We start from the raw sequence: 72,089 nt of genomic DNA, 5'->3' as shown, positions 1-72,089 counted from the left end.
GTCTTCCCAAATTCAAACTTGCGCCCATTACCTATTCGCCACCTTATTCCATGCTTTAAAATTTCTCGGCCTATGCATATACTCCTCCAAATGTATGATGGATTTCTACCCGGTACCCACACTCTTACATAACGCTGCTTTGATAAAGATTTCCTTGCCTCCAACCATAATGGTCTAGTGATTCCAACTTTGCATTCTTTCTTTCATCATGTCCATAATGCCTCAGAATGCTCTTTTTTTTCTCCCTTTCAATGATCATAGAAAACCCAGATATTTCTTTGGGTTATTAGTGATCTGCACTTCAAAAAATCTCTTCACCATTTCCCGTACATCTGCACTCATGTTCTTGCTAAAAAATAGTCTTGACTTATCATAATTAATCTTCTACGCGGAACCTTCTTCATAGATCTTTAGCAAGTATCTCACTCTTTCATACTATTCTTGGCTTGCTTTCATTAAAAGAAAGCTGTCATCTGCAAAGAAGCGGTGAGTGATTCGAGGCCCATATCTACTAGCATAAACTCCACTTAGAAAACCTTCCCTTTGATCTTTAGCCAAGATTACAGATAAACCTTCTGTGCAAACTAAAAATAGATATGGTGATAAGGGATCCCCTTATCAGAGACCTCTTTGAAGGATAATAGTATCAGTTATAGATCTATTAACATAAACTTTATACGTAACAGATCTCACACACTTAATTACAAGAGAAATCCACCCAGCATGAACGCCTAATTCCTTGTGACCACCTCTATGAATGTCTACTCAACTTTGTCATACGCTTTGCTTATGTCTAATTTTAGAGCTCCCCATCCTTTTTTATCCCTATTCTTATGCCTTAAAGTATGCAATAATTCATGAGTAACAATGACATTATTGGTGATAAGTCTACCTGGGACAAAAGCTTTTTTTAACCTATTAGCTATAGCTTTAGCAATAATTTTATAAATGACATTACAAAGACTAATAGGTCGAAATTGTGTCATTCTTTTTGGGTTAGCAACCTTAAGAATAAGCAAAATATAAGTATTATTAATCTCATTCAAACTACCCTCCCAATTTAAAACAGAAAGACAAAAATCTATGACATATGAACCTATGTTATGCCAAAATTTATGAAAAAACAGTGCAGGCATACCGTCTAAACTAGGCATCTTAGAAAGATAAATCTGTTTTAATGCTTCACAAATCTTTTTCAGGGAAAATTTGGACATAAAAACATTATTAATATCCATTGTCACTCTCGGCTCAATGGCCTCTAAAATCATCTCGCATCCTATGCTGCCTTGGGACTGAAAAAGTTCTATAAAATAATTCCTGGTTGTTCTGCCACGACTTGGTCTCCCTCGTGCCAATTCCCTTCCTCATTCCCCACCCTACTAATTCTATATATTCTCCTTTTTATGGTTCTCACATGCATAGAAGAAGTGCGCATTTTTATCATCTTCCTTTAACCACATGATTCGAGATCTTTGAGACCATAATATTTCTTCTTTTTTCATTAAAAAGTTTAGTTGGTTTTTTATTGCCTCTTCATCCCAAACCGCATCCTCTCTGTCACTTTGTGATTGAATGGCTTATAGTGCTTTGTTTAATCTTTCAATATTTTCATGTAACCCATTAAAACGCTCTCGTTCCCATTTTAATAGTCTTCCCAATGTTCGGCTAATTCTGTATTCGACCCTTTCTCCATGGTGTTGTTTCGAACTCTCCTCAACCAGCTTCTTACATTCTAGTTCTTTAATCCAAAACGTCTTAAAATGATTCCTCCTTTTCCTTTTACCCTTTTTGCTTTAGACCGTTTGCCCTTCCAAGTCCACCAAAATGGGACAATGGTAAAAAATTGGACAAGCTAGATGTGTCACTGTAAAATTCAGAAACATATCCATCCGTTGTTGGTTCACACATCATTGATCTAGTCTCTTTCTAACTCTATTTTTGGTCGAGTTTCCATTACTCCATGTAAACCGTGGCCTTTTGAATCCCATATCAAACAGACCTAATTCTTCCAATGCCCTCCTAAACTATATCATTTGTCTTTTTGGTCTAATTTCTCCTTTTTCCTTTTCATCTACCCACAATATTTCATTAAAATCTACCAAGCAAAGCTAAGCCAACTGGTTTTCATTCTCCAATCGTTTGAGCATATTCTAAGCCTTGTACCTCTTTTTAGTATTTATTTCATCATAGAAGCCCGTTCAATGCCATTCTTTTCATTTTTAGTCTTTAAATACTGAATTTATGTGATACTTAGAGTAACTCAATAAGTTCACATTTAGTTCTTCCTTCCATAAGCCTTCACTTCTCCCATTTGTATCAACTCAATGCATTCCTTGCATGTTACATCTCTTTTCTAACCCTGTGTAATTTTGCTACACTAGATATGGTTTCATTCAAAAAAAGCACTCTGGGATCTTTCCTCCTCAACATCTTTTGAAGAGCTTGAACTGCACATGGGTTCCCAGGCCAACGATAGTTCCACACCAGGCACCTCATTGTTCTCGAAGGGCCTTGATACCAGCGCTCACCACTTGATCAAGATTGCCTTTTGTCTCTCCTCCTAGGTCCCTCCTACATTGCTTATCCTTTCTGTCAATATCTATTGTGATTGCTCATCTCGTCTCACGCTTCATTTTGCCCATTGCCAAGTCAAGTTTTTGTTGTTTTCCCTTAAGTTCTCAAGCTAGCTTCTTCCATTTGGTCCTCTGTTGCATTTTTCTGCTATTCACCATGTCACAATTGTTATTTTCACTTTGTATACTTTCATGGTCATCACTCTGGGTGCTCTACTTGCATGAAAATCCCTCACTATCTCTTTTCCATGCACATTAATGTGACTGCCACAAATAACCTTCTCGCCCTCCATATGATAGTTGGCTTGTCTTCCTACACCATAGGCCCTATATGCCTTAGTTTTTTACAGTAGTTACAATGAATTGAAGATACTTTATCTTAAGGTAGAAAGTGGGCCTCTATTCTGTGGCCCAAGAAAGATGAGGAGTGTTCAGCCTTGGTAGTAGCTAAAATAGAATCCACACTGCCTAAATATATAGGCACCTGCAAGGCTAAGCGAATCTTTTTCGTAATCAACTTAGCTAAAGCAGCATCAATTATTAGAATGGGAGATCGATAAAACAAAGAACCCTTGAGCTGCTCGAACTCAGGTTACGGAATTGCATAAGGGGGTCTCGTTCCTATGATCCTCAAAATCTATGCTGCTGCACCCAGCAAACTTTGATTTTTGAGCCTACAGCCTTTATTCTCATTCGCTGTTGGAATTAGAACTCCGTTAATAGATGTGCTTGGTCGAAAGGCTCTAAAAAGCTCCTTTGGGAGAGCAAGCTTTGAGATTCATTTGGCTATATATCTGCAAGAACTACTCATGATCTTGGCTTAGGAACGACTTCTCCAAGTGCACCCTCTTCCTTTCTTACCTGGCGTCTTAGCCTATCCTGCTTCTACAGCTGCTAAGAGTTACATGAGTAAAGGGTTCAGCCCTTCTTTACGTTTATGTGCCTATATCACGAGTTTACAACATGCTGTCTTTTATGGATGGTTTCTCCGCTTACAATCGAATGTTGATGGCAGACCGAGAAAAGACATCATGAATAATTACATAGGACGCCTTCTCCTACCGGGTTATGGCATTTTGACTTTAAAATGCTAAAGCAAGATATCAAAGGGAGCTGAACCCTTTATTCTACCAACATATGCATAATGAAGTCAAAATATATGTAAACGATATGATCGCAAAGTCTTGGGAAAAAGAGGATCATTTATTTAATTTAAATAAGCTTTTTTATCATCTCGAAAAATAGAGGCTACGATTGAACCTTCAGAAGTGCCTTTTTCTTTCTGGTCTAAAATCAAGAAAGCTCTAGCTTTTTTCTCAATCAGAAAGCGATTGAAATCTCGATAAAACAAATGCGATTTCGTATATAAAGAAATGGTGGATCAAGGCTTAAGGTAACTATCTAGGTTGAAGGTGACGACTACTCTCTCTTTATTGCTTGATGCGAATGAATAGCCTTTTCTTAAATAGAACAAATAATTCAATCACAGATAAATAGATCTATTTATCCTCGATTACAAATTTGAAACTTCACTTTATTCAAATAATAGATTCTTTCTTTGAATTCATTGTGAAACAAGAATTTTTTTTTATTGTAATTGTATTGTAAAAATTGGATAATAATGGAATGAATAAAACAGGAAGCGATCCACAATTTTTCACTTATTTTATTTCTATGTGAGAATTTCATGTATTTTTATTTTATTCGAACTTTTGCTAAAGATGGGTGTTTCTGCGACATTCACCAGGTCTAGCCCATCTTGCTGGCCCATTATTCCTTCATTTCCTTCTGCTCATACCCACTACTTATCTGGCCCCTGTCATTAGTTATTGACCCCACCATGTATTTCCGTTCCAACTCTGACTTCCCTCTTAATTTCATTTCCTCATTTAATTTTCCTGATTTTCGGAATATTATCCCTCTCAATTACTTTACTCCTGTGATCCTCATAGTTTGAATCTCGATTTTCTCGCCTTGATTCATTTCCCCTTTCCTCCATGTTTCCAAATTGTAAGTTACGGGCCATCCTACCACCGTCATCCGTCAATTTTTTTCCACGGCCATTGATATTGCCATCACCATTATTGAGGCTTTCTGTATACTGCTTATGATAATAGCTTCATTGCTCCCATATAGCCTCTTTATATTTTAAAGTTGTGGCCCTAAGCCAATTTCTATACTATTTACTATCTACTTGATTTCCTTCTCCTTGTATCATCTCACAATTATCTTCAACGTGTCCTAGTTTGCCTCGTGTAGCAGAAGCTAGGTAGCCTCTCATAACTAAGTCTTCCCCAAACCCCTTCGAAATTTTCCTCCCTCGTCACCAGCACGGCTCTTCACAATGGTTTTCATACATCAATCTCGATTCTCAATCTTAGAAACCTCGACCATCTTCCTTTGTCCAATGTTGCATCAACTACTTTCAGCTCCCCTATATTTCTCCCAATCTTCACTGCATTTTCTTTGTTCTGCATACCCAGTAGGAGTCCATATACCCTAATCCAGAAGGTCACTTTATTGAACATGTAATCTTGTGTTCGTAAATTTCCCTCATAATCATTAAATAGTAATAGCTGTTTAACAAATGACGATGGCGGTCCCTCCAATACCCTTTTTTTATTTGCTGTTGAACAAAAACAGGAACCAATTTTCCTCTAAATCCACTATCTCAACTTACTTTGCCAATTTCTATAAATTCTTTAGTGTTCCCTTCATTGCATCCTTATTGAAGGGTCGTTTTGTGAGCATCATCCCTATGAGCCATTTTTGTCCCGCGTCCATTTCATCTTTACCATCTCTTAAATCAGACATCACTTGTTCTCTCTCTTCTTCTGTTAACTTTAAGTTCTTCCACAATGACTCCATTACATCATCCATCCCCTTGAACTAAACTAAAGGACCAACTAAATTAAATTGACTAACAATTAAACTGACTGCTCCTCAAGGAAACCGATCAGGTTGATCCTGAGGCAAAATCTCCCTTGTCACATAGAGCAAGACTCTGTCCTCCTATAGAGAAACCCTAAGAAGACTTCTCAAGTTCAAATTTTATTGCATGTGAGTTTGGTTATTTAATTATATTTTATTTTATTAGTTAATTATTCAGTAATTATAATGTAATAATTGATTATTCAATTAATTATATGGATATAATACTTAATTATAATTATAATTTAAAAATTATAAATATTTAATATCCAAAATTTTCAAATCTTAATGATTATAAAAATATAACAAGCTATTATTCAATAACATAATTTAATGAAAATATATTATTTTTTGATGAAATTATAAAATTTTAAGTAAATCGATCGGACCAACCATTACTATCATCTTAATGATGCACATTCATGCAAAACGCGTGAATCAACTATTGTCGTTGTCATTCAACCCAAAGTTTTTCCGTTTCTATAAGCCCAGCAAATGTATAAGATTCTTAATATTTTTTATATTTTTTTATTAAAATCTTTTAAATTTTAAATTTTAATTATTGAAATAAAAAAATTAATAATTTACTAATAGATCACGTAACTATTTTGCAATCTAATATATATTATATTATATTATATTATAACACACAAAGTTATATGATCAAAATTGCTTATGTGGATATCTAAAATGATAATCTCTTTTAATGACATATAAGATAATATTTATATTATTTTATTTATCAAACAAATTTTTTTAATAAATTATTTAAATTGAATATTTTGGATAATTATTTAAATTGAAATCAATATTTATCTAAGATTAAAATTGTTACGTAAGATTTGAATTCAAATATATTAAATCATAATTTATCTTTTCTTTTTAAATTTAATGGTAGTTCTAAATATATATACTTAATAAAATTTTATTTTTTGTCAAATAATTCTATTTATAAATTATTTAAATTTAATATTTTTAGATAATTATTTAAATTTAAATGAAAATCTATTAAAAATTAAAAATTATTTAATAGATTATTTAAATTTAATACTTTTAGATAAGTTAATGAATCATTGACTAGAAAGTATTTATTTTTAAAGTAATAAAAACTTACATCTTTATATGAAAATATAAGACATTTGAATGTTGTTAAAAAAATTAGATAAAAATATGTTTTTGCTTTGAAAATAAATATAATGTTTTATTTATATTCTAATTCAAATATTTTTATATTATATATTTGATTAATTTATTTGTTTCTCTTTAGTCCATAACTTTTTCTAATTTTGCTTAGATTGATTATAATTAACTTTTCGTGTAGACATCAAATTTGTTCAACTTTGATCAAATTTACCATTTTTATTAAATAATAATAAAAAATTTACAAAAAATATAAGAAAAAAGAAAAAAAAACAAAAAGGAACAAAACGCCAAACAGAAAAAACCAAAAAATAGAAAAACAAGAGGACGAGGGTGCCTGGTACTGTGCATGGAACCATTGGCACCACCATTTGCTAGGCCCTGTGCCACCTACCCAGGCACAGGGCCAAGATTAGACAATACAGATTAAGGAGGTAGAAAAGGAGCTGGTGCTTAGGGTGCCATACACGACACCCCATATCTGTCAAGCCCTATGCCATACACCTAGGCACAGAGAATGGTCGGAGTTCTATAAATAGAGCTCATGGTCGAACAAAAAAAAAAGAGAAAACCCTACCAAAGAAAGCAAAAAAAAAGCATTCTGCCAAAAGAAAAACTAGAAAAAAAAATAAAAACACACTCCTCGCCTAATCGACGAGAAACCCAACATTAAGCAATACTTGTAAAAATAAAAAAATAATCAATTTTAGTTCATAAAAAGAAAAAGGGAAAGAGAAGGGAGATCGAAACTTTAAGTCTTGATCTACGCTGATCAGGGTTGTTTTTTATGAAAAAAAAGGTCGAATCCGACGAGAGGGGGTTGAGGGAAACATTTTGGTATATTTTAAGATTTTCTGGCATTGACAACGGCTGCCGACGTGGTGGATGACGATTGACTAGTTGTGTCTATGAGATAGGTTCTTAAGGGTGTAGAAAGAGAGGACGGGAGAAGAGAAAATGAGAAAAATTTTTTTTTGGCTTTTATAGAAAGTTGAACACCAAAACAATGCCGTTTCATTTAAAGGATCAAAATGACGTCGTTTTGCCTTAGGATCCATGCGTCAACCCTTCGACCCGACCCAGGGTCTACGTAACTGACCCGAAGACTCGGTTGCCCTCTCCTTTGACTAGTCTAGTTGGACCGATACTGAACCGAACTGGATCAACCCCAAATTGTCGAACCAACTAGACCAGATCGAGCCACCGAACCGATCGAACTCACCTTGACTGGACCACCGGTCTGATTCAGGTAAAATTTTTTTTTTTTTTTTTTGAATTATTTTATAATATTTATGCATACTAAAATATTTATATTTGTTAAATTAAATAATGAAATATGTAGTTAAAATTTTTATAATTTTATTAATTTTTAAAATAAACTTTAAAAAATAAAAATAATAATAATAAACTTAATAATAATACAATTAATAAAAAATGTATGAAAAAGAAATTTTTACCTGATGATGAGATTCAAAGATACTCCGAGTAGTGATACTTATGAAATCTCTAGGTGAGAAGATTTTTTTAAATACTACCAGTGTATTGGAGTATTTATAAAAGATTTTTAATACAATAAAATTTTCTTTTTTCGATTATAGAATAATAAATAAAAATTAATTAATAAATTAAGAATAGGTAATAAAAAAATGAGAAAAAAAAAATTTTATCCGATGATAGGATTCTAAAAGTATTCCAAGTAGAGATGCTTTAAAAATTCATAGGTGAGAAGATTTTTTTAATATTATCAGTGTATTGAAATATTTATAGAAAATATTCAATATAATAAAAGTTTCTCTTTTTTCATTTTTTAAATGAATAATAATAAATAGTAATAAAAATTAATAAAATAAAAAAATAAAATGCTTACATCAGCATATCAACATTTTGTATTGCATGTATGGCGTAGTTTTTGTGAAAAATAAATTTGAACCTCCAAAGATGAGATTCTAAGGTATTCTGAGTAGTGATACCTAAGAAATCTTTAGGTGAGAAAGAGTTCTTTCAATATTACCAATGTATTGAAACATTTTAAGAATTATTTTAATAAAAAGGTTCTAATTTATTTTTCTCGAATAAAATTTGAATAATAAATTTTTTAAAAAAAACTAATTTCTAATAAATGAAAAAAACCAAGAAAATTATTTTTCTAACACCAAAAATGAGACTGTGTTTTATTAAAATCAAAAGATAACATGTAGTTAAATGGTACCATTTTTAAACGGGCGCTGTGGGTGTACTAATCCTTCCCTATGCGTAACCGACTCCTGAATTTAGACTGTTTCACAAATCATAAAATTATCTTTTTAATAAATTTTAATTAATTTTAAAATTTTATTAAAATGATAAGTTTTAATAGGTGGCCAATCACACCTAGCAAAAAAAGATTGGTGGCCACTCTATTTTTTTATTTTCGTTTTCAAATTCGTCGGGCGACTCCAAAACTGTTACAACAGCTTGACGACTCCACTGGGGATGCCATTTGTTTTCAAGAGTCAGACCAAAATTAACTATGTGTTATTCTTAAATTTTGATTTAAACATCTTAATCGGTTCCTTAGATTTTTATTTTCACTTTCTATAAAAAAAAAAACAAATCGAAAACAAAAAGAAAATTCATACACGTTTCTTTTACTATGTTTCTTAATGCTTTTATTTTTCTTGTATATATTACTTTTGATAAATTAGAAAATATATACACACACAATGACACGATGCATCTCATGCATGAGCTCTATACTCGGGCTCCGTCCTTTATAAGAAAAAGTAAAGTACCTATGCCCTCGTGAGGTGATAACCTCCGCAATGACAAGCAAAATACTTCCACTCAAATTGAACCATTTTCGTTTGTAGCACGTAATAGGTGATGATCGAGGTGCCTTACTAGTCCAGCATGAAAGATAGTGAGGGATAATTTGGAAATCTTTAGATGCATGTCGACTTAAACCAAGCATGTAATAAATCTAGGAAGCTTGCCTACCCTATTGTAGAGAAAACTTAAGTCCAAAACGTATAGGAATAAAAGTTGTGTGTAATACTAAAACAAAACAAAACAAAAAAAATCTCAAAATTTTTTTTATCTCAAACCACCTCCTCACACTAACTCAATTTTGTTTTGTTTTTTTTTTTTTTTTTACATTACTCATATCATACAATTCTACATGAAGGTATTTGCTTTAAGATATCTTTCTCTCGAGAAGTCTTCATAGATATCATAGAACTATAAACTTGCTCAAATCTCATAAAGAATTTTCTAGTGCTGAAATTTGTCCAAAAGCAAATATCTCCTAGTTGCATTCATGCATCATGTGCACCATTTTTGTTTTCAAAAAAATAAAAAATGTAAAATAAAATTTTTAACACTTGGCATTCCAATTTTTAAAATATATATATTTTTTGTAATGAAGGTTTAAGTATAGCTCGCCTACCAAAATTTTTTACTCAACCTACTTGCCATTAATACAATACCGAGCTCAAACAAGAATCATGGAACAAGAATAGGTCAGTCGATTTGAAAGGATTGAGAAGGCTGAAGAGGGACTAAAAGAGGATCTTAATAGGATAATGGACATGCTCAAGAATCCAAATAAAAAAAAGCAGCGAAAAGAAATCCTAGCCTTCAAGAACAATCATCAGACATAGTGGATCCTACATACCCTCAAGGGTTTCAACCACAACCAACTCAACCTTCTCAAGAAGTCAGAATTCAAATTCTTACCCCTAGAAGATATGCCAATCCTTATCCAGGGATGACGTTCACACTTGTTCCAAAATAATTTTAAAATTTTACTAATCCTGTCATGATAAAAAAACTATCTGAACTAATTCTGATTCCAGACTTGAATGATTCCAAAGAGAAAAAAAAATCTAAAGATAGAGACATCTGAGAAAAAAGAAGATACTAGTGCTCAATAGAAGATAAAATTATTAGAAGAAAAACTTAGGGCCATAAAGAAAATGGATTTTTATGGCTCCACGGATGCAACTGAGCTTTGTTTGGTTTGAGATGTGGTCATTACACCTAAATTCAAAGTCCTTAAGTTTAAAAAATATGATGACACAAAATACCCAATGATTCATATCACCATGTATTGTCGTAAGATAACGACAAATGTTAGTAATGAAAAATTGTTGATGCATATATTTCAGGATAGTCTTACAAGATCTGCAGCCAGATGATATGTTCAACTAGATGGACTCGAATTCATTCTTGGTAAGAGTTCTCAAGGGTATTTCTTACACAATACCAGCATGTCATGGATCTAGCTCAAGATTGTCTATCTTTATAGAACATGGAAAAGAAGGCAACCGAAAGCTTTAAAGAGTATACATAAAGATAGAAAGATACGATCGCACAAATTCAACCTCATCTCATTGAGAAAGAGACAACTGTCTTATTTGTGAACACCTTAAAAACATCATACTACGAGAGACTGATAGGTAATGCCACTAAAAACTTTACAGATATGGTGATATCTGATGAAATTATTAAAAATATCATAAAAAATTATAAGCTCGATACAAGAGAGACAAATGAAGCAAAGACAGGTGGAGCCTTCAAAAAGAAAGAGAATAAAGCCCAAACAGTGAACTATGTAGGGTAATAGTTTAGAAGTTTCACTCTATACCTTACACCAGTATACCAAACCCATTACCCTCCCGTAAATAATGTTACATCCATTTCTTATCCTTGTCAACCGTATCAATCACAACAATAACCAGTTTATCCACCCAATTTTTAGCCATCTTTTTAGACACTCATCATTCATACAATTATTTCACTGCACCTACCATATCATAACAAAGATCCAATCCAAGTAGTGGTCTGAAAGCCCCAAGAAATATAAAAAAAAAAAAACCACTTTTGACCTTATTCTATATCTTATATAAAATTGTTACCCCAACTTATCTATAATCAACTTTTGAAACCTGTGCATCTAGAACCCTTTCAACTCCTTTACCTAAAATGGTACGATCTTAATGCAAAATGTGATTACCATAATGAAAATCAGGGTCACTCAACAGAGAACCATCATGCACTAAAATACAAGGTTAAAGATCTCATTAAAGTTAAAAAAATAGAATTAAAAACTAACAGTGGTCATCATGTTGTTGAAAACTCTTTACCTTGATATATTGAAAAAGAGATGAACCAAGGGTGTTAAAGCATCGATGTGATGGACATATAAGAAATTGAAGAATGATTCTATGGTTTTTCTTGAAACATGATGGATACTTCATTTGGTGTTGCAAATAGGTGGATTGATTCAAAATAAAAAGTGTGCCCCTTTTGTTTTCTTTTTCACTTATATATTAGACATGTGTATGAACTTCATGACTTGTATGAAAGTTGAATCTGAAGGCTAAGAGCCTTATTTTTCTCTTTTTGTCTCAAGTTTTAAAATTTTTTTTTCTCTTTATAATAAAAAGTTTCAAAAAAATTTGATGGTCATTATTATGAATCTATCTGAATAAAATATTTTCATATCCTTTTCATGTCCCAAAATCACTTGAAAAAGAAACTTTAATGCTCTAAAGGATACAAGTTTGAACTTTGTGATGCCTCTCTCAAAACAACAAACACTAAAATGATCAATCTAAAAAAAAAAAACTTTTGAGTTCATTAACAATTAGGCAAATATGATGCTTTTTTATCTAGATTTAGTGATTTGATAGATGTCAAGACTATGCTTTAAACAAAAACTCATCTAGATAGCCATAAATACTGAAACACACCATTTTTTTTTTATCTAAGGGGCATATTGACAAAAGAGCATGATTTTTAGTTGCCCTAAGATTACCTAGTTTAGAACACTAGGTAATTTCATGATTGAGACCCAAATAAATCTTTTCAACATGATTTTCATTGTCACATAAACCTTATTACCTTGTTGACTTATCTAGATGGGACAAAGATTGGTTGTGATGTGAGCTATGAAAACAAGAAGAAAAAAAAATAAAAATATATTGATGGTTACATCGTGCGCTTTAGATATCCAAACGATCCAAAAAAAAATATGATAAAAATAAAATTTTAATTTTTCAAGGAATCACTCTTCAATACAAGTGATCATATTTGAGATGACAAATGATCATCTTTCCTTATCCTTTCATAAATAAGAAATTATCCATTTACTACTCCTTTAAGCCTAGTGAATTCTTTCTAAATGAACCTTGATCAATGATCACTTTCTACATTTGGAAAAAATACAAAAAAAGATTTATTTAATGAAGTCATGGTTCAACAAAAAAAGAATGCCTTAAATTGTAGGGGCAAATGTCAAACAAATTGAGTTTAGAAGTTCTGAACATATTTTAGCAAATGTTGAAATATGTAAGAAAAAGCAAAAGTGAAAGTAAAAAAAAAAAGTAAAAAAAAATGATGATTGGATGTTACGACTGAAGAAATAAAAGGGATGAATGCCCAAAAGAAAGTCTTGCACATGATGTAAAATGGTCCTTGGTTAGATCACCTTTAAATACATGTTTTGAGCATATTTATCCATTCCTTCAGAACCTCAAATTCTGGCCTATCTTACACGCCTTAAAAAGTCAGTTTCGATCAAACATGAATGTTTGAACTAAAGAGTTTGTTTATTGTAGAATCCTTCATGAACAACTTCTCTTTTGTCCATTTTTTTTCACAAGAATACTTGAGTGCATGATGAAATTGTCAAAAAAATAAAAAAAGGTAAAAAAAAAAGAGAGAAAAATAAAAGAATGAAGCTCTAGGGTGAAAACCCAAAAATGAGCAGTCTAAAATGAGAATGGGATTGCAACATGAGAATTCATCGCAACCAATGATTGAGATGTATGTAAGGGTTATCGTAGAAAATCTTTGCCTTGCCTAATATGATCTTGAATTAACCACAGCTGGTCTCGACATCTATTAAAATATCACATTGTGATACTAAAAAAGGTATCAAATTTGATTTAACCACTGCAGAACCTCTCAAAAAAATTTACTATTGAGCCTACATAAAAATTCAATTTTCTCATGTAGACCTTAGTTTGACAATTAATCATCCAAGCCATTTGAAAAGATAAAATTGCTATGTGCATAATAATGATCAACATTTTTTTTTAGACTTGAGAGTCACATTGTTTCATAAGGGTTGACTAAGGTAATTTTTTTTTTTTTGAGAATTTTGTCATAAAATGTTTTTAAGGAAGGAAAATAAAATTTTGAAAAAAAAAACTTTAAGAAAAATAAGGGGCAGTATAAGAAACACTTTTTAATATAAAAGTATGCTTAATCAGTTGGGCAATATAAGAAACACTTTTTAATATGAAAGTATGCTTAATCAGTTGAGTTTTACCATAGTTCAAAGGCTCATTTCTTCAATTCCCTTTCATCCAAGTTTGAATTGGTCATATGCATGTTTAATTTAAAGATGAAAAATGGAAAAAAAAGTCAAGAAATCCAAATTGTGAAGAAAGAAAGCAAAATTGATGAAAATAAACAGTAAAGAAATGATTTGGAATTGAGATGGAAAGTTCGAGATTGAATGAAAAGAATTTTGAAGAAAAGAAGATTTTGGGCAGTAGCATATCTTGACCTTTTTTTTAAAAAGAAAATTAAGCATTTGAACCTTTTGACATTGCATTGCATCATTAGCTTGTTCTTCATTGATAAAGCATGTGTGTATTAATATGAAAGAGATATTTACATTTCATATGCATCATTTTAAGAAAAGATATTTGTATTTCATTTGCATCTCATGTGCATCATTTTAAGAAAAGACATTTGCATTTCATTTGCATCATCATTTTAAGAGAAGACATTTGCATCATAATGATATTCACCAATTTTGGAATCATTAAAGAAGAAGAAAGAAAAAAGAGGGCCAAAAACATATTCAAAAGATCAAGATGAGATGGCACAAGATGAAAGCTTTAAGCCAAATCTAACTGACAAGAAAGTTGTTAACCCAGTGAAATCAACATCAATTAAGAAAAAGATTGTGATGAATTGTTTTCAAAGTTCTCGGTGGTGATATCCGAGTATTAAAGTATGAATTTTATTTTCTTAGTGGTGATATCCAAGACATTTTCAAAGTTCTCGGTGGTGATATCTGAGTATTAAAGTATGAATTTAATTTTCTTGGTAGTGATATCCAAGATATTTTTAAAGTTCTTGGTGGTGATATCCGATTATTAAATTATGAATTTCATATTCTTGGTAGTGATATCCAAGACATTTTCAAAGTTTTCGGTGGTGATATCTGAGTATTAAAGTATGAATTTCATTTTATTTGTGGTGATATCCAAGACATTTTTAAAGTTTTCGGTGGTGATATCTGAGTATTAAAGTGTGAATTTCATATTCTCGATGGTGATATCCGAGCATTAAAAAATTATTTGTATTTTCTCGATGGTGATATTCGAGTTTTCTTTGGTGGTGATATCTGAAGTCATTTGCATATTCTCTGTGGTGATATCCGAGTGTTAAAACTCGAATTACATTTTCTCGATGGTGATATTCGAGTTTTCTTCGACGGTGATATCTGAAGTCATTTGTATATTCTCGGTGATGATATCCGAGTTTAAAGTTTGAATTTGCATTTGCATTTGCATTCTCTCGGTAGTGATATCCGAGTATTAAAGCTTGAATTACATTTTTTTGATGGTGATATTCGAGTTTCCTTCGGTGGCGATATCTGAAGTCATTTGCATTCTCTCGGTGGTGATATCTGAGTATTAAAATTTGAATTACATTTTTTCGATGGTGATATTTGAGTTTTCTTCAGTGACGATATCTGAAGTCATTTGCATATTCTTGATGGTGATATTCGAGTTTAAAGTTTGAATTTGTATTTACATTTTTTTCAATGGTGATATATGAGTATTAAAGCTTAAATTATATTTTTTCGATGGTGATATTCAAGTTTCTTTCGGTGATGATATCCGAAGTCATTTATATCTTCTCGGTGGTGATATCTGAGATCATTTATCCTTAGATGGTGATATTCTAAGTTATTTTTTGATGATTTATTTTAAAGTCGTTAAGCCTCTGTTGAGAGGAGCTTTTTTTAAGATGAGATTTTAAAGTTGTTGAACCTCTACTTAGAAGAACTTTTTCAAGATAGAAATTTTAAAGTTGTTAAGCCTCTTCTAAGATGAGCATTTTTCAGATTTTAAATTTTTAAAAATTGTTAAGCCTCGAGTAAGAGGAGTATTTCGATTTGATAAGAAAAGCTTTCTGATTAGTTTAAGTATAAAAAAAAAAAAAAAAACTTTTCCAAACAAAATTAATGTCTTTGTCTTTACACTATTTTTTATTCCTAGCAATATGCAAAAAGGGACAGATGTAGACATCAAATTTGTCTAACCTTGATCAAATTTGTCATTTTTATTAAATAATAATAAAAAATATACGAAAAAAGGAACAAAACAAAAGAACAAAAACACCAAACAGAAAAAACCAAAAAATAGAAAAAATAAAGGGGCGAGGGTGCCTGGTACCCTACACGACATCATTGGCACCACCCTTTGCTAGGCACTATGCCACCTACCTAGGCACATGGCCAATACTAGACAATATAGATTAAAGAGGTAGAGAGGGAGCTAGTGCTTGGGGTGCCATACATGGCACCCCCTCTCTACCAAGCCCTGTGCCATTCACCCAAGCATAGGGCATGGTCGGAGTTCTATAAATAAAACTCTTGGCCTAACAAAAAAAAAAAGAGGAGACACTGTCAAAGAAAGTAAAAAAAAAAAGCATTCTGCCAAAAGAAAAACTAGAAAAAAAATACAAACACATTCCTCGCCTAATCGACGAGGAATCTAGCACCAAGCAATACCTGTAAAAATAAAAAAGTAATCAGTTTTAGTTCATAAAAAAAAAAAAGAAAGAGAAGGGAGATTGAAATTTTAAGCCTCAATCTACGCTGTTCGAGGTTGTTTTCGATGAAAAAGAAGTCAGATCCGACGAGAGGGTGTTGAGGGACATGTTTTGGTATATTTTGAGATTTTTTTACCTCAACAACGGTGACTGGTGATAGGCAGCCAACAGCCGACGTGGCGGACAACGATCGATCAACTGTGTCTAGAAAGAAAGGCTTTGGGGGTGTAGAGAGAGAGAGAGAGGGAGAAGGGAAAATGAGAGAAATTTTTTTTTTTGGCTTTTATAGAGAGTTAAACGCCAAAACGACGCTATTTCATTTAAAGGACCAAAACGACGTTGTTTTGCCCTAAGATCTGCACGCAACCAACCTGAAGACTCGGTTCTCCTCTTCTTTGGCTGGTCTAGTTGGATTGGTACTAAATCGACCTAGATCGAGTCGGACCGACCTCGAACCGTCGAACCAATTAGCCCAGACCAAGCCATCGAACCGATCGAACCCATTTTGAACGATCCGGTTCAGGTACAAATTTTTTTTTTTTGAATTTTGTTATTATTTTATAATATTTATGCATACTAAAATATTTATATTTGTTAGATTAAATGATGAAATATGTAGTTAAAATTTTTATAATGTTGCTAATTTTTAAAATAAACTTTAAAAAATAAAAAAATAATAAACTTAATAATAATACAATTAATAAAAAATATATGAAAAAATTTTTTTTACCCAATGATGAGATTTAAAGGTACTTCAAGTAGTGATACCTATGAAATTTCTAGGTGAAAAGATTTTTTTAAATACTACCAGTGTATTAGAGTATTTATAAAAAATTTTTAATACAATAAATTTTTTTTTTGTTATAGAGTAATAAATAAAAATTAATTAATAAATTAATAATAGGTAATAAAAAAATGAGAAAAAAAAATTTTTATCCGATGATGAGATTTTAAAAGTATTCCAAGTAGAGATGCTTTAAAAATTTCTAGGTGAAAAGATTTTTTTAATATTATCAGTGTATTGAAATATTTATAGAAAATCTTCAATATAATAAAAATTTTTCTTTTTTATTTTTTAAATGAATAATAATAAATAGTAATAAAAATTAATAAAATAAAAAAATTAAATGCTTGCATCAGCATATCAACATTTTGCATTGCATGTATGACATAGTTTTTGTGAAAAATAAATTTCAGCCTCCAAAGATGAGATTCTAAGGCATTCCGAATAGTAAAACCTAAAAAATCTTTAGGTGAGAAAGAGTTCTTTCAATATTACCAACGTATTTGAACATTTTAAGAATTATTTCAATAAAAAGGTTCTAATTTATTTTTCTCGAATAAAATTTGAATAATAAACTTTAAAAAAAAAACTAATTTCTAATAAATGAAAAAAACTAAGAAAATTATTTTTCTAACACAAAAAATGAGATTGTGTTTTATCAAAATTAAAGGATAACACGTAGTTAAATGGTATCATTTTTAAACGGGCGTTGTGGGGGTGCTAATCCTTCCTCACACATAACCGACTTCCGAGTTCAGACTGTTTTGTAGATCATAAAATTATCTTTTTAATAAATTTTAATTAATTTTAAAAATTTATTAAAATAATAAGTTTTAGTAAGTGGCCAATCATACATAATTAAAAAAGATTGGTGGTGACTATTTTTTTTATTTTCGTTTTCAAATTCGTCAGATGGCTCCAAAATCGTTACGACATTTTGTATTATATATTTTTTATTTTATTCATTTCTTCGATGTTTTTATTCTCTATTAATTTATTAACATATTTACTTTTATTATTGTATATATTTAATCTTGACAAATTAATATGTAAATTTATATTCTCTATTTTTTTTGCTATATTTTTTATTATTGAATTTCTTTGTCTACAATGGATGATATGAGAATAATGATGATCACTACTATATCTAACTCACAAAAAATACTATCAATTATATTAAAAATGATTAAAAATAAAACAATTATTAAAAAAAAAGGCTTTTAAGCATAAAACAAATAATTATTGTTTCCCTTTTATCTAAAAAATAACTTTATTTTGATGACATATATAGAAATAATTGTTAACCCAATATATTTTTGTAATAATTACTTGAAGTATGTCAAAAATAATAACTAATAAAAAGTAAATAATTATAACAAAATTAATAATTGTGATTTGTTGTTCAATCAAATATATATATATACACCACCTAATCAATATTATGATAAAAATAATTATTAATTTCAACTATTTAAATATTGATTCTTGATTTTTTATCAAACCAAAAAAAAAAAAAACGGTAGCAAAATTTTTAGTATTTAGTAAATAAATTGGAGAAATTTTTTTTTAATGAAAAAAAATATTTTTATAATTCTTAAAAATTTACAAAACTTTAGATTTTTTTTTAGATGCACAATATCATTTATAATATATATTGTATAAATTATCATTTAATTGTAACTTAACATTTATAAATATATGATTATATGTTGTATAAATAATTAAAAAATAAATTTAAAATTATGAAAAATTTAATAAAAAATCTGATGCATTATATGGATTAAAAAACCTAGTATTCTTAATATTATATTCACAGGAAGTTATGCAAATTTTATGGGTAAAGTACACATTGGGTAATTTAACTTTAGATAATTGTTTTATTTTGATCATCAAACTATGAAAATTTATGATTTGGTCACTAACATTCATTAAATTTTTTTCTTTTTATCACCCAATTGTTAATCCAAATGCTATATTAACATGGCAATACTACATCATCTATCAAATGTCACGTAATATTTTTACAATTAATATTAGAGACGTTTTATAAATTACAAAAATAAAATAAATTTAAATATTAAAATATAAAGATAAATCATACTTTTAATCACTTAAATTTTTAAAAATTTCTATTCTAATCACTTAATTTTAAAATTTCATAATTTAATTAATATATAACATTTGTAAAATTTATTAATATTTAATTTATATTGCCGATGGTTCATTGTTAATGTGAATTTATAATAATTTAATCATTAACATAATATTTAACAGATAATATACCATTACCACGACCGAATAACGAAAATAAATTATAAACATTAGTGATAAATTGTGAAGTTTTATAATTGGTTGGTGAAAGTAAAATACTTAAAATTGAGTGATTAAAATGTAATTTATCAAAATTTTATTTGTCATAAAATAATTTTATAAACGTGTAAAATGAATTTGATAATATGACATTGACAATCAAGAAATATATAACAGCTTACCCCTTTTGATAAGCAAGTTCATGGTGAAATAAATTTCAAGCTAGAGAAATTGACTACCATCGATAACAAATGCACCCAAGTTCTCTTTTAGAAATTTGATTCGAACGTGAGTGGGACGTGATCTCCAGCAACTCTTTTCTAGCGCAAGTGGGCAAAAATTTAATAAGACATTATCAAAACGTGACAAGCAACTAAAAGTAGTTCTCGGTCTTTCTTTACGCGTCAAAGTCAAACTAACCTAGCCTTTATTCTTCACTGCTTTTCTTCATTACTGTACGCTACACGTGACTCCAACGAAGAATTAACTTGAATCTTCTCTTCTTTTTTTTTTTTTTTTTTTTTTTTCTCTTCCCGGCTTTGTCTTCCTCTAAATAAAAAGTAATTTGATGATTTTAGATACAGTATAATATTGTCATAAAAATTACATGAAAAATATATAAAAATGATATAATTTAAATTTTTATATAAATTATACGTAGATATGATAAAAATTTATAATATTTTTATATTTTATATCAATATAAATTATAATATGATTATTTGTTGTAAAACATGTATTTAACAAAAAACAAGCATGATATTGATACACAAGTTACCAATAAAAAACTTACAAATTACCAATCTATTGATAAACAATTTGATAGAAAAGTTGAACACCCTTCCTTTCATTTCCGGATTCATATGAATAATAATAGTAATAATTACTAGTAAATCTATATTATTTTTTGCCTTTCTTTTTCAATATTTTTTTATATTCCTTTCTTGACTTGCATTGACATACAAATTGGAACAAATTATTCATCTATGGAAAGAATACTAAAATCATATGTTTACTCCTAGTATGCAGTTGATTTCTTGCTGAACAAAACCAAAGGACTAAAAAGAAAAATAAAAAAGAAACGAAAAAGTGCATGACCTTCTTCCCCCAAAAAATAAAGAATAGAAGGTGATCTTCATTTCTTCTAATTTGGAGCAAAACTGGAATTGCTGATTTTATTGTTGCTGTTGCTGTTGCAAGTAGTAGGGACATTGCCACTGCTGTTAGTGGCAGATGTGAGGTTGGTACCATTATTGTTAGGTACGTTGTTGGGATGAGAGCTCCCAATAATAGACGTGATAGCTGCTGCTAGAGCTGCAGTGAAGTTAGGATCAGCTGCAATGGCAGCAGTGGCTGCGTTTACAGTCTCAGAAAGTGAATTTTGCTGGCCTTGTTGAAGTTGGTGACCCAATTGAGGTTGTTTCACATCTTGAGACAACTGTAGACCAGAGAATTTGGATTGGTTGTAAAGTGCCTGACCAAAATTTTGAGGCAGCAATGCAGCTGCGGAGTTGGGAAGATTGTGTGGTGGGTTTGGAAATGGGACCTGGAATTGGCCTGGTGGCCTTGAGGACTGTACAGGGTTTGGAGTCTGTGTTAGGTCCAAGGTAACAGTGGGGAATGGGGCAGAAGCTGATATAGTAGCCATGCTAGAGGAGCATGGCAGGAGAGTTCTTGTGAGGAAATTCGAACTCATTAGTCCATCAGCACTGGACATAGATCCTGATAGCAGCATCCGTGCTGCCGATGATGTCGTTGATGCCATTGCCATTGCAGCTGGAGGCAAAGGGTGGTTGTGATTGCCTTCATATGTGGTGATGAGGATTGTTCGATCTTCTGCACATCTTTGTACCTGTAACAATATTATTCAACATTATAATCTAAGTTATAATATCGAGAGAATTTTTTATTTTTTCATTGATTAAATCAAACAAATTTCTCCAATAATGTAATTCAAATCCCCCTGACTGGTCTCTAGTGTGGTAGTATTAATTAAATTTCAACACGTAATTTAAAATTACAAGCACAACGAACTTTTCATATTGGATATTTAATACAAAACCTTTAGCAATCCCCTTGAAAGGCACAGGTTACCTGCACCTCCTCCTTAAAAAAAAGAACATGAAAATGAATTTGACGTTTCGAAAGTATGTGAAAAACCTATGGTACTAATCCTGAAAGTGATGCTAGAATTAGCTAGAAAATAAATAAAAATAAAAAACAAAAAGAGGAAAGATTGAAGGAAAAACCATTGGAGAGTACCTGTTTTCTAACTGGGCAACCAGCAGCCATGGTACATCGGTAATATGCTCGAGGACATGGATTTCCCTTGGCCATTTTCTGTCCATACTTTCTCCATTGGCATCCATCTGTGATCTTAAAAAAAAAAAAAACCATAAAATCCAATCAATTTAACTAAAAAAAAAACATAAAAACAAAATCATGAATTCAATTCAATTCACTCAGTCACATACCATAGGCAGCTCTGATCTAGCTCGAACAGAAACTCGTGCCTTCCTCATCGTAGCCTCAGTTTGATCAACATTTTTTGAAGAATTAAATCTTGGAGCCTTATTAGAACCCCAACCTTGGGATCCTTGATCCGGGCTATCCTCTCTTCCGTTTCCTCGATCTTCTTCACTATTCCCACGCTTCCTCAATCCAAATTCCTTGGAAGCTACCTCAGTGTTATTATTAGGTGATCCCGAACGGTCGTGACTCCTCCCTTCCGACGAAGACAACGAAGGTTCATCAGTATCAGCTGCAGCAGCAGCAGCAAGACCAAGATCCATAAACTGTCTTGGCAGTATTAGTCCTCCATTTGGTTTCTTTTGTTCTAGTTTTTCCTCCGTCATCTGAACCTTTTCCTCAGCCTTTTCAGCTTTTTCATCATGCTGTTGCTGCATCAGGGTGACCAGATGCATCTGCACTGTGTTGTAATTGCTAGTTACCTGGCTCAACATCTCCCTTAACCGTTGATTCTCAGCGCTAATTCGTTCCAGCTCAGTTTGTAAAACAGCTAGCTGAAAAAAAATAAAAAAACAATGGCACAGTAATCTTTTAACATGATTTTAACTCAACCAAAATGACAAAAAATTTCCAATTTTTAATAAAATTGTCACCTCATTTTCAGCTCTTTTATCTTCCACGTTGGAAGATATCCCATCATCCACTGTGGATTGATCGCTACTAGTATTTGTCGTTAACAGATTTAGACCAGTCTGAAAATCAAGAAAAAATTCATGAATTCGAATCCATCGATTCATAAGTACGGAAACTAAAGAAACAATTGCAAAAAGAAATAAAGGATGGGTGACTCACGTTGACGTTAAGCTCAAGGGCAGTTCGATCGTTGGAGACTTTGATGTCGACATCGAAGGTGTGGATGGGATTGGCATCAACAACATCATCAACAAATTTATTGTTCTTTTCAGCGAAAAAATCCACCTCACTAACGACCCTCCACTTATCATCAGATAAAGAAGGGTGCTGATCATGGGAACAGTTGAGGTTAACAGGGAGCTGAATGGTGGATGGAGGAGATCTATTTGCTTTTGTAGCATCCATAGGAGAGGCAGTAGGGAACAAGATGTTGCTGCAGTACTTGGGATTGTTGATAACGTTGTTGCTGTTGTTGTCTTTAGTGTCTTCAGGGAAAGAATTGAGGACAGTAGGCTTGTGAAGAAATAAGGAAATGGGATCTAAATCAATGGAGAGTCCACTGGCTTTGGCCATAAATCAAGAGAGAGAGAGAGATGAGGGGTGGGAGAGAGAAGTCTTTGAACGGTGCAACGGACCCGGCAATAAAAAGGGGGTTGAGACTTTTAGAAGAAGACCAAACAGTAGTAAATATACTAGCAGCTTGCAAAAACACTTTTGTGTTATTTGCGTTTCATATTTCTTTTTCTGTTTTGCTATATGACTTTTACGCGGTGAAGATTTGTGAAGGTTTTTAGAAAATGATTACATAGATTTTTTTTTTTTTATGGAGATGCCAGCAACCATCTTAAATACAAAAAATTAAACATCACTTTTTATATTTAAAATTATCATGACTTAAATTTGATTATTGAATAATTTTAAAAATAATCTTAAGAAATTCATTAGCAATTGTAAATAAATTCCAAAATTGTTAAAAAATATTATAAAAAATATATTTAATTATAATTATTTATTTGTCTTATACCAATATTTTCAGTTCCTGAATTAATGGGTAGATAGCTGAAACTGATGACTACGCTTCAGCGACGGTAAAAGAGACGGATAGCGATGAAGTAGAGCCCCGTGATGAAAGACTGGGCCCAACCCAAGGAGACGCGAAGGAAAGTCGTTTGAATTTTAATGATTTCATTTTCTTTCTTTCTTCGTGTAAAAACCAGGGAAGGAAGAAGAAGAAGAAAAAAAAAAAAAACTTGGAGATTGACGCGTTCTAAAATTCCACCGCCCCGATTGGCCCGGAATAGTGGAAAAAGGTAATCTGAGTCAACGGTCTTGATGAAGAAGGGCTCCACTCTTCTCGATTTTCTTTCTTTGACTTTATTATTATTCCACGTCGGTTTGGCTCGTTTTCGGACCGACCCTAATGGGTTGACTCCGTCGGCTTTCCTCGAAAATGGAATGGACCGAATCCCTTCCTCGCATCCCTCCCACTCGCCAGAGGTATAACGGTTCGGTTAGAAATAAATTTGATTTAATTTTTTTAGATATTAATAATATTATAAAAATTTAAAATTCGATCTAAATTTGGATCTAATTTTTATTCGACCTGAGTTCAATTGAATCAAATTTTTGGTTCGATTTATTTTATTAATTTTTATTTTTAAGTTTATAAAATTTTAATATATTTAAATAAATTTTAATATAAAATTTTTATTTTTATTTTTAAAAAATTTTAAATATATATATATAAATTTTTAAAAATATAATATAATATAATATAATATTTTTATTTTTTATTCGAACTTAATATATATATTTAATATTTAAATTTAATCTAAATCAAATAATCAAAAAATTAATTTAATCTTAACGAATATTATAATTTGAAATCAATTTTCAATTTTTTTTCACCCTTACATGTCTATGGATGGTCCACTTTACACATTTTATTTTCATCAATTATTATTGTTTCTTTTCCAAAAAGAAATTTATTTGATGTTGACAACTATTGTAATTCTTTCGTTTCTCGATCAATTTCTCCGAGTTAGATATTATTTAAATTTTATTTAATTTATTTATTCATTCTAATCTAAATAATTTTTAAGAAAATATTACAACCCGAAATCAGTATTTTTTTTTTTTAAATCCTCATTTCATCTCTACAAATTTAATTCACTTTCATTTGAACTTTTATCTTCTTTTTTTTGAGTAAATTTTATAATTAAGCCGTAATCTTTTCACAAAATTTGTTTCATCCGTAATTTAAAGAGTTTGATTTTTTCATTTATAACTTTTTTAATTTGTTTCAAATTCATTCATCCATAAATATACCTTTAAATTTGAACGAAAATGATTGAAACATTAAAAAAGTTGAAGATTGGTACTTTAATAAAACTTAATTAATTTTTTTAATTATATTAATAGTTTTGGACCCCTCATTAATAAGAGGTAAGATCATTATCTTTTACTCATAAATCTTATTTTTTTTATTTTATAATTCTAACTTAACATTTTTAAAATAAAAATTTAAATCCTAATCGTTGAAATGGTTTTTGAAAACGCGTATCTTAAATTTTTTTTAAAAAAAATAGAATCATATCCACGAATAGTTAAAGTTGATAATCCAGAAGACGTAAACGTTAACCTTTTGTACTTTGGATCCATTTGTCGTCGGATTGGTTGCAGTCAATTACAGTTACAACCGGAAGAAGGATTCAAAAGTAAGTGAATAAGTAGTGGGCAGCATTATTTGAAGAACAAGTCAAAAAAGGAGCCGACTGGTCTCCGCTCTCTCGCCCACAAATATTGTCATGCGGCTTAATTTGCCTCTTTCTACTACACTAGTTGTTTCCATGCGTTTAGATTTCCATGTCTGTTCACAGATTTGATGGTTCACCAAGCTCGGAGGTCAAGCAAAGCTTTATTAAATATTTTTATTTAATTTTAAATATTAAAATATTAAAATAATATTTTTTAATATTTTAATACTTAATTTATATTTATCATATGTGAATGAGCTTTATTGAATGAATTGAATTGAACTTTGATCAAAGAATTAGAAGTGTCAATCGGGTTAGATGGCTCACCAAGCTCGGAGGTCAAGCTGGGCATGATTTTTTAAGTTTGGACTCTAAAATTATTTTATTATTAAATATTTTTATTGAATTTTAAATATTTAAATATTAATATAATAATTTTAATATTTTAATGTTAAATTTATATTAATCGTACGTAAATGAGTTATTGAATGGATTGAATTGAACTTTGATCAAAGTATTACAAGTGTCAATCGGGTTAGTCTGACTTGTGAAAATTTTTATTTTTATGTAAAATTTTTATTCTCTTGAAGTATAAGAGAAAGTACAACGAATTTTTTAATTAAAAAAAAAATCAGGAGTTTGATTCTTAAATTTGACGTAAAAAGGATAACATCAAGATCTTATTATTCAAATTTCAAAAAGAAGACACCTTTAATTTGGCCTTCTTTTATCTTTGGACATGAATCACGTGAGTTACAGTCAAGAAGTGATATGATCACTTTTTTTTTTTTTATTCGAGTACAATTTTACAAAAGTGGGATTCTCGTTTGGTATTTTCAATTCTAGATTCATAAACTTATTATTTAGTCAAATGTTTATATGCGAAAATAATAATACTAATTTCTTTTATAATTTCTTTTAATTATAAGGACTTTATTCATTTAATTTTAGTTGATTAAACCCAAAATTCTTCAGCATTAATAGTCAATGTGACAATTGTATTACAATTTTTAGAAAATTACAAAGTTAAGGTAAGATTTGAAATATTTGGCCCATTAGAGATCGAAGTCATTTGGCCATAATGATTTGATTAAAAACCAAATTTAAACCTTGTCTAAAAGGCAAATAATCTTATTCCTAAAACTTCTAATTATCATTTTCTTTTGTACTTAATTACCACTAATGGTACTTAATTGGTACACGATAATTAATAAATTTCTTTTGCTTGTACGTGGCAGATTATAGGAAAAGTAAGAGGGAAAAGGATTGTGTAACATTACATCAGTAGAATGAAGTGGAAACAAGTTGGACCCAAATCCAAAACGTGTGTAATGGGAAAAGATGCGGAAAAACAAACAGCTGAAAAACGTGATGCGATTAATTTAGCCCTTTATTGTCATTAGAAATTAGTAGAAAACCTCTTGTCTGGTTTCTCAAATCATCACTTTGCTATTTGGCTGCTTTTCTCTGCCTTAATGATGGGATGCACTACAATTTTATGCAGTGAAAGGACGATTTTGCCTTTGGACCATAAAATACTCCGATAATTTTTTTTAATAATTTTTTTATATAAATATACACTTAAAAAGAATCAATATACACTTACTGAAAAAAGTTAACAGTAATATATAAATAAATCATTTTTGTCAAAATTCAAACTTAAGTACATTGATTTATACAAATATTTTTAAAAATAATATTTAATAAATTTAAAATTTAAATCTTAAACTTGAACTCTTTTTTTTTTTTTTTGAGATGTTTCAAAATAATGTTTTTTTGAACATTTAAAATGCTTTTTTTTTTATATTTTAAAATTATTTTTTAATGAATTTTTTTCTTTTTGACATTTAAAATCATAAAATTTTAATTTTAATATTAAATATATTAAAATTAATTTTTTTTGCTTAAACTTTGTAAAAATTAATACCGCCTAAATAATTTGAAACGAAAGAGATAATTTTTTTATTTTCACATTGTAATTTTTTTATATTAAAAAATTCGAACAAATTTCTTTGAAACTTCAAAGTTCCACTATGACCAGCTAATCAAGTATGGGCAGAAAACTATACATGTAACTTAAAATAGAAGAGAAACATTAATGTATTTGTGCCCTAAAAAGCAGTTTTTAATAGTACTTTCGGTCAAAAAAAAAAAAAATGGAAGAAATGCCTCAAAGGAAGCTTGTTCCTCATTTTTATGGTAACGTGTGTGTCTTTAAAAATTGATGGTCAAGACTTTCCCAACAATGCGTGCCTGCGACTTGCGTCCAATACAAGCATTGATTTTCATGCGATTGTGACCCTTTAATCAAATTCACGACTATTCCGTTTCCATACAATAATAATAATAATAATAATAATAATAATAATGATAATTCAGATTGATTGAACATTTACAAAATTATCGAAACAACTTAGCAGCTACTCAAGCTTAGTTGATCGATTGGTAAGAGTGAAGTAGGGTCAGCATATATATATAGAAAATTTTTAAAGTTCCACCTCTAACACTCTTCTTTTGTGGAGTTTCAAAATTAAAAGAAAATTAAATTTAGCTTACGTTTTTTGTATACATGTGATGTAATTTTGGGCTTCATCTCTAAAAAATTCAAAATTAATTATAGTTTGTATATGTATTAATTATATCGAGCCAAAAGCTCACCCGTATAGACCTTTTCCTCTTAATCTAGTGGTTAAAAAGTTAGTTAAAAGTCATATAAGGATTGGGTTATACCCCGCCATCCCCCTCTCCTCCTTGTAAAGGCACTAGCCCTCTTTTGCAACAAAAAAAAAAAGGATTCATCGGTATAGGTGATAGTTTGTTTTCGTATCATAAATCCTATTCTTGCTATTCGGGAATTTAAACTCAAAATTTTCAAATTGAAATTGATGGCTACAACAATAAAAAATTTTTGAATTTTATAACTTTACTTAAATAAACTTGTATATTTTAATTGTATTCAAATAAATATTTAATTTTTAATTTGCATAAAAATAAATCCTTAACATTTAATTTATATTCAAATAAATACTTAAAATTTTAATTTATATCTAAATAAACTCTTAACATAAATAATTTTTAATCTAAGATAAAGATTTATTTGAATAAAAATTTATTTAGATATAATAAAAATATAAAAATTTATTTAAAAACAATGGAATAGTTGAAGGACATATTTGTTGAGTGTTAACAAAAGACATTGAACACTACTATACAAAAAGGCTAAATATTAAAAAAGCTCTTGAATTATTTCACTTTTTTAAATAAGTTTCATTGTATTCAAAGAAGTGTTTTTTTTTATTTGTATTTAAAAAAGCTTTTATTTCAAATAAAAAAATAATTTATATTAAAAATTTATTTAAATATCAAATAAAAATTAAAAGCTTATTTAAATACAAATTAACGATTAAAACTAATTTATATGTAAATTAAAATTTGGGGGTTTATTTATGTATAATAAAAATATAAGAATTTATCTAAATAAAATAATAAAATTTAGGAGCTTTTTATTATTTTAACAAAAAAATTATTTATGACAATTTTTTTTTTCTTTTTAGATTTTAATCTTTTATGACTCGATGGCCAAAAAAGCTTCTTTACTTTTAACACCAACAATCAATTGTAGTACTCATTCTCGTCAAGTGTTGTGAGATATGTCATTATACATACAGTCTACATGTGATGATGTTGACGGTCAAAGATTAGGGCTGGCTTTCGATCGTCGTCGTTATTATTATTATTATTATGGCAATATTTGATGTCCTAGCAATTTGATCATTACTATGTGTTATGGAAGGTTCTTTGTTTATATGATTAATCAAAGTTAAAATATCATATGAACTCTAAAAGAGTGAGTGTAAAAATTTTTTTTGAATAATTCAGATTGTTAAAAATTGAGTGCTAATTAGAATTTGAAAATAAAAATACAATACTTTATCCACATATCATATTCGTGTTATATATACCAACAACATTCTTTGCTTAAATATATATATATATATATATATATATTTGGATCTAACTGAAACTTATATAAGAAGTGTTGTTTAAGTAGAGGTTTTTTTTTTTTTCTGAGCCAAAATTTTATTAGACAATCAAAATGTACAGAACTAGCAGAAAAGCTGGTAGAAAAAGGAACATAGTTCCACTACAATACCAAAATACACCTGGTAGAATGTTGATTCAATCAATATTATTTTTTATATTTTGTTTAATTATATGTTGGTTTATTGGCTAATTTATCTGTTTGATTTGAAACATTGATTCATTATATAACATTTAAGTAAAACTTCATTTAAAAAAAAAATAAATGTCTTGAAAATTCATAGACTGTTTTTTTTTTTTTTTTTTTTTTTGTATATAGAGGTTAAGATAAGAGAATGAGCTACAAGTATTACTATTAAAATCTCAAATGTATTAGATGCTACCACTTAAAGATGATTGTATGAAATAATTAATAAACTCTACAACCAATCCAAATTAATTAGCATTTCAAAGTTCAAATAGAGTGCCACAAGTAACTCAAAAGGTAAATTATAATTTGAAAAATTTTAGTTAGGGATATAAATGATACATTAATACTTATAAACTATTCGAGTTTGATTCGAATAAAACTTGAATTTAATTCGATTATTATCAAGTCGAGCTCGAGCTTAAGTAGCTCGACTTATCAATGGAGTCGAATTCGAGTATTTTTATACATGATTCGAATAGCTCGCGAACCTAATCAAATTTTTATATTTAAATATTTTAATTGAAAAAATATCTCAAACTCGAGTTCAAGTTTGAACTCGAACATATATAATTGAACTTTTATCGAATATAAGAATCGAGTTTATTTTTATGTGTTAATCAAGCCTAATTGAGTGAATTTGAGTAATTCAATTTATATCTCGAGTTGAGCTCGAACTAAAAAAAAAAAATTCAATCGAGTTCAAGTCAAATTTTGAGCATCGAATTTAAAGTTGAGTTTGAATTTCAATTTAATATTATATCAACTCAAATTCGATCGATTATACCCCTAGTTTTAATGCTTTAGTATTCACACAACATATTAATTAACATTAATGAAGAATGATAAGAACCTCACCTCTCCTTGAAAAGCTTAATCTATTTGATAAAATAAATTGGAGTATTGGTCCAAGACATGTTACTTAGTAAGCAATTGCCTAACCTTAGGTGATCATATATATACATATAAAAGAGATATATAAAAATGGATTATAAGTTTCAACTAGATTTAAGTTTTAAAATATATTAAATACCATCTCTTAAAATGATTACTTAAACTAATTAAAATAAACTAAATATTTTTAAATGATCATATTTAATCCCACAATAAAAAATTAAATTTTGAGATAACTTGATAAACATCAAATATTCTACTTATAAAATTTAAATTTGATTCACACTATTATAATTTATAAATTCAAATTATTTTAATAAATTTAAACTCGATTCCCATTATTATAATTTATAAATCCAAATCATTATTAAAACTTGCGACATGTTCTAATCTTGTCTAATCTTAGAATGGGATAGTCTAGTCTTCCCTTACCTAAACTTTTAAACTTTTTATAAAAAAAGTGTGAAACCATGCATATGTATCAGACTAGCAGCATTCATTGCCGCAAATTCATTGATGACCCCCACGTCGAAATTTGAGTCAAAATTCGACAGCCAACCTTTTTTCTAACTATTTGACTGTATGTGGCCATTTAACCACATCTAGTATTCTAAAATATCTTTGGTTTGTTAGGACTTTTTCTTGTCGTGCCTACTTATAGCCATTTTCCTTTCTTAAAACCAAATGCGGTTGCGGTTTTAGATTCAAACTTAAAACCTTTATAGTACACGCTAATTCTTGAGTGATCCAACCCAAGCTCAATCGAGTACTTTGTCCTTCAAAAGCTTTTGTTAAGAACTAGTTTGCCACATTATGAATTTTACAACTTACACCTCTATTTCTTTCTCATATTTCCTTTCAGTAAAAGTGAAAATATATTTGGTTAAAAATAAATAAATAAATAATTAATTAATTAATAACTTACCTTTTTGATACACAAATGTAAAGTTCTAAAAAACTAGCCGGACAAATACCAGTAAAATCCAAAAGCAATAATTGGGCAGGGTGAGTTTGAGTTTAGCTGTCTATTGCCCGTCAAGCCATTGGCAGCCTGCCACTGCCCTAAGTGACTATTCTTTTTATTGTATTCTTAAGATAATCCTGATATATGATTTAAACTCTAAATAAAAAACAACTTGGTTAAAAAAAAATATACATGACTATGAATGCCAAAGACTTGAAAATGAAAATTAGTAAATGGGCTCAACGTCGAATCCAATCAAATGGGATCAAAAGTAACATTTCCAATAGAAAACAATGCTTTCTCCCCCAAGTCTTTGGGCCTTCTTACTCAAGGCATGCAATTTGATCATGTTTCCATCAAAGCTATGAAAAAATCCACAAGTTCACACTCCAAATTTCCGTAGTCCATCCAATTCCAACACGGTTGAAGACTAAATTTATTATTATCGAAATATAAATCATACTTGCACATACCAGGAAATTTTCAGTTCCAATAGCACTTTTCTCCAATCTCCCTCAAGTTTGGAGAACCTCAAAAAACCTAATATGCAAGTTCACAAACTAGGAATTTTGTCCCTACCTTGCAGCATAACATTCCCAGAACAATATAATCTAGGAGAAAGATGACAAATCCAAACAGTATAATCCAGGAGAAAGATGACAAATCCAAGGTCAAACATAAGATAAGCGAAGATAATCCGGCCAAAACGAATAGGAAAAAGGGTATAAAGACAAGCATACACAGATTATTGTAGGACTTATAATACCCAAATCAAATTTCAAGGTTACCAATCCTCTCTCAGAATATATGCAACATATTCCGGATATTCTTATATCTCTCCTTAAAACAAGGGAGACATTTTATATTTACACTAGCAATATGATGCACACACCATGATACAGTACCAAAGCAGATTAAGATGACAGGAAGCGAGTCATCCATGATTCGAAGCGAGACCATGCCAGCTGGACTGCAGCTTCATCCTCGTCAGGCATCCCCATGCCTTTCCTCCTCATAACCACTCTGGTTGTTTATTGCTTTGATTACTTACCTTTTTACTTTTATAGCAGAAAATAAAAAATTGCATTAGGATTTTCAAGTATATTTGAAAAAAAAAAAAAGCAACTAAAACCTGAAAATAAATAAAAAAATTACATACATACTGAATGAAAAGTATAGTTTTAATTTAAAAAAAAAATAGTAACAGAAAATACTTTAGTAAAAGAGAATAGAAATAGCAAAAATAAAAACCTAATGGAGTTGGCAATTTGATCATTATATCAACAAATTAATAAGAGGAATGTATTATCTCACATCCAATCTCTATTGCATGAAATCAAAGATAAATTCCAAAATTAACTTTGTGGCCCAAAAAGATATGTTTTCTCTTTCCATAAACAATCACCCTCCATTTACATGTAACCAAGGCTTTCCTCAGATAAATGAAGTAAGCCACTGTGCTAGGTTCTTGGTCAAACGCTTCCTCTAGCAAAATTGCTCATCACATAACCTAGTAAAATAATCTCTCACTATATGTTTTCATAATCATCCTATTCTGGTATGGATATGTTTGGATAAGCCCTAACAATCACCTATCAGAATTACTGAAAGATGAAATATTCAAATTCAATATGTACAAAACAAAGGCTCAGTTTGGTTGGTAGTTGTGCTTTTTGTTATTTGTCCCTTGTTTTCAGTTCTGTTTCTTTTTGCTTCTTTTTCTACTGAAAAAAGCAAATAGTAAATGCATCCAACCAGACAGAGCATAAATAATCTCATATTATCAACAACAATCTTCGACCTTTCTATTGATAACATTTCTTAAAATAAAAATCCAGGCAGTATGCATCCTGAAGACTACCAAAATTGAGGTCTATTTCTCTACGTGACCTTCTTTTATATAGAGATAATAAGTCATAAATATTTTTCCTTTCTTCTCACCAATTCAAGAAATGCAGATTATAACAATAACATTGATCAAAATCATAGCTGAGTAGACATGAACTATATAGGAACATGAACACGGGTTATTGATATAACACTATTAATGTGATGACATTTTAAGTTACATAAAGATAATGATAAAAACTCGGGAGGGTGCAATAATAAAAGAAATTTTCCAATTTTCTTTTCCAGGGATTCCAAATGTCATTTTTTTTTTTTGAATGCCTACAACTCTCTATTTCTATATTCTACATTGATTTTTAATCCATATTACATGCTTTTGAAATTAAAAACTTTAAAAGAAATATCATGCATACTGCTAAATACCAATATGATGCAAAAAAATTTAAAACTTTTACATAAAAATACTAATTTCAAAGAATTTGTCTTTATCTCCTTGCAATTAAAAAATGAATACTCTAGTTGAGACAAAAAGATTTGACTGCTTGTGAATGATCAATTTTCAAATCTGACTTAGAAAGCCCAAACTCATATGAAGTCTTTAAAAAAATTGACAGAAAACCAAAATTTACTATCATAACACAAAGAACCAACCCAATTGAAAGTCATACAAAATCATCTATGTGTTCCCTCCCATTTAATTATGTAAACACACATTGCAAAGAATCTTCTCGATTGCAAACATCACCTTAACTAGCAAATTGCCTCTCCTCCTTAAATTAGAAACTCTCTCTTCCAATCTTTCCTTGCTCCTCTTTTACTCCTTAACATGAGGTGCCACCCTCCATCCATTTCATTTGTTGTGAATCTAGTGACGAGAAATCAAACAAGGCTAGAACACTTATTTATCAAGTCAAAGCATTCTTGCTGTCAAAATTGCTTATTGTTATGTTTAACGTACCACTTCATGTTGGATTTCTAAGGTTTGTTTGTTATTGGCAAGAGAATAAAACACATATCGTAGAGGCTGGAGTGGGTTGTGACATATCCATGCTTAACAGGATACTAGTTCTTTTCCTATTTATTTAGTAACTGTGACAAAATATTTCATAATTCTTCACTACATCATAAGCATCAAACCCCACTTCAGGCTCTCCATCTTTCAACCAAGAAAACAAAATTGATAAAAGCAACTCTTAGAGACTTAAATACAATTGATCGTAAAACAACTCCATCATATTGTTAATCTCTCAAACTACTGGTTAGGCAGAGAAGTGTCCCAAAACAAGAAATAAAATCCTTTCATAGAAATGCACCTCTAAAAGAATAAATATAAAAAAGAGAATAATACAACTAACGCCAACACCATGTGGAGGCTAGATTGTGTTTTCCCCAAAGGGGAGGGGACAGGATCAAATATGAGGAGACAATCTGGAGACATAAAATCTACTATCTCATAGCATGAGTTCAAGAAAAATTAAGTAATGAGTAATGAAATTAATCCATCAGGTTGCTGGTCTCTGAGACTCATCATTTAATCAACAACCAAGGCAAACAAGGAATCAAAATTCTTGATTATAAATGTCCAGTGGATGAAGATCTGGATGATTGAGGTGTTCAGTTTGAAGGTACAGCTGACATCATTAACAAGCATATTATGAAACAAACTTTAGAGCTTGTTTTTGCATTATGTCCCCAAGGAATAAGACTCAACAAGTTTCTTAAATCAACCTTCTAAGATTGAAAGGTCTTAGAAGTTATGGTTTCAGACAGAGATCATGTTGTCAATAGACTTAGAAAGACCTGATTACAATCAGGCCAAAGATATCGCAAACAGGCTTGAATGAACCTCGACAGAGAACTAATCAACTACTTAACAACATTTTCTCATGATTTCAGACAAATTTGACGCTTTCTGAGCAAGGTGAATCAAAGAAAACAGAAATGGAATTGTGATAAAATTTTATCCCAATAAGTTTGGCAGAAGCAATCAGTTTCTGTCAGTTATCATTTCTCAAAGCATGTTTCCAGAAATAAAAAGAAAAAAGGCTAAAATACTATAAAATCCTTGAATTATTTTACTTTTCTTAATTATATCCTTATAATTTTATTGTACCTAAACAAACCACTGTTCTTTGATTTGCATCCAAATAAACACTTATTTCAAACAAAATATTAGTTTATTTTAAGGGTTTATTTAAGTACAAATTAAAGGTTAAACGCTTATTTAAATACAACTTAAAATTTAAGGATTTATTTGGATGCAAAGTAAAAGTTAAAGGCTTATTTGGATGTAAAAAAAAATAAGAATTTTTTAAACTAAAATGAATAAAGTTCAGGGGCTTTTTTGTTATTTTATCCAAGAAAAAACAAATTTATAAGAGAAAATATCCGTTTAGACTTTAGGTGGTTGTAGATGTGAAATAAACAAAAAAAAAAAATGTGGGTTTTCAAATTACAAGGAATTGAAGAGTAATTATACTGCAAAATATTCTTATATATAAATACCTAACCAAATTAATAGTTAAAACATAGAATTTTAATCCTTTGAGAACATAAAAAACAAAAGTACCAAATTGGGGTTTTAAGCTTTTAGCAATATCATTGCTGTCTTTTCTACAAAGATTTGCGACTAAGCCTAGCAAAAAAAACTGTAATTATGGTATGGGATGCCTAGTGGTGGAAAATCTTTTATTCTCAAAGAAACAAATTAAGGGCCATTTCCAATGTAGTAACTTCAAAAACTCAGTCACCAACATGAAATATATTGCAAGATAAAATGGAAAACAACTGATAAAATTTAAAACAGGGAGACTAAAGAAAATTTTCCCTACCGTCACATCTGAAAATCCAACAAAATTATCAAGTTCCCCAAAATGAGCTTGAACAGGTGCCTTGGCCTGTGCTGGGTCTGCAAGTGCAGGTGAAGGAACCCCATAAAAGGCAACAACAGGATCTACTTCACGAACTAAGACAGAACTTGCAATAGAGAGAGCACCCCCCATGCAAAACCCAGTCACTCCAGCCTGTTGCAATGAAATCAGAGATAGCTCACTGACCAATGTTTAAACTTCAACCAAAACTTGTTTAGATAAACCAGCACGATGTAATAAATCTGATGTTGCATCAAAGTTTGGCCCATAAAATAGAGCGATCAAGACATTCACCATTAGTAGAAAACAAAGGCTGGTAAAAACCATAAAACAAAAGAACAGAAAATGTAGCTCCAAACTATGGTACATATTTTAGAATAAAATACTTTTAAATTTCATAGGAGAACATCAACTCTGTTTGGCAGTTAAACTTGAAGGAAAACTGAAGTTTGAAGAGAAATAACAAAACTTAATAGAGAAGAGATGAGAAAGCATTATAGATGAAGTTGAAGTTCTTTTCATTGTTTAAATTTAACAAAAGTGATAAGGAAATAATTAAGGTAAGTTGCAATCATGAAATCATTGATCCACCAACTATTCACATTTTTTTAAAGATAGAAAAGAATTAGCAATATCCAAACAGGAGAGAAGTACTAAATTTAAATTATCTTGATACATCCATTTCCACCTATCTCAGTCAAACAACTCACCAGAACAGTCCACAGTGAAAAGTTTAAACTTCAAACATGTTTTAAGTAAGCATGAGTGTCGTAACGATTTTTAGACTGTCAGATGTAAAAAAATTTTAAAATCGAAAAAAATAAAATAGAGTCATCATCAATCTTTGTTAGGGTGTGATTGACGCCCAAAAGTTTTTTTTTTTAAATAAACTATAAAAACGGGTTTAAAATTTATCAAAAAGATAAATTTTGGTCTACGAAAAACTAGGTTGGGTCTTGGAGTCGGTTACGTGTGGGGAAGGATTAGCACCCATACAACGCCCATAAATTGGTACCATTCAACTATGCACTATTTTCAGTGTTGGATAAAAATGATTTTGACTTGAAATTTAATATTAATTCCCTTCGTTTTTTTTTTTAAATATTTGTGCTAAAATTTTTATTTAAAAATATTGAGAAAATCTTTAAGTTAAAGAATTATCTTAAAATTCTCTAACATCTAGGCAGAATTTGAAATAACTCTTTTCACTTAAGATTTAAACAACAATCCTTAAAATGAAATAACACTATTTATAGAAAATTGCTGGTGACTCTCTAACATCTAGGCAGAGTACCAAGAATTATTTCTTTCGGAATGTTATTTTTATTTTGTTTTATAATATCATAAATTTTTTTAAAAATGTATTATTCTTTTTTAATATAAAATATTTTATCATCAAACAGTAAATTAAAGAGAGAATAATGCAAATAATTATCGAAGATAACATGCTAACGTATGTATGCTAATGAATGTTATGCAGTATGAGATGTGATTTAAAAGTGGATTCTTAAATATAATAAGGCCACCCCGACTCTCCAACATCTAGGCAGAGCTTAGGTGCGACTGTTTATATTTAAGATCTCAATTTACTGTTATACTTTTTTATTTATTAATCTTATTATTAATGCGAATTAAGAAATCATGTGAAAAAACTTAACGAAGTAAAATTTTCTAAATACTCCATCATCTAGGCGACATTCGAGAACAAATTGCTTCAAATAGAATTTTCACACGTGTCATTAGGATTTTTAGGATTTTGGATTTTAAAAGGGTTTTGGATTTTAAGGGGGGTTTTAGAAACTTAGGATTTTGAAAATTAAAAAATAGTGTTTAAGGTTTCGTTTTTAAAAAAATACGAACATCTCTAAAAATTCTCGACCTCTAGACGGATTTTTGAAGTAGGTTCGATTTTAATAATTTTTAAAAATTAATTTAAAATTTTCTTATATCTATTTTTTATGAAAATTTATTAGTAATAATTCCCCAACATCTAGGCAAAATTATTTTTTAGAAAAATATTTTTTATTTCCTCCAACATCTAGGAAGAAAAAATAATAATAATAAAAAATTATTTTTTAAACATTTTTATACATATTTTTAATCGTTTTTATTTTTATTATTATTAAGACAATTAAACATTTATTCTAACAAATTTAAAAATTTATCATGCATCAATAAAAAAAAATACTTAAAATAACAAAAATAATAATATATAAAAAATTAAAAATTAAAAAAATTTTTTTTTTACCTGAACCAAATCGGTCAACGGTTCAGTCAACGCTGATCTGGATCGGTCGAACCGATTCGACGGTTCAATCTACGGTTCGGGTGGTTTAGCGATTCAGATTGGTTCGACCGGTTCACTGACGATTCGATACCGATTCAAATGGATCGATTTTGAGCTGAGGTAAAAATGAGTGACGGGTCAGGTTACGCGGATCCTAGGTCGGGTCTGAGTTTACGCGTGAATCTTCTCCTTAAGCAAAACAACGTTGTTTTGTTGCTTTGGCTTTTATATAAAAGTCACTTTTTTTTTTTGTTTCATTTCATCATTTCTGCCAAGAAAAAAAATTTTCAGAGCTCCAAGAGAGCTCTGTGGACTTCGCCGGCACTCTTATCGCCGCACTAACCACCGCGTTAACTGCCACTGGTGGTTGTCGTCGATCATCGAAAAACACCAAAAAGACTCCCAGTCGTTCACTTCTATGCCTTCTTTCCAGATCTAACATCCATTTTACCAGAAATAGCCCCGATTGACATAGATCGGGGCTTAAAGCTTTCAGTCTCCTTTCTCTTTCTTTCCTTTTTTTTTTTTAAAGAAACTGATGATTTCTTTGCTTTTACAGAGAGCTCGACGCTGAGGTTTCTCCCTACAGGAAAGACTATTTGTCTTTGGTTTTTATTTCTGTTTTTACGTTTCTGTTTGGGTGTGTTGGGGGATTGTCTGAAATTTGATTTTTTATGCGTGGGAATGGGGGTCTGTCTAGGGGTGTTACGAGTGTTTTGAGGGGGGATCTCCGAGAGAACTTTCGAAAAGGGGGGTTCGAGAGTTTTTTTGAGAGGGGATCCGAGAGAGATTGAAGGGGATTTTGAGAGTTTTTGAATGGGTTCAAAAGGGGATCTGGGTGGCTGTAGGGTGGTTGTAGGCTGGTGAGCATAGGTAGATAGAGGGCTGGTCAGAGGGCTATAGGTAGAAAAGGTAAAAATACCCGAACCCGACGGGTTTTTATCCGATCCGACCTTTTAGGGTCAATTTTTTTTTTGAAAATTGGGTATCGGGTTGGGTAGGGTAAAAAAATTTTGGGTTCAGGTCAAGGTCGGGTTTTAGGCAAACCTGACCATACCTAACCCGATATATATAAAAATATTATTTTTTAATTTTATATTTAATTATATATATTTTTATATATATTTAATTTTATATTTATATTAAAAATAATATTTTATTAATTTTAGGTTGAGTCGGCTAAGATTTTATACAATGTTGGGTCAGGTCGGGTTCGAGTATTATAAAAATAAAAAAAATCAGATCGAGTACAGGTACGGGTTTTGTGTGTTTAAAGTTGGGTCGGGACGAGCAAAAGCCTGCCCCAACCCGACTCGTTGCCATCACTAGCTGTAGGGTGGCTGGTCAGGGGCGACAACAGTGCTAGCCACCCTACTTTATGTTTTTTTAGTTTTTGTTTATTTTGTTTATTTTTTATATAATTAATAATTATTTTATTTAAATTATTATTATTATTATTAAAATTATTAATATTATAGTAAATGAAAATAGTAGACTTGGACAAAACCAGTGTCTACAGTTGCCATTCTTTGCACATTACTGAGAATCAGAAATAGGGGAAAGACAAAGACAATAATTTTGTCCGAAAGCAAATCGTGATTTTTTTTTAAAACACAAAACGATTGGGATGACACCACAAGTCGAAAAATAATGAATCGATCGAGATAATATCGCGAATTGAATTTATGTTCGAAAGTCTTACAAATCATGCCCGGAAGTCTTATAGAATCGATTGGGATAACACCGCAAGTTGAAAAATAAAAAATCGATCGGGATAACACCGCGAATCGAATTTATGCCCGACGGTCTTAAACATCATGCCCGACGGTCTTAAACATCATGCCCGAAGGTCTTACAGAATCGACTGAAATAACACCACAAGTCAAAAGATAAAGAATCGATCGAAATAACATTATGAATCGAATTTATGTCCCGAGGTCTTAGAAATCATGCCCGGAGGTCTTACAAAATCATGCCCGAAGATCTTACAGAATCGATTGGGATAACACCACAAGTCAAAAGATAAAAAATCGATCGAGACAACACCGTAAATCAAATTTATGCTCGGAGGTCTTAAAAATCATGCCCAGGGGTCTTACAGAATCATGCCCAGAGGTCTTACAAAATCGACTGGGATAACACCACAAGTCAAAAGATAAAGAATCGATCGGGATAACATCGCGAATTGAATTTATGCCCGGAGGTCTTACAAATCTCAAAATCTTTGAATGCTCCCCATAATCAGAGGCAATGAAACTTTAAAATTTGAAAATCTTTTAATCTTGAAACTCATGAGCAGAGGCTTTTAGAGATTATGCTCGGAGGTCTTACAAATCTTAAAATCTTTGAATGCTCCTCATAATCAGAGGCAATGAAACTTTAAAAATTTAAAAATCTTTTAAAACATGGCTTGCGCCTAATCAGATTTTTTTGAGACTCTAAAAGTCTTTTCTGAAGAAGGTTCCCTTTAAATAGAGGCTTTGAAATCTTGATTGAAATTAGTTCCTCTTAAACAGAGGCTTTGAAATCTTGATTGAGAATGGTTCTTCTTAAATAGAGACTTTAAAACTTTAAAAACATGCCCCCCCTTTTTTTGCTTTTTTTTTGTTTTTAATACTTACAAAGTTGATAAATGCAAACATGATACAAATGTCTATTCTCATCAAATGATGCTAATGGAAATGTCAATGCAAATGTCAATGCCAACGTAAGAATGCAAATGCTCGATACATTTGACTTTTTTACAATGCAAATGACAATGTCCTTTTCATATAGAGGCCCCTACAAATACCTTTTCTTAGGATGTAGATGCCATGATGTAAATGCAAATTCTTCTTATGGTGCGAATGCAAATGTCTTATACAAATGCCAATGCAAGTGATACAAATACGAATGTCTTTCTTGTGAGGCAGATGCAAGCGATGCAAATGCAAAAACTCTTCTTACCTCTTTTTTTTTTGAAAATTTTTTGTTTAAATTTTCATTGTTTGATTTTCACAAAAAAAATGATCTCAGTATTATTAAATAATCTCTGAAAATTTTAAAAGTGATCAAAAATTGCCCCACATAAAGTATATTTGCAATTGAATGAAAAAATTTAAAACTCAAGACTTTTAAATCTCTTAAAAATTGATGATTACTATTTGAAAGGCTCATTGGCGAGGTAATTGGCAATTCAATTTTTTTTCACTAGTGGCATATCTCATGTAAAGCTCAACGAGGTTGCAAAGATTTCTTTTGGGCTCATAAAAACGTGATACTCTAATGTGAGTCAAAACTAGCCATTACTTTTCAAACAAGATTTGAAAAAAAGATAAGGCTAATTTTTTTTTTAGAATGAAAGGTCTTTAATGGGTACTGATCCTTCAAAAGGCTTTGTATCGAGACCTTTTATTTCGGATAAAACCTTGGAACTCTGAAATTCATTTTGAGGCCTAAAAAATGACTTTAGATCTAAACTGCCCTTTTGGGGTTTTCACCTTAAAGCTATATTTTTTTTTTTATCAATGAAGAATTCAACAAGTATATACAAATTCAAGGACATTGCTCTTCAATCCAAGTGACAACATTTGATCAAAATAAACTTTTCAAGGTATGTAATGTAGGCCAAGGTTAAGGGTTTTGAAAGAATAGATACATAGGCTCAAAATATGTTATTCAGGGTGATTAAACCAAGGATCCTGATGAGCATTCTCTGACTTTTTTCTTTTGCCCCCATTTTTTTTTGAAACATTTGGCTGTAATTTCAGCAACTTTACTCACCATTTTTTTTTTTTTGGCTTTGAATTCTCATTTTCAAGGTACATATTTTTTTTTATTTTTTGATTTGATTTTCGAAACCCCAAACTTTCACCTTCGAGGGGCAGGTTAGACGTTTTCAATATTGGATACTTTTCTTAAAGTTAATCTTGAATGTATCCTAATTTTTGCCCCCAATAAAAAATGATCCTTAGCCAAGGTTTATTTTGGAACAAAAAATTTAATAGGCTCCAATGGATAGCAAATGGATAATTTTTATGTACAAGAAAGATAGAGAAAGATGGTCGTTCATCATTTCAAACATGATCACTTGGCTAGAAAAGCAAATAATTGAATATGTCCCTTTTGTTTATTTTTTATTTTTTCTATTTTTTTATTTTTTTATGCCCCATCCTTTTTTTTACTCAAGGTTTTAATGAGGATCAAGTGATATATGATTGATCGCATAGTTCAGAAAGGCTTTTTGGGCTCCATAATTTTTTGGCATTTTCTTGATGAAAGGAAGAGAAAAGGTATAAAGGTATGAAATAAATTGTCTTAGGCAGAAAGAGACTCTTTTTTTTTTCTTAATGTGCCTTAAGACTTGGAACAAGGGTTATTTAAGAAAAAGGCTCAAGCATTTTTGTATCTATAGTCATAGCAAAATTCTGACACACATTGAATTATCAATTGAAAATTTTGAAAGAGTATCTAATTTTTGAAATTCAAAACAAACTTTTAAAATTAATCTCTTTTGTTCTTTGCCCAGGAAAAGATTATCGACCCTTTAAGGTCTGAACTCAAACTCACATTCCCTGAAAGATTGTGGTTGATGAATCCAATCATTTGAGTGATTAGGGTCATAAAAGTATTTGAAAAGATGTGGAAGTATTTGATGAGCTTTTTTCTAATAGTAATCACCATTTTCTTTAAGAATCCTTTCATCTTTATTGTAAAATAAAACTTTTTTCCTCTTTTTTTCTTTTTTTTTTCTTTTTGTTTTTTAAAGTTACTTATGTGGGACTTTTATTTAGACAAATGCATAAAGAGAAAATTTCATGAAAAAAATCCAAAGTATTCAATTCTTCCAAAATAACTCTTAGAGACATAATGCACATGTCATACATACATAATAAAAAATAAAAAAAAATCATCTTATCCTGATTTTCAAAACTTGACACCTCCCTCTTCATCTCAACTTCTCACATTTAATAATTGGATGGAGTCAACAACTTTCATTATTCTATTACCTCCGGAGTTAGAATACCATTCTTGATAAGATCTTCAACCTTTTCTTTCAACTGTCTGTATTTTTCAGTTAAGTGGCCAATTGCCCACATATGATAATCACACTTGTCATTGAGATTGTAACTTCTTGCTGATGGATTTGGTATTATTTTCAGATGCATAAGAGTGAGATATCGACCTTTTATTAACAAAGGTAAAAGGTGAGAAATAGGGATAGACAATTTCTCTTGATCATTTCTTGGTCTCTTTCGATTCTTTATTAGTCGGGTAATGAATTCAAATATAGGAACAAGATCATGAATGACCACTTAAGGATGAAAGTATGCTGAAAAGCTCAAATGTTAACTTGGTTGGCAAAGATATGGGTTTTGAGAGATATGGCTTATAGTAAGGTGATGGGGTTGATAAGTAAGATAAAGATTGTACGAGATAAAGCTATTAGGTAAATGCCCCTCCATTGTGATTGCTTGCATCTTTCTTTTATTCTGTTTTGATGTACTTTCCTCTTTAACATCTATCGTATCTTTTAACTTAATCCTACTACTCTTGATTGCATTTTCTATAATTTCACCAAAAATTAACATGTCCGAAAAGTTTTTGAAGATATTCCCAATCATTCTTTCATAATAGAGAATGTCCAAAGAATTGACAAACAAAATAATAATTTTTTTCTTTGACAAGGGTGATTGTACTTGAGCTGCTATGTCTCTATATCTATGTGCATATTCTTTGAATATTTCAGTTAATCTTTTCTTCATGTTCTGCGAGAACAACCTATTTGGCACCATATCTTCAACATGCTTGTATTGTGTTAGGAAGGCCCTAGCCAATTCATTTCAAGAGCAAATCTTACTTAAATCTAACTGAGCATGCCATCTCGCTGCAAGTCCAGTGAGACAATCTTGAAAGTAATAGACCAATAATTTATCATCATGAGTGTAGCCTGTCATCTTTTGATAGTACATGGTAATGTGTGTTAAAAGGCATTCGTTCCATTATACTTTTTAAAATTTGAGGCTTTGAATTTTGATGGAATAACAATATCAGGTACTAGACTAAGTTTATTGGCGCTAACATTCTCGTACACATCATGGCTTTCAGTTACTTTCAATCTCCCTTCTAACAGATCATACTTATCTTTCATCACTATATCTTCTGATGGATTTGACACTCTTTTCAATTTCTTCAATTCTTTATGATCATCCATATTAGGCACAATAGTGAAGTCATGAGGAGTATGCCTAGGATTGACATTTGTCTGAACTGATGGTAACTTGACAAAATGGCCAATATAAGATTGATGAGTTGTTGGAGGTGCTTGTGACATATGGGGATTTTGAGCGTATGTGAACCCAGTGGATACAATGGTGTCTCAACAGCTATTTTCTTTCTTATCCTAAGCGTCTCAACAACTCTTTTTCCTTTTGTCAATTCCACTATCATCTGTTTTAATTCTGCCAGTTGTCTGTTCAAATTTTTTTGCATTCCTGTAACTGTTTCACTGATCTCTCTTTGGGCTTTTTCTACTCTGTCCATTCGACTAGCATCTTTATTTTCATGATTCTGGTACTGACTCGAATGCTATATGTGTGCAAACTCAACTGATCTCATTTCTTAAGATAGCTATCTTTGAACCTTTTATTAATCATCAGAAGTCAAAAATACATAACAAGAATTTTATTATAAAAAATCTTTTAGCTTTGAAGGTTTAACAACAACATATTCACAATCATCATCTTTTGTCTTTAACTAGCATGAAAAATAATGAATTCAAATAGATGATGCATGATGTGCAAGCCAAATTTTATTATTATTAAGAATAGGAAACTTGAGTTCAATCATATATTCTGGCGGGGTTATCTAAGGACATTTTTTCCTCTTCGAAAGTTTGATGAAAGAATATTCACAACCGTCACTCTTTTTCACTGGCTCCAATTATTAAAGGTGGACAGAGGCATCAATTCATAAAAATTCAAGCCAAAAAAAGTTTTCATTCATTCCAAAAGTATCAAGTTTACACATCATAAACCATTCTTGGGCTGGGGCCAAAAAATGCTAGACTTGCTCTCACTTCCCTTTGTCTCACCTAAAAAATACTTAACTATGATTACTAGGGAGGACAGCTTTTTGCTTAGAAAGCTTTTTATTCATCATTCTGACCAGCTTTACTATTGCCTGCAGCACTGCCTGCCATTTCGGCATGGATCAAAGAAGGGTTCTCATGAATAACTGACTTCATCTTGGCATCAAAACTCAGATATCCGATTTTTATCAATCCCTGCACCCTATGTTTCAAAGTTATGCAATCTTTCAGAGAATGGCTTACAACACCAAAATGGTATTCACATTAGGCATTAGGGTTATACCATTTAGGGAAAGGTGGTTTGCGAGGTTCAGTAGGGATAGGGGCAATGAGGTAGTTCTTTAGGAGCAAAGGATATAACTCTGTGTAGGACATAGGTATTAGATCAATAGAGGCTTTTTCTTTAGTGTTTTCAGAGTTTTTCTGTCTTATGGTTGGTTTGTTTTACTGAAAAGATGTTAGTGTAGTTGGTCTCGAAGTGAATTGAAAAACTCAGGGTTGAAGATTGGGCTGATAAAGTGGTGATTGGATAGCATGCTGAACAAGCGATTGTGAAATGTAAGGTGGGGGACATGAATTCAAGTGTGAAATTTTTGAAGGTTGCATGACACTTGGGGGGTTTAATTCTAGGTGCTTGAAAAAGAGGTTGAAAATGGTCATAAAGAGGATTTAAGTATGGGTTAGGACTTGAGATAGTTGGTGATGGTTGTTTGAAGCGAGGTGACTCCTTATTGGAAATCAAACTCTTGAGCTCAGTCATTTATGTGGCTAGTTCACCTATTCCTCTCTTGAGTTCGCCCAAACTTCGATCACTGTTCAAATCACCCAATGCTTTAGCATACTCTGGCAGAGTGTTGGAACTAATGGGAGCCAATTAACCTTGACTTGACGGATTTGACAACGGTCTTTGAGGAGGAACAAACTCAACTCCATCACTACCTCTAACCATTTCTATCAATTAAGCCATATGTTGTTTCATCTCTCGAAGCTTAAGCCATAATTCCTTTTGATTCAACTCTAAAGCACTAATCCTTGCTTCCAATTGATCTTTCATTTTCGTCACTCTGATTTCCACCAAGACAGATATTTTATTCCGGGACTTAGACCAAAAGTTTTAGACTATTACCCTTATTGAATGAATATCGTAAAAACAAAGACACATAATATGTTTATGAATACATGAATATGAGAATGTCACGAAATGCATATATATTTATGACAATGGATTTTCATATGTACAAAGACCCAAATAAAAATTTTCGTCAACCATGAATGTGTATGCAAAAAATACAATGTTATGTTGCAAGAATGATGGGATATGAAATGCAATGTATATTCCATACGACCCTATTATTCATGAATCTATATGCATGAAATGTAATGACATATTTACGTGAATGATGAGATGTATTCCTATGACTAATATCGCATACTTGTATGGTATGCATGAACCTATCAAGTGCTCATTATATTTTTACATGAAATGATTGTGTTATGTTATCATAATGAACTGACACTACCTTTAAATGTGTAATGAAATGGAATGACCTATTAAGATGCATATGAAAGGCATGTATCATTTATCAACATGTGCATGACATGGGATGCATGCACTATCCATTGATATGGATAGGATGGAATGCTCACATTATCTTATTATGAGGCGTATGGGATGGGATTAAAAATCAAATGAAAATGCAAAAAATGAAACATCATTCAAAAAAGGAAAAAAAATCTTTTTTTTAAAGAAAAAACATTTTTTTCACATGGAATACTAGGACTCAAAAAATATATATATTTTTTATTTAGCCAATAAATAAAGAATTTAAGAAAAGTTTTTGCTTTTTGTTTATTGGATAATGCTAAAAATAATTCAAAAATATTTTATGAAAAATGCAAATTTTGGATTACTACGAAAGAAAAAAAATCTTCAAGAAAATGCTTTTTCTGTTATTTCCACAAAAGGATAATGCTCTATCAAAGGTTAGGCTTTACGACTCACTATATGTCAGGTTAGGAATTATATGTTTAAAGGTTCCCAGACTATTCCTTACATCATCATCCATTATAGACTAGTAAGGTTCTCCGATCCTCACCCATGATAGGTTATTAACGGAAAGAGTTCAATCTGAGTGAAAGTATTTTGCTAGCAAATGCGAAGGTTATCACCTCACAAGAGCATAGCTACTTCACTTCCTCCTAAAAAGGATGGAGCCCGGGAATATAGTTCATGCATGCAAATGAATATGCAAAGTGTGTGCAAGGATATGTATTAATCAAAATAACATGAATAAATCAAAAACAAAATCAAAATGAAGTAATAACTAACACATAATTTATTTTATTTATTAACATGAATGTTTTTGAAAAATAAAATAAAAGAAATTAAATTATATATAAAATAAAATCAATTAAACCCAACCATTGTCAATAGCGCATAATTAAAATTTTGGCCTGACTCTCAAATAAGTCCCCAGTGGAGTCGTCAAGCTGTCGTAACGGTTTTGAGACCGCCAGATGTAAAGAAGTTTTAAAATCAAGAAAAATAAAATGGAGTCATCACCAATCTTTGTTAGGGTGTGATTGGCCACCCAAAAGTTTTTCTTTTAAAATAAACTATAAAAATGGGTTTAAAGTTTATCAAAAAGATAAATTTTGGTCTACGAAAAATCAAGTTGGGTCCGAGAGTCAGTTACGTGTAGGGAAGGATTAGCACCCCCTACAACACCAATAAATTGGTACCATTCAACTATGCACTATTTTCAGTGTTGGATAAAAATGATTTTGACTTGAAACTTAATATTAATTCCCTTCATTTTTTTAAAAAATATTTTTGCTAAAATTTTTATTTAAAAATATTGAGAAAATCTTTAAGTTAAAGAATTATCTTAAAATTCTCCAACATATAGGTAGAATTTGAAATAACTCTTTTCACTTAAGATTTAACACAACAATCCTTAAAATGAAATAACATTCTTTATAGAAAATTGTTGGTGACTCTCTAATATCTAGGCAAAGTACCAAGAATTATTTCTTTCGGAATGTTATTTTTATTTTATTTTATAATATCACAATTTTTTTTAAATGTATTATTCTTTTTTATTATAAAATATTTTATCATCAAACAGTAAATTAAAGAGAAAATAATGCAGATAATTATCGATGATAACATGCTAACGTATGTATGCTAATTAATGTTATGCAGAATGAGATACAATTTAAAAGTTGGATTCTTAAATATAATGAGATCACCCCGACTCTCCAACATCTAGGCAAAGCTTATGGGCTACTGTTTATATTTAAGATCATAATTTATTGTTATATTTTTTTTATTTATTAATCTTATTATTAATACGAATTAAAAAATCTTGTGAAAAGACTTAACGAAGTAAAATTTCCTAAATACCCCATCATCTAGGTGACATTCGGGAACAAATTGCTTCAAATAGAATTTTCACACGTGTCATTAGGATTTTTAGGATTTTGGATTTTAAAGGGTTTTGGATTTCATGGGGGGTTTTATAAACCTAAGATTTTGAAAATTAAAAAATAGTGTTTAAGGTTTCGTTTTTAAAAAAATACGAACATCTCTAAAAATCCGTGACCTCTAGGCGAATTTTCGAAGTAGATTCGATTTTAATAATTTTTGAAAATTAGTTTAAAATTTTCTTATATATATTTTTTATGAAAATTTATTAATAATAATTCTTCAACATCTAGGCGAAATTATTTTTTAAAAAAATATTTTTTATTCCCTCCAACATCTAGGCAGAAAAAATAATAATAATAATAAATATTTTTTTTGAACATTTTTAATATATATTTTTAATCGTTTTCATTTTTATTATTATTAAAACAATTAAACATTTATTCTAACAAATTTAAAAATTTATCATGCATCAATATAAAAAAAATACTTAAAATAACAAAAATAATAATATATAAAAAATTAAAAATTAAAAAAAATATATTTTTTACTTGAACCGAATAGGTCAACGATCCGATCAACGTTGATCTGGATCGATCGAACCAGTTCGACTGTTCAATCTATGGTTCGGGTGGTTCAACGGTTCAGATCGGTTCGATGTGTTCACTGACGATTCGATACCAGTTCAAATGGACCAATTTTAAGTTGAGGTAAAAATGGATCGCGGGTCGGGTTGTGCGGATCCCGGATCGAGTCTGGGTTTACGCACGGATCTTCTCCTTAAGCAAAACGACGTTTTGCTGCTTTGACTTTTATAGAAAAGTCAATTTTTTTTGTTTCATTTCATCATTTCTACCAAGAAAAAAATTTTTCAGAGCTCCAGGAGAGCTCTATGGACTCTGTCGACGTTCGACCACCGACACTCTTGCCGTCGCACCAGCCATCGCTTTGACCGTCGTCGATCATCGAAAAACACCAAAAAGACTCTTAGTCGTTCACTTTTATGGCCTTATTCCAGATCTAACATCCATTTTGCCAAAAACAATCCCGATCGGTGTAGATTGGGGCTTAAAGCTTTCGGTCTCCTTTCTCTTTTTTCTTTTTTTTTTAAAAAGAAACTGATGATTTTTTTGCTTTTCTAGGGAGCTCGACACTGAGGTTCTTCCCTACGAAGAGGACTGTTTGTCTTTGGTTTTTATTTCTGTTTTTGCGTTTCTATTTGGGTATGTTGGGGGTTGTCTAAAATTTGGTTTTTTATGCGTGGGAATGGGGTCTGTCTGGAGGTGTTGCGAGTGTTTTGAGAGGGAGATCTCCGAGAGAACTTTCGAAAATGGGGGTTCGAGAGTTTTTTTTTAAAGAGGATCCGAGAAATATTGAAGGGGATTTTGGGAGTTTTTGAATGGGTTCAAAAGTACATTGTTTTGTAGCATACTTAGCTCTAATAAAATTTTTATGATTTTTTGCCTAGATGATACCCTTATTTGTCCTAATAGATAGTAAGGACACAACATATTTAAATTATTTTAAAATTTTAAACAACATACCTAACTCAATGTAAGAAGTTTTTGCATTGGGATCATACATTAGAAACTTATTCTTATCCTAGTAACATCATCAACAATTTCATCCTAATGACTGACAGGCTCACCATACTTATCAGACTCATAGCACTTACTCTGATATCCGTCATCAACATTTTTATTACCTGATGAGGTTGATTTTGGTTCCATCATAAGGTCATCTCCTCAATGTTATTTCTATTAGTTGAATCTTTAACTTTTATTTGAACCATATTTTTATTTTCTACCCTTGCTGCCCTTTCTGCCCTAACCAGATCTTCATTTTCTACCCCACTGTCTCAATATCATCTTCAATTCTTACCCTTGTTGCCTCAGCTACATCTTCATTCTCTATTCTTATTTTCTCAACCACCTTTTCAATTCCTATAATTTCATTCCCTACTACCTCACTTATATGTTGATTTTTTATCCTTTCATTCCATACTGCCTTAGTTACATATTTCATTTTAGGTTTTGTTAATAGCTCAAGAGCTAAAATAACTTCATCTATACTATGTACCATATAGACATCAACTACATCTAGATCTACCATTTACCTAATCATATTAAGAATGCTTCTATCATCATTTACTACCATCATGCCATTAGCTAACATTTTTATAGGTTTTAAATACAATATCTCACTAATATTCATATACCCGACCTATTTACAAATGTCTAACAACTCAAAGTAAGATATCTTATCAGGATCAACTATTAATTCCTCTACTATTTCATTTATATACATTAGATTATGACAATTACCAACAAAAGCTCAGCATAGTAAAATTGTAAAATACAACAATCAAAACTTATACTACAAAACCAAAAAAATTAAATTTTATCACAATAAATCCTAAATTCTAGCAACAACAGTTGATAAGTGCTACAAGAATCATTTTCAGCAAAAAAATTATATTGTAAGTGTTATAAAAAATCTTAAATCTTTGATAATGAAAATTACAATTAGTTTAAGTGTGTATGTCCCTTACATTGTTATCTAATTTTTGTTATAATCTTTTACTTTGTTATAAAATTTTTGTTATAAGTTTTTACTTTGTTATAACCAAGGGTTTTTCTTTGAAATGCAATTTTTTTTATAATAGATCTTTTATGTGCACATCCTGGCTCAAAAGTTTAGCATTTTTTCCTGTGTTATTTTTTTTTTACATGATTGACTTGATGCCGTTATTTGGTAATGCTTTAGGCAATATAATTTATAAAGTGGATTTAAGGTTATGATCATGCTTATACTTAAGCTTGGTTATCTTTTTGGTGATTTTGTGACTGATTCTATGGTTGGTTCTGTAGCTATCCTTATCATAATTTTATTCTTGAATTGCTATAGTTAACAATTATATTAGACTTGGCTAAAATTTTAGATGTCTTGAAAGTTAGGTTTTTGGTGTATATATTTGGAATCCTTTTGGTTAAGTAATGAGGTAGAAATTTAATTCCAACCTTTTGGTACAAAAATTTAATTACTAAACAAAATTTATATTGTAAATATTTTCAATCCTATTTATAATCCTAGTTGCCATGAATTGTTGGTTTTTTTTTCATTTTGTATGAAATAACATTTATTTTTTATGCTGATTAATTGGTTTTACTTATGCTATAAATTAAGACAATAGTGAGGGGTGATCACTTATGCTAGCACTTGTGGAGGCCTAAATGATGGGCAAGAATCAAAAGGTTATATAAACAATTATGTCTAAATAGAATATGCCTAAACAATAGAAAACTCTAACTGTAAATTCGAGTAATTAAGAACAACAGTAGAAAACCTTAACTATAATTTCGAGCAATTAAGAACAATAGCAAAAAATCCTAACTATGATTTCGACCAATTAAGAACAACAACAGAAAATCCTAACTATTTTTTTGAGCAATTAAGAACAACAACAAAAAATCTTAACTATAATTATGAACAACAACAAAAAATCATAAATCAGAATATGCCTAAAAATGAACAAAAAACCCTAAACTAGAATATGCCTAACTTTGAAAAACAATAAAAAACCCTCAATCACAATATGGCCACCTATGAAAAACAATAGAACCCAAAATATGCGTACATTTTATTCATCATATTATTCACCTCACAAAAATTTAACAAAAAACACAACTAACCTTTCAAATTTTCAAAGCTCAAACGATTGGACCTTAAAAAGAATCAATTTTTGAAGCATAATCAATTGAACAGAATGTTGGTTAGCCTAAAATAGGGTTAAAAAAGAACACTTACCTCACAGAAATTAACAAAGGAAATTGAATCAGTGATTGAAATAACTTGTTTAGGTGATTAGGGTTAAAGATGATTGCTCTGGGTTTGGGAATTTTTAGTTTTTTCTGATTTGGGTTAATGAATTTGCTTAATTAGTTATTTTCTATTCTTTTTAAGTGTTATAATGGTATGTAACATGCACATCCCTTTTGTCATTGAAATAAATCTTATATTATTACAAGTCGATAACGTTTGATCTTTATTTGTATAAATTAAAATATTTGGGCCCGCATTAAGCAATCACACAAACATTTGATCTTGATTTGAGTATTTAACTTTAAAAGTATCAGCTAACCTTACCCAACCCATATGAATCACTTCTACTATAAAAAGATCTACATAAGATAATTATTTGGTATTGCTTTTTAATTAGAATGGTTAATTACTTTAAGATAATATATTTCAATTCTAAAAGTGGAGTAGGTCAAGCCAATTGAAACGTTTAGCAATTTGTCCAAGGCTCGATCTAACCCATCCATAAAAATTTGTTTAGACTTGTTAATATTTAAAATGTTATTAAAATATTAAAAAATACTTTATATCAATATTTCAAAATTAAAATTAAATAAATAAAATAAAATTTTATTAATAAAATGATAAATCAAATTAAGTTTGAACTTGAAAATTCTTGTTTAAGATTTAGCTTGGATCAAACCCTCCTGAAGTTCAAGTGGTCTAATCAATCCATTATTAGATCTACTATACTTTTACAAAAAAATTCAACTAATAACTATAAGATAATTTTATGAATTATGTAGCCTATTAATAGAGTACTAATCTCTTAATATTTATAACTAAACTCATTTCTCCTATTCTGATTGCTTTTTAATTAGTAGGGTAAATTTTTTTGCTAAGCCATATATTTAGAGATCAAGAGACATCCATTAACATATTAGTAGGGTAAATTATACATTTTGTCACTTAACTTTTTGAAAATTTTTTGTTTTAGTCAATCAATTTGGGAAAAAACAATTCACTAGTTATAAGATAAAACAAAATAATAACAAAGACTATTAACTTGAATTGGTAAAACAAAATTAAATAATAAAAGTACCAGTAACCCATAAATTGATAAAAACAAAAGCTCTGCTTTCATTTTGCCACTATCCTAATGTTTAGTGCTTACCTATTATGTTATAACATTTGATTTAGTTGTATTCTTAGTGATTTTTATAATTCTATAAAAATATAAGTACAATGTTTTAATTTATTAATTTTAATTTTGTGATAATTTTATGTAAAAAAAAATCTTAAGATAATTTTTTACATGAAATATGATTAAAACAAAAAGTCTCACCTTATGTTTCAAAAGAAAATATATAGAAAATTTTAATTATAATTTTTTTGTATTTATTTTATGCACTTATATATATATATATATATATATATATGCATTCGTGTGTATCTATGTTTGCACTCGTATGATCATGCATGTGCATATTTATTTGTATATGTCTTGGTCACCGTATGAAGAAATTTGGAATCCTTCACACACTTTGTCAATGACAAATAAGTTATAGAACAAATGAATAATTGTGGGCAGCAACTAAAACTTCATCTGATAACTACTATGTGGTCTTTTTTGCTACAAATTATTGATCACATATATCTGCCAGGAGCAGATGAGTTAGCACATATTTCAGTTTGTTCGTTGAAAAAGCTCAATGAAATGCAATCAGACAGTGACATGCAATGCGTATTAATTAGTTTATTTCTTTATGTGGACAGCCACCCATATTGGTTTCGGAATATTTTTTATTACCACAAGAATTTTGAGCTTATTTAATAAGGAGTTTATCTGGATTGGTTCAATATTTATGACTTCTTATCCTAATTTTAGACTCTAGCTTTTTTATTTTTTTAATAAAAATTAACTATTTGTTTAGTGCTCTTTCTACTTCAATTCCTAACAAAATTGTTTTAAACAACCCTAAATATTTTTTTTGCGTTGAAATAATTGAAGATCTAATGTTATTTTATATATTGATAAAAAATAAACAAAGATGTAGTTTTGTGGAAAATATTTTTTTTCTATTTTGAAAAATAGATATGCAAATGGTTAGTTAATTAGGAGCACTTATCGATGACTAAAATCTAATGTACTTATGGCAAAGGCTTGAAAGTAAAACAAAATTGTTATTTCACAAATGGCATAAAAGGCTACTTATAGAGGCATACGTTATGTGCAATGTGGAAGAGGACTAGGTTTAAGAAATGCTAGCATGCATCTATCGTTGAAGTTAAACTGAATTGGTTTAATGGTTAAAGAAAGGCTTTCTATACTTGGGCTACATTTGGTAAAAACAAATGAAAAAAAAAAAGAAAACTAAAGATTAGCATGCATTATGTAGCTCAATTCGACCACCATTTGCCACTTTGAATCATATTTGTCTTTTTAATATTTTATTAAAATTTATTCTTTAAAGTAATATTTGATATTTTTTACAAAATTATTATAATAATATAATTATCGATGTGATTTATTATCCATATTATCTTATCACTTATGATTTAAAATCATTTTATTTGATTAATAATTATTAATTCTTGAAAATTAAATATTATTGTATTTAATATTATTAAAAATCAAATATTATTTTATTTAAAAGTATAAAAATAATTATGTATATTGTAATTATTACACAGGTTAATGATTATAATATTGTTTAAATATAATAATTTTTAAAATATTAGTAATATTTATTTATTTTATAATAAAATATAATTAAATTAATAAATATATTTATTGGTAGATAAACTAATTTCTATATATAAATTATGTAAAGAAAATATTTGAATTAGAAAAAAAATCAGTTAGGTTTATAACAAAAGAAAAAAATTATCTTATATATAAAATATTAAAAATACAAAATTATTTTTGAATTTGTTATAATGAATATTAGTTTGAAAATATAAAAAATTATAATATAAAATAATTATAATTTTAAGAGAAAGTAAGATTTTAATTTACATATTAAATAGATAAAATTGACTATTGTAAATTTTACATATATCAATCACTTCACTTAGCCACTTAGGTTATAAAAGTTTCCCACATTTTTTTATGGGAATTAGATCACTATCTTAAATACCCTTTAGGTAGTGTTTGGTATTTTTTTTGTAAGATCGTCATAGTAATGTAATTATCAGTATGATCCTATTACTAAGGTAATCCTAACATTCGTTATTTAAAATCATTTTGTTTGTTTAATAATAATTAATTCTTAGGAATTAAATATTACTATTTTTGGTACTACTAAAAACCAAATATTATTTTGTGTAAAAGAATGAAGAAACATTCATATTATAATAATTATATAAATTAATAATTTTAAAGTTATTTACAAATAATAATTTGTAAAATATTAGTAATATTTATTTATTTTATAATAAAATATAGTTAAATTATTAAATTAATAATTATATTTATTGATAGGTAAATTGATTTTTGTAATATAAATTATGTAAAAAATATTTGAATTAAAAAATAAAATTAATCTATTAAATTCATAACAAAAGAAAAATAAACATATTATATATACAATTTAAAAAAATATGCAAATTATTTTAAACTTTTTATAATGAATGTTAGTTTGAAAATATAAAAATTTATAATATAAAATAATTACAATTTTAAGATAAGCAAATTTTTAATTCACATATTAAATTGATAAAATTGATTATTATTAATTTTACATATCATTTTATTTCGGTGATACAAATTTTTCATCCATTTGTATGGGAATTAAATCATTCTCCAAAGCATTAATTCGATCACTCTTGGTGATCCAAGATCACCATCATGTAGGATCAATGAGTACTTTCCGAACACAGTGATCTAATTATCATGTGTCGATCATTATGGTTTTTGGAGTGATCATCCTATACCAAAATTTAATCATAATGTGTAAGATCATCATGATTTTTGAAGTGATCATTTCATACCAAACACTATTAACAGTATAATCTAGTCAAATCGAATGTGATTAATAATAAAATTATTTCCCTTTTTTTAGCAATAAAAGATTTTTAAATTTCATAAGTATATTCTTTTCATGTCGATTCAAACAAATTTATTTACATTAAATTTAATGAATTTATGAAAAATTATCCAATAACCACCCAATGATTCTAACTCAAATAACCTAACTATTAGACACAAAAATTATAAAGTCGTCACCAATATTTTTTACCTAGGCATGATTGACCACTTATGTCAATCTATCCCTTTTAAAGTTATCTTAAATTTGATTAAAGATCCCTAGAAAGCATAGGTTCTGGTCTATATCAATGAACTAAATTCAAAAGTTGATTACATGTAGAGAAGGTTTTAGCACCACATTACACCCAAAATTGATATCAAGTTACCCAAATTTGATATCAAGTTAATTACATGTTATCTTAGCTAAGCCTTAATCAAAGAGAGTTTTTATTCTTTATTTTTATTAGTTTCAAATCCAAATTCCATTTATTTATTTATACATTATTGTCATAAAATATTATAGAAAATATCATGCAATAATATCATAATTAAAATATGCAAATATCATGCAAAAAAAAATCATGCAAAAATATAATAATAATATCATGCAAAAATATCATAATAAATCATGCAAATAAATATAATAAAAACCAAGTAAGTAATCAAGCAAAAATATCATGCAAATAAATATAATAAAAATCAAGTAAATAAATTCTACCAAAGTTTTCCCTTTTTTTTCTTTTTTTTCTCTTCATTTTTAATTCAATCAAAATTAAAAAAAATACTAAAATAGAATATTAGAAATCAAAAATAAAATTATAAAAAAAAAACCTAGGATCGAGTAGGGTTAGGAAGTGAATTTAGGAATGGGTTGAGCCTCCTCTAAACAGTGTCATTTGCTTTCAATATTGAAGCCAAAAAACCAAAACCTTTAAAATTTTCTTTCCATTTTTCTCTCTTGCCCCAAAACTTCTCCTATAAAACTCAAAGCTCTGGTTTTGTTTGATGATTCTGATTATCTCAATTTCTTCTTGATTCTTTTTATTATTGGTGATTTTTAATTGAGAATCGAGCTCTTTATATAGCGATTGAATCCTTTTTTAATTTGAAAAATTTTAATGCCAATTGAATCAATCAAGGTCTTACCAAAATTTATTTTTCTTATTTGTAAAAACTTGATTCTGAAGAATTACCGAAATTAATCTCAATCTTTAAATTTCAAATCTAAAAAAATCATAATTTTTTAAAAAATCAAAATTTATGTTTTTTTAACAAATAACAAAAAAATAAAAATAAAAACATTTTTTGACTTTTAAATTTGGATTTAAAAATAGCTTTTAAAACCCAATATCCAAATATAATTTGAGACCAATAACATAAAAAAATCTAGACAAAATTAGGTGTCTACAACTACCCTTCTTTTGTATATTTTCTGTAAAACAAAAATTGTGCAAAGACATATACATCCATTAAATCTGGATCTAACTCAAAATAAAATTTCAAAAATTCTCATATGAAATAAAGATTTGTAATTTGCACACTTTTCAAAAGTTACCAACTTGACGTCCAAAGGTTCATAATTTGGAATTCAAAAATTCATCATTGAATTCAAAGGTTCCCAAAATTTTAAAATTCACAAAAAAAAAAACTCAAAAATCCACAAAAGATTTAAGATTCTTAAAGATTTCAAAAATTCATAAAAGATTCAAGATTCACAAAAGATTCAAGATTTGCAAAAATTCGTAAAAGATTCAAGATTTACAAAAGTTCAAGATTCACAAAAGTTCTAAGATTTGTAAAAATTAAAAAATTTACAAAGATTTCAAAATTCACAAAAGTTCAAAATTCACAAATATTCTAAGATTCGTAGCAATTTTAAGATTTGCAAAGATTCCAATATTCACAAAGGTTTCAAAATTCGTAAAGTTTCAAGATTAACAAAGATTCTAAGTTTTGCAAAAATTCTAAAATTTGCAAAGGTTCTAAGATTCACAAATGATTCAAAATAAATTTAAAAATTCATAAATGAAATTTCTAAAATTTTAAAATTTACATTAAAAAAATTTTTAGATTCACATCAAAAATTTCAAATATTTTTACTTAAAACTCCAATATGCAAAGGTTCACATTAGAAAATCTTAAAGATTCACATCCTCATTCGAAAAATTTTAGGGATTCTCTTCCAAAATTTCAAAGATACACAATAGAAAAATTTTAGATATTCACATATAAAATTCAAAGGTTTGCATTTGAAAAGTTTTAGGGGTTCATATTTAAAATTCAACAATTTTCATTTGAAAGCCTAAGAGATTCACATCCAAGATTTAAAAATTTACATTTAAGATATTTTAGAGATTCACATCTAAAATTTTAAAAATTCTCATTCAAAAATTCACATTCAAAAAGTTTAAAAATTCTTATTTGAAAGATTAAAAAATTTTCATTTGAAAAATTTTAGAGATTTTCATCAAAGTCCAAAGATTCATATTCAAAAAATTCTAAAAATTCATATCCAAAATTCAAAGATTCACATTTGAAAGTTTTAGAGGTTCCCATCCAAAATTCAAAGATTTGCATTTGAAAAGTTCAAAGATTCTCATTTGAAATTCAAAGATTCTCATTTGAACAGTTTACATCCAAAATTTAATGTCTCAATGGTTCATATTAGAGATTCTCATTTTATGAAGAAAAAAAACTCTAAACAGATGCTTAACAACTTTAAAATCTTTTCAAAATATCTTCCTCATCCATTTCAAAAAACTCTTTGTAATTGAGAGCAAAAATCTTAATAATTTTTCATCCAAGGGTAAAAATTTCAATTTGAAAATTTTTTCATCTCAAGAACAACATCATCCCAAAATTTCCTCATCTTTTCACTAAATTTAATTTCAAAATCCAAAAACAAAATTTCTTATCCATCAAACAACTATCATGAATGCAATGCATGTAATGCAAATGTCAATCAATGTCATACACTTCTAATTATGGTGATAAGATTCTTAAGCTACCATATTGTATTTTCCTGTTCAACTTTTCAAAACTAATGATTTCAAATTTAATGCATAAATTCCATCAACTGATCCCTTATGATTTTCATCATTTGGTCACACAACCCACAAGTTTTATTTAACTATCCCATGGCGATTTTCATCACTTGGTCACTATTTCTACAAAACATCTTTTTAAGCTTCTTTCACCTTTTTCATTTCATTTTCTTTTTAGCCTGTCATTTTGGCTTTCTTTAAATAAATGCAAGAAATTTTTTATGGACATTATCATTCATTTATTTATCATCATTCTAATTCATGACAAATGTAATTCAATCATACATTTTCTCAATTCATTTTAGGGAAAGGAAAAAATAGTGAAGAATAAGAATGATCAAAGAAAAAATATTTATTATAAGAACAAGTTTGGCAAAGAATAAATAGGCCAAAAAAAATTATCTCAAAGTAAATTATAAAGATGAGTGCTTGGAAGGGTTTACATCCAATGAATATTCAGACAATTTAAAACAAAGTAACTTTGATTTTCTTTTCAAAAACTCATTTCATTGATATTCTTGATTTTTGAGGTCATCAATCTAAGTATAATCCATGCTTCATGGGATCGTCAAATTTTCATACATTAAAGCTGTTTTTTCAAACCTTCAACTCAAATATTTGTTTTTAACCTTTTTGGGTTTTTAGTTTAAGTTTTTTTTTCCTCTTTTTTTTACACATTTTTTCTCATTTCTTTTTCCCTTGATAAATCAGTGACATTTTGATCAAAATCCCTAACAATCCCATTACAAGTTTGTTTTAGTCCAAGTCATGATTTTTCAATTCATGATTTTCCAATTCAAACATTCACATTAGATCAAAATGGACTTTTAAAGTAAGTAATGTATGCTAAGGTCGAGAATTATGAAAGAAATGGATAGAGTAAGCCCAAAATGTTTTTGAAGGGTTATAAGCCAAAGGATCATTTCTTATCATATAGAGTGCCTTGGCTTTTTACCTTTATTCTTTATCAATTCTTTCTTTCTTTTTTTTTTTCTTTTATTTATATTTTTATTTTTGGTTTTTTCATTATTTTCAAGTAAGATCTAATCGCAAAAGAGTTTTACCCCTAAAATTATTAAGGATTTTCACTTTCTTTTTTGTGAACAACCCTTTTTCAAACTTTATCCCCTATTATAAGGGTGATGCTTGGTTAGAGTTTTCTGAAAGAAAATTTCAATAGCTCAAATGAGGTAGCAAATGAATAATTTCTTTTTGTAAAGGGTAGAAGAAAGATAGCCATTTCTCATTTCAAACATTAATAATTTCAATGAAGAACATTTATTAACTAAAAGCAAACTTGTAAATGAACTATCACAAAAAATCACATATTACATTACTTTCATCTTTCAATGAGTGAAACTCTTTGCCAGATTTATCTTTTTTCACTTAAATAATCGCAGTAGATTAAGAGTCTCAATTTATCAATTCTATCAGTATAAACGATGCTTTCAAAATTGAATCCTAAATTATTATTATAATTGTCTGAACATTCATTATTTATAATTTAGGAATAAGTGTAGAAAAAACTAAAAAGATAAAAGCATATAGTGGTGATTGACATGAAAGAAGAAATGTCATGAAAATATATCACATTCGCTACAATGGTAAAATGAAATCCTAGTACATAAAAGAAATCTTAGTATTATTCTAAAAGAAATCCTAAAATGACAAGTAGTTTCAGACAACTTTAGCTTTCTTTATCATTCCCACGATTATGCCCCTGTATGGTTCGATACAAGGTTGTTACCATTGTTCGGCCTATTTGGCTTGTTGAAACTTAGCATACCTAGTTTAATCAAAATTTACGCTTTGTGCTTGAAAGTAGAATAACTTTTTATAAAATGACCTACATTCCCATTATGATAGTTACATATGGTATTGGTATTATACCATTTGGGATAGGTGGCTTTAAAGGTTCTAACTCAACAGGTGCTACCAAGTGATTTGTTAACAAGCTCCAAGAATAATTCAGTATATGTCATTGAAATTGAATCAATATGAGCTTTTTCTTAGTTATTTCGAGGTCTCATTAACGTTGGTTGATAAGCATAAGGATTTGAAGAGATGTTATTCATGGTTGGGTAATAAGATTGGTACATTGGATAAAGATAATATGGGTTGAAGCCTCCAATCTGTTGCCCTTCATGGATTATAGCTTGAGCATCTTTTTCTTTCTTTTTTGGTATACCCCTTTCTTTGCATTAGTTGCATTACCACCTTTAACCTTTTCATTCTTTATAGCATTCTTAATGATTTCTTCAAAAATTATCATGTTAGCAAAATTCTTAGTGGTATTTTTAATCATCTTTTCATAATAAGGAGCATTAAGAGTATTGGCAAATAGGATTATAGTTTCTTTTTTAGTGAGCAGTGATTGAACTTAGGCAACAATATCCCTCTACTTTAAGATATATTTTTTAAAGTTTTCAGTATCTTTCTTTTCCATGGTTTTATAAGGATATATGATTTGGTGTTAAATCTATGATGTGCTTATATTACACAATAAAGGCCCTTGCTAATTCTTTATAGCTACGAATGAGAGACCTATCTAATTGCACATACCATTTAGTAGCTGAACTAGTGAGGTTATCTTGAAAGACATGGATGAGCAACTTTTCATCATGTGCAAGTGCGACCATTTTACGATAATTTATAATGACATGCGTTATAGGGCATTTGGTTTCATCATATTTTTTAATTCAGGCACTTTGAATTTTAGCAAAATTGAGATCTAGCAGCATCTATTATTTTATAAAAATTTATCTCTTCAATGCTCTAAGCTTTTTTTCTATAAGGTTTATCTTTTGTTGTGATCTAGAATCTTCTTTAACTTTTATAACGCTTATCTTCAGTTTATCTTACTCATTTGGATAATATAGATTAGGAACTTTGGTTGGATCAAATGTCTTGACAACAAGAGCAAAACCAATATGAGTAAGAATAATAGTTGATGGCATGCCAGTAGTCTACAGTAAACGACATTTAATGTTAGGCCCTTAAGATGCTTGTTCTAAATATGGGCCAAAACCATAAGGATATAATGGTTTAGGTTCATTTTGGATCACCATCTCTTCTACTACTTTCTTTTCCTTGTTCATGTTTTTTAGCAATTCAGTAATAGCCTCTAATTACCCATTTAATTCCTTTTATGCCTTTTTTACCTTTTGTAAACGAAGAGTATTTCTTTCTCTATGATCCTTGCTTAGTATCGAGTGTTGTAGTGCCTTGGATTGTTTGAAGATTAAACTATCCTTAAATCTTAATTTACCACAATTAGGATGCATATTCAGAGAGATATTTATGAAATCATCCTATCTTTAGATTATGTATGAGAATGAATGCATGAATGCAATAAGTAGGATTTATCACATAACAATTATTAATAAGAAAAATCTTTATTGAATTAAAAATTATGTTTAACCAAATCCAAAATTGCATTCATAAAAAGTCTAAAGTTTATTATAGAAAAAAATTCCTAATCTGTCAATAATGGCCTTGTACTTTATTAAAAAAATCTAATAATCTTTGACCATGTGTTTTAACTAGTAGCACCATTATCTTTTATTCTTTGATCTCTTTTACCATGTCCTTGGCTTCATAAGTAGCCACAGTGATTTGATTAAGCAAGTATTCCAATTAGTCATGTTTCTTCACATATGGCTCTTTTGCTTACTCATATTCCTCAATCATAACCCACATTTGTATTCCAATTTCATCAACCCCATTTAATATTTGGATGTGCTTTTGCACCTCAGAGAATAACTCTTTATTTTTTTACACTTTTGCTTGTAAACATCTATTTTTTTTTAAAAAGTTAAGCTAATTCAAAAGTGGTGGATAACTATGTTATGTTGATGTCAATGAATAAACTTTTTCGTTCATCCATTTCTTGTTTGAATGCTTGAATTTCTCTTTTTAACCTTTTATTTACAAGCTTCAACTCTTCGAACTTTTTTTATTTTACACTAGTAAAGAACTTTGCTAGACTCTTAATAGATGTAATTAAGATTTTTTTTGTTAAAATTGTTTTGTGGCAATCATTCTTTATGATAAATCCAATGATGTTAATGCATACACATAAATTAAAGGAAAAGAGTTAGTAAACATAATATATACAGGGAACAAAATATAATTTAACAAGTATAATAGTAATAAATGTTCATTTATGTTACCTATTTAGGATTGTTAAAGTGGCAATAAATGGAGGGGCTCAACCTGAATATAAAACTATAAGATATTAAAAATTTATTATATATAAGATAACCCATTTTAACATACCCCTATCATGTGTATGCAAAGATAAAAAAAGCATTCCACGTGATAAAATAGGAAAGGGTAATGATAAGAAAGTTCTAGCTTTGATACTATGTTAAGCATCCAACTCACTACCAATTGGTAATAAATGAAGGGATCTAATTTGAATATAAGACTACAAGATATTAAAAATTTATTAAATGTGGGATAACCCATTTTAACAGGTCTTCATCACGTGAAAAGCTTCTTCCATTTTTGCCTACATGTAACGAGGGCATTTTATGGTGGGTTATCTTACATCTAATAAATTTTCAATATCTTATAATCTTAAATTCAAGTTGAGCCACTCCACTTATTGTCTATTGGTAGTGAGTTGGATGCTTAATATGGTATCAAAGATAAATTTTTTTTTCTATTATCTTTTCTTAATTTATCACATGAAAGGCTTCTTTCATGTTCGCCTCCAGATGGTAGGGTCTATTAAAGTGGGTTATTCCACATCTAATAAAATTTTAATATCCTGTAATCTTATATTCAGGTTGGGCTCCTTCACTTACTGTCAATTGATTTTAGGTTGGATGCTTAACATGTTATCAGAGTTAGAATTTTTTTCTATTATTTTTTTTTAATTTGTCACATGAAAGGCTTTTTTCATCTTCGCCTACACGTGATGGGGACTTATTAAAGTGGATTATCTCACATCTAATAAATTTTAAATTTCTTGTAGCCTTATATTCAGATTGGGTCTATCCACTTATTGCCAATTAATTTTAAGTTGGATGTTTAACAAGAATTTTCTAACAAAGAGAAAGGTGGGGCTTTAATTTATGTTTAGATCATTAGGGTTTATTTATATGCTGGGTTTAAAGGTTTGACAATCTACCTTACATCATTATCCATTATAGACTAATAAAACACCCAAATCCTCACATATAACAGGTTACCAACGAAAAATATTTAATTTAAGTAAGAGTATTTTGTTAGTTATATCGAATGTAAACACCCCACAGAGCATAGGTACTTTACCCCCTTCTAAAAGGATAAGGCTTAGGTTAAGAGTAAATGTGGTGTGTGTAAAGGGACATGCCAACAAAATAATTTAATAAATAGGTACACATAAAAAATTAAACTCTACAAATAAATTAGTACACTTTAAAAAAAAGCATAAACTACAAAACAAACAAATGGTTTAGTGTACGTAAATAATCACAAAATAAAAAACATCAAAGTGAGGCTTAATGTCATAACATATAGATTCGTAGACCTATCATTAGATATAGATTGAAAAAGTCACCACTAATATTTCTTGTTAGGTGCAATTGGTTACTTGATTGAATCTGTCCCATAAAGTCTTAAGTTTAACTTAGGTATCTTTAAATAGCAGATTCTAGTCCACGAATCCAAATTTTAAGTTCGAGAATGCAATTATACATGAAGAAGGTTATAGCACATGCATAGCGCTCATCCAAAGAATGTTACCAATTTGATTTCAAATTATCCAAGCCTTAAGATGTTTTTATAACTTTACTAAATAATTTAATTATTGGAAATTATCATAAAATTACTTCAATAGTTTGGTGGCAATTTAAGATAATTTTCTCACTTCATGAGTATTTATGGATATTAGTGTCCCACTCTGAATAGGCTTCGTCGTCAGTTCATTAATATATTTTATTCAAAAAATAACTAGTAAAATCTTTCAATAGTTTGGTAAAATTTACTTTGATGCAAATCTCTCAATTATTTAGTGAGATTTTATTGTAAATTTATTTTTTTAAAAATTTAATAAACCTTCAAATAGTTTAATAGGATTTAATTTAAGATTCAAATCCTCTAATAGTTTAGTAGGATTAAAATAAAATATTTTATTTTATTTTATTTATAAAGATTGAGTTATAAAATTCTCCAATAGTTTGATAGAATTTATAAAAATTTTAAATCTATGAAAAATTTTCTAATAGTTTGGTAGTATTTACGAATTTATTTTGTAAATATTTTCTTTTCTTGAATGAAATAAAATAAAACAAAACAAAACAAAAATAATTTTTTTAACAATTAAAAAATAGAATAATGAATATACAAGAAATCTAAAATAAAACAAAAACAAAAAAATTAAAATCAAATCAAAAAATGAAAAAAAAAGCCAATACTTACGATCGGGTCGAATCCAATACACGGGTGGCACAGGGGTTGTACGGGCTATACAGGTTAAGGAATATCCAAAAATGACGTTGTTTCTGACTTGATATAAAAGCCAAATTTCTTTTTTTTTTTTTTAGAAACACCCAACTCCCTCACTTTCTAAAACTTTTTTCTCTACCTTTCTATATATCTTAAAATTAGAAGGCCTAGAAAATGGCAAATCTAGAAAATAGTGAAGCAAACCCAATTCTAGCGACCAAAATCTTCAAATACCATCGAAAATTTCACAAAATTTTCTAAAAAAGCCTAGAAAATCAACCAAATCTTGAGTCTTAGCCCAAAGCTCTCAGTAATCTCAGGAAAAAAAAAAAAAACCTTATTCTAGAATTTAAAAACCCAAAAACCATGCCCAAACTCCATAATAAAAAACACTTTCTAAAAACCATAGAATTATCCTAAAAACCAGAAAACTTTTCACAAAAAAGGCTAAAACTTCTTTTATGAAATTTTCTCTATTTTTTTCGTGTCCTTTTTCTATGTGTTAGGACTGATTTATATAAGGTTTTTTAATAAGAAATTTTAGATATTTCATTCAATAACAAAGAATCTATCACAAACAGATTCAATCCTATATATTACTTGATTTATTCCTTTTAAAAATTGATTCAATTACCATTTTTTGTAATTTAGTTTCCTTTTTTATACGAATTTGATTTTTGGGATTGAATCCCATGAACAAGATTGCAAATTTTTTTAATTTTCTTTCCTTTTTTTTGTTTTATTAAAATAATAAAACAAGAAACTATAAAACAAACAAAGAGACCATTATTAGGCCAAAGCCCAAAGACTAATGAAAGAAACTAACTCCATTTGTTGGGCTCCAAAGAAAATCGTCTGTTAGGCTTAAAGCCCAAACATCAATTAAACGAGTCTATTCAAGGCCCAAACAAAAACACAGTAAGCATTTCAAAAGCCTAACAATCTAAACAAATTTGAAATTGAAAATTTAATTATAAGTCCTGGACGAAATGAAGTGTCTACACTTAAGATAACACTTAACTAATTAATGGCTTGACTCTTTAATGTCTCCAGTGGAGTCGTCAAACTATTACAACGTTAAAATTTGAGAACATGCCCAATAGACATAAAAACTATGGAGTCGTCACTAATCTTTTTTACTTTGGTATGATTGGTCATCTATGTGAATTTATCATTTTTAAAGTTATCCTAAACATGACTAAAGATTTCTAAAATAAATACATTCTGGTCTACATCAATAGAATTAAGTTCGAAAGTTGGTTACGTACAGGGAAGGTTTTAGCATCCCATTATACCCAAAATTGATACCAAGTTAATCATATGTTATCGTACCTAAGCTTTAACCAAAAAAGGTTTTTATTCTTTATTTTTATTAGCTTCAAATCTAAATTTCTTTTATTTATTTACACTATTGTCATACAGATATTCTATAAAAAAATATCATGAAAATATCATGTAATAATATCATAATTAAAACATGTAAAGATTAAGCAAAAATAATCATACAAAAATATTATAATAATATCAAACAAAAATATCATAATAAATCATGCAAATAAATATAATAAAAATATGCAAGTAATCATACAAAAATATCATGCAAATAAATATAATAAATCCTTCCCTTTTTTTTCTTTTTCTTTTTCTCACCACTGTTAATTCAATCACAATTTAAAAAATACTAAAATAGAAAATACGAAAAAATAAAATAATAAATCAAAAATAAAAATAAAAATAAAATCATAAAATAAAAAAAAACTTACGACCGAGTAAGGTTAAGAAGAAAGTTTAGATGCAGGTCGAGCCTCATCCAAACAATGTTGTTTGCTCTCAATGTTTAAGCCAAAAAACCAAAGCCTTCAAAATTTTCTTTTCCTTTCTCTCTCCAATCCAAAAACTTATCTATTGAAACTCAAAGCTTTATGTTACTTTATAATTCTAATTGTCTCAATTGCATCTTGCTTTTTTTATTCTTAGTGATTTTTTATTGAGAATTAGGCTTTTTATATATGGATTGAATCTCTTTTTAATTTGAAAGATTTTAATGTCAACTGAATTTATTAAAATTTTGTCAAAATTTATTTTTCTTCTATGTAAAAACTTAATTATCAAGGATTATCAAAATCAAACTTAATTTTTAAATTTCAAATCTAAATAAAATTATAATCTTAAAAAAAAATCAAAATTTGTATTTTTTTACTAAATAAAAAAATAAATAAAAATAATACTTTTGAACTTTTAAATTTAAATTTAAAAATAACTTTTAAAACTCAATATTAAAATGTAATTCGAAATCTAATAATATAAAAAATTTTAAACAAAATTAAATATCTACAATTACTTTAGCTAAGATCCATTCATAATACTTATTCGTTTCTAAATTCTAGGAGACGAACTTTCGTTATCTTAACAAATTCGAAATTTAATTTAATTTTAGTTTTGGTGTACAAGGATCTTCTTAATTTTAGATAGACTTTTAAATTATTCGACTTAGTTGATTCGATGAGGCGGCTGAGAATATTCATTGAATCATACGATACAAGTCACATCAAGCACCGTCGTTTTTCATCTCTTTGTGCTTGTTTGATTCGATAGATATTTGAATAGGGCTTGACGAAATTGTCCTGAGATTGTAAGAATATAATAATGCAGTGGATTAGTAAGATTCTTAATCATTATTGTAACTAGAAATATAGATAAAAAGATTGAGACTATCTATGATTTAATAATTGCCGTCTTTTCATACGATACGTCCATTTTAAGAGACATCACTGCTTATGTCACTTCTTTTTTTCCTTTTATCAAAATGCAATGGAATGAAAACGACAGAAAAATACTAGTACTGATCGGTCTGTTTTTCAAAAGGGAAAGCTCTTTTAAATCTCGAAAGGGACAGAAAAATATATGTGGATGCTAGTTTTTGTATTGTTTTGGATAAGACCGAGACTTTTTTGTTGTTGTCGTCGAGTAATGAATTTGCTTAAAGGTTTCAGGCTTAACAATTTGATATTATATATATATATATATATATATATAGATATATTATGTGAGAATAATTAATTATTATTTCCTTCTAAATTAAAGTGAACTGACCTCTTTGTTAAATTTTAAAATTGAGTATTTAATTTAAAAGTACTTAATTATAAATAGAGATCTTTATTATATTTAAGTGTTTATGATAATATTATCAATTTAATAATAAAACATATTTAATTAGTTTTCATTTTAATACTTCTCCTCACTCGTGGGGGCAATGAACTTAGTACATAACATATACTTTACGAAAAAAAATAATAAATCAATCTTGCGTGTAATTAACTTTATGCCGAGTATCAACTTTGGTTTGCAAGTTAAATTTTTTAAGGGAGATGGTAATGCATATTCCGAGAGTTAGAAGGAACTGTCATCATCAAAGAGCGACCAATAAGAAATTGGCAACGTTTTCAAACCCAAACGACTCCCTCAAAGCATATATAGGCCGGATAACATTTTTTTTTAAATTCATATATTTTAAAAATAATTTATGTTAATATTTTAATATATATTTAGAGTAAAATTCGAGTTAAATCTTGATTTAAAATTCTTTATTCTAAGTTAAGTCAGATGAATAATCCGACTTTGGCTATAGATCTATTTTATATTGTTAGGTAAAAAATCTCTAATTAATTAAGTCAGCGAAAACAAAATTAAACGATTAATTAATCACATAAAAGATAAAAATTTAACGTAATTGTATTCAACCGATATACGTTCACAAATGAAAAAAAATCTATTAATTATAGATAATTATATCAAATATCAAAATAATTACTCAATAATTAATACATATAGACCCTCTCAATTTCTCTTTTAATCCTATAGAGTATTCTCAATCCAAATAAACACATACTTATATGTACTCATACATCATATATATATAGACCCTATCAATATTCTTTAGTCCATTCATAAACATACAAATATAATACACATATTTATGTGGACTCTCTCAATCTCTTCTCATTCACTCACAAACATATAAATATACACATCCATAAAATGTAAATCTCCAGTAATCCTATAAGATGTTTATCTCATAAAATCTTATAAATCTTTTACATATTTTTTTTATACCTAACTCTATAGAGACTTCACATATTTATAAATATACAAATTTACATATTAAGAATCTATTTTCAATTAGAATTCTTATTTTACAAATCTTCTTATTTATCAAGTAATAATTAATCAATTTAAAATAAATCTGTTATATGATTTAAGTCACTATTCTAACACATATAAATATATCTTATTGTTTCAACTAAATCTATCATAAAATTTGGCATTATGTCACATCGATAAATTACTAATTACAATATTCTATCGCAAGATCTTGCCACAATCTTACCAAGTGAATTGTTAATTTTTGCGCATAGAAAATTTTTCCCTCAAATGAGGACATGTTAGTGGCGGCTAGAATACAATAATAACATCCGTGGAAAACTCGTTCTCTAATGTTTTCGTCAGTTTGACTACTATGTTTCGTGATGATAAAATGGTATAAGATCATTGGCCTAACTAATTTTTTTTCAGTTTGGTTCAAATATATATATTTATATATTATTGTTTCAAATGTACCTCAAGCTAGTATAGATAGTGAGAAGTGGTAAAATAAATTCAAATAAAAATTTCATTTGAAAATTTTTTGAAACCAAACTTGATCTAACCCAATTGATAAAAAAAAAAAAAATGAAAGATTTAAACCGGAAACGATATGTGCTTGAAAGAATCTGAACTCGAAGAAACTTATATAAACAGATTAATTTGAAGTAGCAAGTTTTTTTATCATGAACAACTAAATCTACTACCTTGTGGGAATGGGGTAATTTCGTGGTGGAGATTTAATATAGCCTTAGCTTCATACTGCTTCAGCTGTTAGTTTTATCACGTGAAAGGAGGGGCCAACTCTTTGGCTTGTAGAATAGCTATAGTAAGAGTACTGTACGGTTTGATGTGAAAAAGTTTGCTGTACGGGGACCACTGCCGGTACAATTTGGAATTATACGTTGGTTCATTATTAATTTGAATGAAGATCCTTTTCCTATCAAAGAAAAACTAGATCTCTATATGCTAATAATATATGTAGTTGATTAAAGACTTATAGTTACAGTAAATGATTCAAATTTTATTGTCATTTAATTTATTAAATAATCATACTAATTGTCACATAAATAGAATTTATACATGATAATTTAATTAATAACATCATCATTTATAAGATAAAAAAAAAAAAAAAAAGCAAATCCTAACAAGTGATATGTTGATCACTACTCAACTCTCTCTCTTTGTCTTTTCTAAGTTTGCTTTTTTTTTTTTTTTTTTAATTCTTGTATATCTCGATAAATTGAGTATAGGAGGAATACGTCTCAAATTACCATTTTCAATGCCTCCTAACCTTTTTCTTTGTCACAAGTCTTACATATTCTTTTTTTTCAACTTCCAACAAATGAATCTCTAGATCACCAAATCAAGAATTATATTAACAAAATCAAGAACATAAATTTGATCTTTTTCTACATGAGAGAAAGCATCACAAGACAAACCTATGATATTGGCCAATACTTCATCTCACTTTTAGTACTAGAACTAATTTTTTATTTTTAGCAAAGGATATTATTTATGAAAGGAAAAGATTATATGCACATAAATATAAATACACA

At 29.1% G+C, this 72,089-nt stretch overlaps 2 protein-coding genes across 2 annotated transcripts; both read right to left on the bottom strand.

The window, feature by feature from the left end:
• Positions 1 to 20,544: 20,544 nt before the first annotated feature.
• Positions 20,545 to 23,449, bottom strand: LOC111305630 (putative WRKY transcription factor 31). Its single transcript, XM_022903331.2, has 5 exons — positions 22,900 to 23,449; positions 22,701 to 22,799; positions 22,053 to 22,601; positions 21,841 to 21,954; positions 20,545 to 21,430 (listed from the first exon to the last, which is right to left on the bottom strand). The coding sequence occupies exons 1-5, from the start codon at positions 23,311 to 23,313 to the stop codon at positions 20,723 to 20,725; spliced, it is 1,884 nt and encodes a 627-aa protein (XP_022759066.2). The 5' UTR covers positions 23,314 to 23,449; the 3' UTR covers positions 20,545 to 20,722.
• Positions 23,450 to 31,559: 8,110 nt separating this feature from the next.
• On the bottom strand, positions 31,560 to 44,900 carry LOC111305629 (uncharacterized). Its single transcript, XM_089751104.1, has 3 exons — positions 44,649 to 44,900; positions 36,262 to 36,492; positions 31,560 to 32,613 (listed from the first exon to the last, which is right to left on the bottom strand). Exons 1-3 carry the CDS (start codon positions 44,898 to 44,900, stop codon positions 32,497 to 32,499), a joined length of 600 nt encoding a protein of 199 aa, XP_089607230.1. The 3' UTR covers positions 31,560 to 32,496.
• Positions 44,901 to 72,089: the final 27,189 nt, after the last annotated feature.

This window comes from Durio zibethinus, chromosome 21, assembly GCF_047325235.1.
Source record: "Durio zibethinus cultivar Kanyao isolate XHJ-2024 chromosome 21, ASM4732523v1, whole genome shotgun sequence".
Lineage (NCBI taxonomy): Eukaryota > Viridiplantae > Streptophyta > Magnoliopsida > Malvales > Malvaceae > Durio > Durio zibethinus.
The sequence above is the reverse complement of the archived record's forward strand: the minus strand, read 5'-3'. Positions and strand labels throughout refer to the sequence as shown.

Bases quoted from the DNA above. Each gene is read 5' to 3' on its own strand.
- LOC111305630 (XM_022903331.2), bottom strand. From the start codon at position 23,313: ATGGCCAAAGCCAGTGGACTCTCCATTGATTTAGATCCCATTTCCTTA. The intron at 22,602-22,700 runs GTGACAATTTTA...ATTTTTTTTCAG, and splicing joins ATAAAAGAGCTGAAAATGAG to CTAGCTGTTTTACAAACTGA. The intron at 21,955-22,052 runs GTATGTGACTGA...TTTTTTTTTAAG, and splicing joins CTAGATCAGAGCTGCCTATG to ATCACAGATGGATGCCAATG.
- LOC111305629 (XM_089751104.1), bottom strand. From the start codon at position 44,900: ATGTCACAAGCACCTCCAACAACTCATCAATCTTATATTGGCCATTTT. The intron at 36,493-44,648 runs GTTAGCGCCAAT...GTTGAAGTTTAA, and splicing joins GCCATGATGTGTACGAGAAT to ACATTGGTCAGTGAGCTATC. The intron at 32,614-36,261 runs GTAGGGAAAATT...TCAAAGCAATAA, and splicing joins TTGGATTTTCAGATGTGACG to ACAACCAGAGTGGTTATGAG.